Consider the following 72,089-nt stretch of genomic DNA (forward strand, 5'->3'; position numbering starts at 1 on the left):
CCACTTGACGCCGTGGGAGGCTTCCATGCGCCTCCATGCGTTGCCACGCGCTCTCACGCGCTTCCACGCACTCCCACGCGCCAAGCGCACAATACACGCGCCTAGACGCGCGTCAGCCGCGCTGTCCACTCGCGCGTTGTTCGTGCCATGCATGCGCGTCGTGCGCTAAGCCGCTCGCTGGGCCGTTCTTTGCGCCGTGCACTGAGCCGCTCGCTGAGCCGGCTTCTGAGCCACCTGCTGGGCCTCGCGCTGAGCCGCAGGTGAGCCGCGTGCTGAGCCGCGCCGTTTTTCTCCGCCAGCTTGGCTGCTGAAGTTAAGGCTCTGTTTGTTTTGTTTTCAATTCTGAATCGCGTTAAGTAGTCATAATTAATTCGTTATAGCTTTGTTTTAAGCGTGGTTGGGACCATTAGACTCAGAATTAAATTTTCTATATTCTGTAAAATTTTATGAAAATAAAAAGTATTTTTCCTGTGATTATAATTCATTATTTATGCTTTAAAATGCTTCTGGTATTGCATAAATTATTTTCTGGAGTTGAATTTTTTATTGTAGACTTCTGAAATGTTTTTCTATTTACTGGAATAATTTTTTCAGTTTATCAGATTCTGAAATTTTTTATTTCTAATTTAATGTGTGTTTATTAGTTATTTAGAATTCCAAAAAATTTCAGAAAAATTTCAGAAAATTTCAGAAGTGATATAGTTTCTGTTATGGCATAATTTGAATGTTCAATACAGCATATTATTTTTTTTTAGAGTTTGTAATATGTTGTGATTAGAATAGCATGATTAATTCATTTTTATTTTAATTCCGTTATTAAATGTAACATAGCATGTATTGATTGTGAATCTACATTATGATGCTATTGTATGGAATTATAATTTTTTTATCTTGCTTTTAAACATGCCATAGTTAGTGGGAGGTTGTTCGGTTGAGAGAAATCTTTGTAGATTTACTCCCGGAAACTAATATTTTGCGCATAAATTAAATTGAATTTTGGATAATTGTCACTTGTGGTGCAAGAGATGATTACGAGCATAGCAGATTTTCGATCTTGCAACTTGTGTAATATTGTCACTATTTAATTTAGATTTTTGCGGCAAAATTATATTATGCTAATCAAATTAATCCCAATGCGAATTTCTCTCTAAATTGACTTAGCTTATGGAAGTTAATTGGTTGACCTAAACTTCGTAAAGATGTTCAAATGTGAACAATGTAATCCCATTCTTTAGATGAGCAAAAGTCTTGGAGACTTTAGGTCAAGTCTTAATTGAGCCAAAGTAAGGAAACATGACTCAAAGTCGCCGTGGTTTTGTTGCCTTGTTTGGCATAATAAAAACTAATGTGTGCGCTATGGTTAGCGGCACGCTACGTAGTTTTGTTTGGCGAGTTTTGGAGTTATGAAATTAGTAAGTCCTGAATAGATCTGTATATGATCTTGACTATTGAGCTGCGCGGATTGACTTTGTAATTTGACTTGTAAATAATGTTACATCATTAGATGAAGTAACATTCAAGAGTCACGTCATCCAAGAAATGCGAGCTTAAATAAATTAGTCATTAAGTGTAAGACGAATAGCCAGTATGAGCAGTGTTTTGCTCTCTACCCAATTATTGGGAGTGGATGGAACAAAATTTCATGCACTATAATAGTGTGCGTTGAAATATCACGTGAAGTTAAAAGATTAGCGCTTAGAAGCTGCAAAATCTATTAACACTAAGTGAAAAGATTAGCGTTTAGTGGCTGCAAAATCTATTAGCATTGCCAACTTGTCTAAGTCTAGACACTTACTGTTTCCACACTTGAGTGTGAGACATGAGGAAGGGCTTCTTTGTATGATTCCTTAGCTAGGCTAACGTTTTTGAATAACGTTTACCACTAAGCACAAACGTTGCAGCATAATAATGAAAAGGTTAAGGCCGACAAGGTTGTTATGACTCTAAGAATTGACGCATGACTCGTGAGAGCATTGTGTTGAATTAGACTCTTTAGCTTAATTCGCGCTTAAGTTACTTCAGGAGCTGTCATAGTTGATAACTTATTCTCTCATTCTTGTGGATAGTAGAATTAATTGCAAGTAACTATGAAGCGAGAAATAGATATGGCAAGAGGAGTATCGTCATCTTTCAACTAGATGCAGTAAAATATATGGAGAATAAAATTGACTTGAAGGTGCAAGGGATTAGCACTTACTAGTTAAATTTGCGACTTAGGCGCATTACCTAGTTGGGTCTAAACCTTTAAAACTTGTCTTCGAGAACTCACACATTGAGATGATTGGAATTAGTTTATGACATTGGTCATGAACCAGTGGCTTATTATACTTAATCACATTAATGAGATGATGACACGATGGTTTGAGTAGGCCTTCTCGGGCCCACTCGCTTATGACATCCTGCTCTTATGTGAATGTGTAACTTTGTTCGCAATGGGTGCGCACAAGTAAGTAGGAAAGCCCTAGAAGGTCATTTGTTTTGGCGCATTTAGTCCACTATGATATTTGTGACTAGATATGTGTAAGGGTATGATAGCTAAGCCTCAATCTCGACACATTTATAGATTAAGATACGCATCTGAGTCAAGACTATTTGATCTCCCACAAGTCAAAAGTTTTGAGATGATTTTTGACATTGCACATATGAGGTTGAGATCAATTAGATAACAGCTTTCGTGCTTTTAGTTTTGACCAAGGTGCCGAGTATCTATTTAAGTTATTTTTAGAAAACTCTATGAAGAAAGATGGATGCTTAGAAAATTGATTATTCTAGTACTCAACAACACAATGGTGTAGTAGAGATAAGGAATTAAATATTGTTAATGTTAGGTGGATAATGGTGCAAAATGTTTTCAAATTGGAAATTGCACTAGTTTGTTGCCTATATCCCTAACTAAGTGCCCTCCATATCAGATTTTACACTCCATTTGAGTAATAGGTTAGCGGAGAGCTTTCTATGGGCGATCTGTAACCGTTAAGCAGCTTATCTTTATTTTACTTCTCATAAGATTACGAAGTTAAGACCTAGGGTTCTATAGCGCATTATTGTATGCTGTCTTGTAAACACAAAGGGTCGTGTGGCGCATTATTGTATGCAGTCATGTAAACCCTCCGGGTCATGTGCATATAGGTAAGCAGCTTTGTGGTAGTGTAACTAAGTCATATAAAGTTTTATTAGTAAAGGTGACGTGAATAGAGTTTATGGAACTCTATAAGATAGAGAATTCTAAGCATAGCGCTATATGTAGTCTAGTTGAGAATGAAAAGAAATTTTCAATATCCTAGGGACAGTGGGAGCGATGTTCCTACTAATGGATTACTCCATTAGAGAAGAATACTCTACATTCTTAGTTGCGTGGTAGCGAATGTGAAAATTTTTTACGTCATCACTAGGTGATTGAGAGGGAAACATTCATGATTGCTCCGCAAGATGATAAAGAGCCTAGGATAATGCCTAAGGCTCTAGTCTCCTATTTTTAGAAAGTGGATCAATGTTGCGCAGTTTAAGATAAAGTCTTTGAGGATTAACCATTTTTATAATTTGGTTGACTTTCTATTATGACGCAAAACTGTTATAAAGTTATGCGTAATTTAGATAGTCATTGTTGAGGCATAAGGCTCGCTAGATACCGAAAAGTCGCACCATTGAGGAAAGTGTAGACCATGAGAAGACTTCCTCCTGGGGAGTGAGGTTATTTTGACTTAGGCTATGATTGACATAAGTTCGGAACATTGATTTGTGGACATTATGGCCCAACTTTCTCGTTAGAGAATTGGATAAGTAGATCCGTAGGGATTTACCTTCTGCTTTTATGGTGAAAAGTTAAGAGCGCAAAGAGGTTGCTAGTTCCAATAAATCTTTTACAGCCTAAAACCGTTATCTAAATAGTGGTTCTTAGATTTCGTCAAGCCATGATAGGCCAACGATGATCGACGAAGACCATTGAGGCATGATCAATGGTCCAAAAGAAGTTTTTCCTTACTTAGTTATTATGAGCCAGGAATTTATAAGGTTGTCGCCACCTAGGGTGGGCAGTCCTCTATTTTAGATATGATGGACATGGGTGATGTAATTTATATGCTCGGATGTACGATCCTTAGGGATTGCTTTGGGAGAATTCATGTTTTGTCTTCAATGACTTACATAAGGAATATCCTAGAACCATTCTAGATGCAAAATTTCAAACCCATTGACTTATCTATCGGTAAAAGCCAGAGCCTTAGCTATTGAGTGAATCCTCGGATTGTCTTTGGGAGAAAAGGATGACCTATATTCCTTGATCTTTTCTTTGTTGTGGGAGCCTAAAGTACACTATGTGGGCGTATTTGGCATGATAAGTGTTATCTTTGGTAAATGGTTAACTGAGTTGTTTAGACATTGACTTTGCTCATTAGAATGTGGATAAAATGATTTACTAGTAGTATATTAATTTGCTCCTTGTAAGATTCAATGCGCTAGTTGGGTGCATATGCGCTAGTTGGGCGCATCAAGAATGAACGCAAATTGGTCACCAAAATATCTTTAGAGAGGTTATTGCGCAAGAGGTAGTGACCTTAAATCACTTCATGTGAGGCGCACATGGCGGATTCCGTTGTATATACTTATCGCAAGAGGTGCTGATAAGACTTATGTTTGGAATCTATAATTACGCAAGCTGTGGTCAATTTTTTTTTTTTTTTTTTTTTTTTAAATCGATCACTTATTTTGAGATGATGGGATGTTGACACTATTATGGTTTGTGTCATAATGATTAGCAGATGATGATGTCAGCAGGCAAGATTGGCTCACTCACACGAGCAATCGCCCTTGGTGCTTGAGAGCGAGCAAGGATGAAACTAGTGGTTTATTTTTATTTGGAGCCAAGAGAGGCTTAAATAATCCACTATGCATGTCGCCTTGGTTACAACCAAGATAAGGTCGTGTTAAGGACCAAACATGGATGTTAGTACGCACTTTCCATGTTGGGCCTGCTATGATTAGTCAGATGCGAGATCTCATTTGGCGCCTGGAAGGCGAGCAAATAGAGAATTCGGGTTAGGCGCTAGAAAGCGACTAGACTAATATCTGTACGGTGTATCGAGTATGACGTCACTCTTTATGGAAGAGTTGCTCCACCGTAGCATGTATTCATACTATATGTGCTTGGCGACCGAGTAATGAGGTGAGAGAATGAATCCCTGTTTCCTCACCGTGTGAGTCTTACGTGTCATTATTGATATGACTTTCATTTATGTACCATTTTGTGACTTTTGACTATGTCATAAGGTAAGGGGTTAATGTTCTGCTACTTTGGTATGTTGCCTGCGGTCATGTATGATTCGGCCTTAAGGGATATCACTGGGAAAGCGGTCAATCCTAAATTAAATGGCATGAGGGCAAAGGGAAGATATCCTGTGACTCTCTCTCATAAAACAACGATCAAGTCATTTTGCATGCTCCCAAGGGCTGCCTTGTTTATCTTAGAATCAACACATGCTCCCAAGGGCTGGGTTGGCTATGCAATTGTTGGTTCAATTCGAAAATAAGCCCATCAACACCATGGCCACTTGCATGCCATTTCTACCTGTAATGAGTGATACACTCGCTACTAGTGACGAAGGACAGCTTAGTATTATTAAAACAAGGATAATAAGGATAGGGTTTCTAAAATAATAGATTCCAAGAGATAAGTTCAGATTATGCCGACTAAGGTCTGTTTGAATTAACTGATATTCAGCAATTAGGAAAATAATTGAAGAGAAATGTACTTTGCTCCATAGGGGCTTCTTGAGTTATACACTCGAGTCTGTAGAAGAATTCCACACTCATTCTTTAACCAGGAAAAACTTTCATTACAACTCCAAAATCATGTTACAACGAGGGGCCATTTTTATAGACACTAAAAACTACCTGAAAATTGCCCCATCCAACATAGAAATCACAAGAACACACGCATAGCACTTTCTGGTTGGCAAGTCCAAACATGTGGTGGCAATGACAATTCTTGACATATTTGTCATTTCTGTGTATTTTGTGCCAAAAAACTTTAATATGTTTTAACTTTAACCATATAACTTTGTTTTTAATGAAATTGATATTTTTGGATTCGTCTTTTCAAGATCTTTAAAACATGATCCACATCGAATAAGAAATTCTATAAATTAAAAATAAATAAATCAACAAATATCTGTACCATTTTGAAACTAATTTAAGGAAATAAGTATATCTATTTGTGCCATTTTTAAAATTTAAAGTAATTTAAAACTGCCCAGATAGGCATATTTGTTGCCATTTTTTATTTTGAAAGTGGCCGGAGATGTAATTAAATTTGATTTTTCTGGAAGAGAGTGAGTACCTGCGGAGGAAAAAAGTCAATGCATATTTTGGCGGTTTCCAATCGAGGTCATAAGGATCCGAGATGAGAGTGAGCCATCTCTTGCATATGAGCTTGAATCGGAAGAAAGGCTTCGGTGGTAGCTGAATCAGGATTTGCTTGAGGAGGTTGTCATCGCCGATGACTTTTTCGGCGATGCTGATACTAATGTTGTTGTTTACAAAAGAAGAGAGACGACAACGTTGACGGTGGTGGTGGCTGCTGGAGGAAGACATCGCTGCATCAGTGGTGGCGGTGTGTCAATGGTTTCATCTTGATCTTGATGTTGTATTATGTATATAGACGAGAATGGGGAAGGGGGCAACGAAGCACAAGTGGTATAGGATGTAGCTTTGCTAGGTATGTATTCAACCAAACATGAATTCCCTTCAACTTCTCCTCCAAGGAAGCAAAGCATGTCAAATTCATAAGTCATACATGACCGGCTAGGTACATACGAAACATATCTAGAAAAGTCGATACACCCAGTTCGAGGTCAACATGGTATTTCACAAGCCACTTAGAATACTCGCTCTTCAACTTAAACAAGTGAAAATGACGAGAGGAACTTTTATAAAATTCAATTAACTGCAAATGACCTCTAGACTCTCCGAAATACAATAGTTCCCTTGTGAGTTGGTGATTAAAGAAGACACCAATACTATACTGATTATGTAAGCAAATGATACCCTAGAAAACATCCAAGTTCAAGTGTCCGAGAAATATATGGAAATTCAACAATCAGGGCCGCACCATTTTTTGGAGTTGATTGCAAGTAATTTGTAGTGAAGAGACATGGATGGGTCAAATGTCAAGTCCATGGAAATAAGAAGTTTTTGTCATCCCAACTGCAAGGCCTAGGAATGATGGAAATTCCTCGTGGTATGGTTAACATAGTAACGAGTGTCATTATAATCCAAATTGAAATAATAGGAATAGCAAAGCTACAACCCATTCAGAGGCAGCTCATACCTATTTGAGGCCTAAGGCAAAAAACACAAAATGAGGCTTTTTATAATTTTTTACACTATAATTATTATTTAAAATAGAATTTTCTCATTTTTTGAGATGCAAAATTACTAATTAAGTTTTTACATTCAAGTTCTTACAACACAGCATTTTCAATTGATAGTATGGCTAATCCAACTAATACATCTTGTGTCATGATTGATCTTATATATGATTTTTATCAAATTTAATTTTGAAAAAAAAAAAAAAATTCTGAAGCAATTGTGTTGCCAATAATAGCGTAAAAGAAATGCATGTATTTAAAAGTTAATCTAATTTTTTTATATAATTTAGTACATCAATTAGATTGTTTTCTTCTATTTGTAAAATTTCTTTAAAATATTTAATTTTGAAAAGAAATCTAAACTATCAATATCAGAAATCAAAAAGAAAAAAACGTGCTATGTTTAGGAAGATACTAAAGATGACAACAATATTTTTTTCAACTATCATTATCAAAGCAATTTTAATTTTTTGAAATATAGAAAGAAAAAATCATATATTTCAAATTGCGCAGCCTTCACTCAAGCGAGAACTCCTTCGCTCGAGCGAGTAAGGGCGGACATGCAACTTCGAATGCAATTTTGCATTTTGCTTCGGGGGCGCTGCCCCTCGACCCCGCCTAGGCGCTGCCCTTTCGACCCCCACTAGCTGACCGGGCAGCTCGATCCCCATCATAATCAACAAAGTGACAATCTTGAAAGCATTAACATCACAAACTTTTCTGCAAGGCACAATTCGGGTTGGATTCGCATTTAAACACTCATAGCCTCACTGAAATAAAAGGTACGAAATTAAGTACAACTGAAAGGAGTTTTGTTCAAACGGGATTGCCAAGAAAAAAACCTAACAGAAAAGAAAAGAAAAAAAAGAGGTGAAAAAAAAAAGTACATACACATTTTACATAAAAAATATGGCGGGTAATATACAAAAATAAAACCTTTTGCGACGAACTAAAAAATGGCATTGCAAAAATAAAACTTTTTGCGACGGACTAACAAACGACGTCGCAAAAAAATACAAAAACCGCAAGACGAAAAAAGAAATTTATGATGGGTAATGTACCGTCATGTATAATATTAATTTTTGCCACGGTTTTGGATTTTCTGTCTCTAATAATGGTATTTATTTGGTCCATTTTTTGCAACAGTCAATTAGCGTCGCAAAAAAAATCCTTTCGCGATAGTATTTTTTGCCATTGCAAAAACTTACTTTTTGCGATGATTTTCAAACCGTCACAAAAAGTTCCGTGGCTGAAACCCCCTTTTCTATTCTTTGAGAAAGCAAATGGTTTCTCAGAAAACACCCAAGTTCGAGTTTCTGATGAATATACGGCAATTCCAAAATTAGGGTTGCTCCACTTTTTGGAACGGAGAGAAATTATTGTGTAGTGTAGTGAAACAGCCGGGTCAAATGCTAAGTTCATAGAACTAAGAAGTTTTGGCTATCCCTATTGCCAGGCCTAGGAATTGTAGAAAATTTCTTGGTGATTAGGTTGAGAACATAATGATGAGTGTGCTTAAAATCTGAACTGGGTCAAGAGGAATAGATGAGCAATATGCCCTTACATGATTGGGAAATTTTGACACCATTGGGGAAATCGAAGAAATTGAGAGACACAGAAGTACTTGAATTTACAAAACCATTGACAAATATGTGATTGAATTTGATATTGGGGGAAAAGGGAGAGGAGTACCTTCAAAAGTAAAAAGAGGAAGGAGAATTCGGCATAATCTGGTCTTGAAGAACGTATGGATTCGAAATGAGAGAGAACCATCTTTTGGATACAACCTTGAAGCTATGAAGAGGCTTCAATAGATGTATGAGGATCTGTTTGAGCATATCATCTTCGCCGGCGACTTTTTTAACGGCAGTATTAGGGAGAGAAAAGTGGTGTGGAGGAGGAAGCCATGGCAGGGAAGGCAACGGTAGCGGTGGTAGTGAAGGTGGATTGAGAGGTGAGGCTAGGGTTGGGGAGAGAGAGGCAGGGTTAATAGTGGTGGTGATAGTAAAGAAGATGATATAGAAAGATGGAAAAAGGAAACCATGAGAGGTGGTGGTGGTAGAGAAGTGTTTCTTCTCCAACCTGGCAAATGCTCTCTATCTCTTAGCTCAGCTCAACTCTGTTACATTTTTGATTAATCGTTGCCATACTTTCTTTCCCTCTCAGTTTGAATTGGGAAGAAAAAAATATTCATAATAATAAATGCAACAGTAGTGCACAAAGAGTGCACACACACATACAAAACATAAAAGGAAGAAATGAGCAATAAGCCCTTACAAGATTGGGAAATTTTGACATCGTTGAGGTTATCAAAGAAATTGAGAGATACATGAGTACTTGAATTTACAAAAGCATTAACAGATATGTAATTGAATTTGATATTTGGAGGAAAGGGAGAGGAGTACCTTGGAAGTAAAAAGATGGAGAATTCGACGGAATCTAGTCTCGAAGAACGTATGGATTTGAAATGAGAGAGAACCATCTCTTGGATACGACCTTGAAGCTGAACAGAGGCTTCAGAGGTAGACGTATGAGGATCTATTCGAGCATATCATCATCTCTGGTGACCTTTTTGGTGACGGTGTTAGGGAGAGGAAGGTGGTGCAAATGAGGCAACCATGGCGGTGAAGGTGACGAACTCGGTGGTGGTGGTGTAGGTGGATCAAGAGGTGAGGCTAGGGGGGAGAGAGGTAGGGTTAGCAGTGGTAATGATGGAGAGAAGATGATATAGGAAGAAGGGAGAAAGAAGCCATGACAAATGTTGGTGCTAGAGAAGCATTTCTTCTCCAATCTAGCAAATGCTCTCTATCTCTCGGCTCATCTCAACTCTGATACAAACATTTTTGCTTAATTGTTAAAAGATGCTGTCGTTATTCCTTTTTTCCCTCCCAGTTTGAATTGTAAGGGAAAAAAAAACATATTAATAATAATAAATGCAACAATAGTGCACAAATTGTGCACAGAGAGTGCACACACACACACATATACACACCTTTATTTTTTTAATTTAATAGTGAACAGATGTCTCTATTTATCACCATTTTTAATTTTAAAATGCTCAGGTATATCTATTTGTGCCATTTTTTTAATTTAAAAGTGAGCCAATAATCATATTTGTCACATAATTTGATTTTGTTGGTAAAGGGGAGTAATTACGAATGAACAAAGTCGAAGTAGATTTTGGCAACTTGCAATCAAGAAAGACACAAGGATTGGAGATGAGAGTGAGCCATCTCGTGCATACCGCTTGAATTAGAAGAGACGCTTTGCCAGTAAACGTATCAAGATTTGTTTTAGGAGGTTGTTGTCATCGATGACCATTTCCATACTAATACGGCGATACTACCATTAGCTTGTCTTTTGTTGCAAAAAATATTCATTGTTGTGGGCAACATGGAATAACTTTTCTTTTTGTAGATTGTTAACATAAAAAATCATGTCAATATGTGATGCACAACTCATAATGCATAATTCTATCATGCTAATTTGGGAGAATTACGATACAATGTGATTATAATCTGACCATATTAAATCATAATTTCAACCACACTAAATTATAACTTTAAATTATTATTTTAAGAGTGCACCCAATAATAAATACGCATCACAGAATTTACCAATTTGCCATGGTTAGACTATATGCAAAAGCTTCTCTAGAACTATACGCAGACCTACCTAAAGGATAACATGGCACTCCAACAACATCATCTCACTCGAAGACACAAGAGTTATATTGATTAAACTCAATAGAGAAATACTATGCATCCCAAAGATTCTACCAAATATTCTACCAAACATCTCACATGGGATGGGACTCACACATATCCACATGTGTGTGAGGCTCACACCCATGTGAGAGGTTTGGTAGAATATTTGGGGTCCTTAACATAACTCAACTTAATGACATGTAAGATTAATTTAGTTAGTTAAAAACATGTACTTCACTAAGAGGTTAAGGCCTTGTTTGGTTTGTATTTGAGAAACATGTTTTGAAATAAAAAGTACGAAAATTTGTTTGGTTTGGTTTTTTTTCAAAAGATGTTTTGAAAAATTATTTTGAGAGAGAGTTTTGGAAAAAGTGATTGATTTGATGTGTATGAGAGAGAGATTTTTTTGAAAAATTTGTAAACCAAACAAGTTTTGGAAAAAAATTTTGGAAAAATTTGTTTGGTTTGATTACTTTTGAAAACTTATTTGTAGAGAATTTTTCTCAAAATTTTTTGAGAAACACAAACCAAACAAGGCCAAAATGTTCGATTCTCCTCCTCTAGGTTACGACCTCTAATGTACCAAAATAAGAAAATAATGTTAAAATTCATTTTAAGTTCTCAAATGGAAAAATAATGGCATTGGCATGGGAAGAAATGGGAAACTCATTCTATCAACAAAACATCATTTTCAACCTATTCAGTTAACCCATCCCCATTAAATTAAATAGTTAAACAATTCATAAAGACTTCTAACAAACGTCAAGTACATTTCATTTAAATGACTCATACTAGTTAACTTAAATGAATCCACAAGTTATAATGACTATTAGCAACGAATCATGTTCCAATCTGTTTATTTAATTAACTCATGTTGGTTAACCTAAATAAATTCACAGTTAACAAGCTATTAATAAGCATACACATATCTCATTAAATGCTAGTTAAATTAAATAGGTAATCAATCAACAAGCTATCACAATTCATAATATTTCAAGGCATCACCCACATTTTCTGGCCAAAAGCAAAAAAGGGCAACTGGGCATCCATTACAACACATATACAAACATTACCAATAACATGTCATAATAAAATAAACAACTTGTGGTCTCGCCAAGCCCCATATCACCACCGTGGCCTTGCCAAGCCCCACGTCTGCCTACTTTACCAATTGTTAGTCGAAAGGAACGCATTACCTCTATATAATACCGTCTGCTTTATAAGGTGCTAACCGGAAGGAATACATTATCTTTATATAACACATCCCTCTGCTTTACCAAGGCTAACTGGAAGAAACGCATTATCTCTATATAGCACATCTGCCCGCTTTACCAATTGCTAACTGGAAGGATCGTGTTAATTACCTTTTTATAGCATAATCACACTTCCACAACATATGCATTTCAAATTGATTCCTTTCTTTCTCATCCAATTACATAATTACACAATCTCACAATGTTTCCACATCATTCTAAATTACGCAAATAAATCACAACACATAACGCGTACTATTTATTATACAACAACCACTACTGTCCTCCACCAATGACCAAGGACAAATCCTCTAAAGCAATTAATAGCATAAAAATCTCTTATAATTTCCATATACTTTCCAACACTTAGTCAATTATATCAAAATCGTCATTTGACTATAATTATAAAACTAACAATTGACCCGTGCAATGTACGTGCTATTTTTTTCAAAAAATATTTGATGATACAATGTGTGTTATAAAATATTAATTTTAATTTTAATTTAAAATCAAAATTAAAGTATGATTTTAATTATTTATTTTAATAATATTGGCGCTATTGTTTTATAAAATTGTTACTTGAATACTTATATATATATATATATATACATATATATTAATTTTAGTTAAATTATTCGTGTATTTTGATAATTTTAGTTCTATCGTATCATAAAAGTATAATTATCATATAATAATTTTGTATGATATATATTAAATTATAAAATAGTAAAATAAATACCCATTTTGATATTAAAAATAATAGTTAAATTAGAAAAGAATTAGTAACATAAAATTATAACTATTAATTTTCTTTAATATTCATTTGGAAAATAAAAATATGTAAAAATAGAAATTATATAAGATTTATTAAAAAAAAATTAAATATAAATATGTTATAGTTGGATTATCATATAATGATTTTATATGATATATATATATATATATATATTAAATTATAAGATTGTAAAATAAACACTCTTAATTAAATTAAAATATCAATTATATAAAAGAAATTCTATAACGACTAACCAAGAAAGAATCACATAACAACATCTAAACCCAAGAGAAAAAATAATAAAAACATCCAAATGATAGATATATCTCAATGTGTGAAGTGATTAATCATCTATAATATGATATCAAAATTTAAAAGAACTTACTGTTCAACAACTGAAAAAGTTACTCAAATAGTAAATCTAAATTTTAGAGGTTCCTCGATAGTATCATTATTGTGCAGGTTTTTCCTCCTTTGAGTTGTGATTGTATAAAATAATGTAGAAAAAGAAATATAATTTCATATATATAATCACTATAAAATTTAAACGATAAATTAATAATATAGAATTGGTATTAGGTATAGAATAATACACGGAAAAATAAGAAGAAAAAAAAAAGGAATTTAGCACTAAAAAAATCCTAATACCCTTGAAAAAATTAAGAAGAAAAAAGTGAAACGCAAAATTGGTATTGGATTTGTGGATTATCTCAATTTATCATGAAAAATATATAGAAAAGAAATATTTGTCAAATAAAATCCATATAAAATAGGTAAAGTTAGTATAATTTAAATTAGGTTTAGATTTGTGTAAAACTCTATATGTAATTAAAAAAAATACATACTGACGTGGCTCTCCTAAAAAAATGTAAGCCCTTATAATGTACCACCTAAGCATAAGAAAAACATTACTTTTAATAATATATATATATATATGTATGTATATGTATGATATAACATAAGTGTTCACTTTCCAATTATCAACATTAATCTCATCAAATAAATCCAAGGAAAAATAAAAATAAAAACAAAATTTGATAACTTACTCCCGTTTTAATCCAAAACATCCATTTTCTCCAAACGAGCTAAAATCACCATTCTTTTCGTTTCTTGTCAAAAACCACCAAAACAATTCAAATATCTCATAAATGAATTTGAAGTATGAATTTATTCTAATAACATAACTCAACTAGTAAAACTAGTGATCAAATACTAGATCACGTCAACTTAACTAATAATCTTAGTTCAACTTTGTTTCACGCCAAACAGTTTAATCTCACTTGTTTTCTCCAAATCTCATACTTGGTCAACTTTAATATTAGAAGTTAGGAAATAAACTCAATAACACACTTTTAATTACGAAAGATGTAAAATATTAATCAAACTAATTTAATCCACTAAATTAGTATGTTCATTATACCCACAATTTTCTAAAGAAATAATACCAAACATAACTTAACATATCTCATCTTTCAAATATAACCATATTTCATGTCAAGCTACTCAAATAGCTAATTTTTCCCAAATTTTCTACAAATAACAAATTTCACAACTTTTCCAAAGTTAACTAATCAATATGATATTTACATAAAAAATCATGAAATATGCCGAAGAATACACTTTTAAGGTTAGGAGTTCAAAAACCCACATTTCATATTTTCATTTTTACAGAAATGAACAAAACCCAATCATCAATATATTAACTTTCATAAAATATCATGAATATAACACTTCTAGAGTTTTTAATCCCAAAACAACTCTATAATTTAAACTTAACTATTTACACATTTGTTCATCAACATTAATTTATTTTTCTCAAAAATAAATTATAAAAATCAAAGATTAGATAATATCTTAACATCATTCTTTTCCACAAATAAATTATCTAATCATAATATAATATAGATACAAATCATATAACTCCATGTCATTTTCTCAACATAACTGTAGGCACCTCATTTTTGACCGCCCTTAAGACTTGGGCGCTACTGATTGTTTACTTGGTGATGAAAGATGTGCAATGCAAAGATTCGATTTCTTCGGCAAGGAGAGCGTCAAATCCCAACCTTACACCCCATTTTTGGACTAAAACTATTTTGGCCAAAAAGATTTTAGACCTTAAAACCCTCTCTTTCAAAATAGTTTTGAAAAGTGATTCTACGATGTTCCGAAGCTCGCATTTTGTTAAATGTTGCACTTTTCGGTAAACCGAGCAAGGACAAGGTGGAAATGCATGAAGGAGAGATGAACTTTGTTGAAAAATCTTTCAAAACGCCTTATCTAGGGGTTTGAGGTTGAAGAAAATGGGAGAGGAGAGAAGAAACCAAGTTGGAAAAGAAGTTCGGCATGAATCCAGGTAGGATCGAAACTGAGTAGTCTTCACTCAAACAGGCATAACTTTTTTCACAGTTGGAATTTTGATGTGAAGCTTCAACCATTGGAAATAAAACTTCAAGGGCTTAAATTTAGGCTCAAGAATGACCTGCAAAGGAGTCCATATGAAGGAGATATTCCTATTTGAAGTTGAGCCCAAAAAGCAGATTTTTCTGGCCAACCAGAGGTGGAGAATGCTGGCCATAAATGGGATTTTTTGGCCATGTGCCGGCCATGAATAGCCTATGTCGGCCCCCTGCCATCCAATAGTGTCCCATGCTGGCCAACAATGATGTAGTGCCAGCCATCAGTGATCCAGTGTCGGCCATTGATGGAGAAAGTCAGTTTTTGGCAGATATTTATGTTCCAGCTGTTATAGCTGTGCCTTTTGGGATATTTTCGACCAAGGCATGCATTCTTCTATATATAGAGAGGCTTCTCTATGGTTTTGAAGGTTAGAAACGTTTCAAGAGAAAAAGGTTTGGGAGCCTCTCTCTCTACACATCTCTCTCTCTAGATTTCTCTTTCTCTCTTGAGCATTTGTGCTTTGAAGCTTGTATACATCAATACCAACCCTTAACAAGAGTGGTTCATCTTTGGGATGAGGTCGCTTGAAGTTCTCTTGGAGCTTTTTTTGAGCTCTAGAAGGTGGTTTAAGCTCAAATTGTTGCCTAAGTGTTGTCTTCCCTTCAAGATGTATAAAACTCACTCTTTAAGCTTGTTTTGCACACTTGTTTTTCCACCTTTGCAAACTGTTTTTGGCCTGGTTTTCAACTACAAAAACCTCTGTTTTTCAGTCCTAAAAATGGTGGTTTAAGGCCTTTATGAGTTAGGGGGTTGTCTCTCCTTTTTGTTCTGTAGCTTGTATGGCTTTTTGTGCCATCTTTCATCGCCTTTCAATCCACCTTTTCTTGGCCTTCTAACCACTGAATTCCAGGGGAATTTCAGTGATAGAAAGTTGGTTTTGAGGTCCCAAATGAGAGGGTGTGGCCTCTGCTCCTTGTATCTTGTTTGTATGTATAGATGGCCTACTATTTGAGCATGCTTTTCTACCTTTTTGTAGCCTAGTTCAAGTATGTTTTTGGCCTTATTTTAACATGTTATAACTCTGTTTTTGGCTGGTTAGAGCACCTCTTGTTTGCTTCTTACACTTGTAGTGTAATTTTGCTCACTAGCCTAACATGCATAATGAGTTAGCCTATCATTCTAGCTTGTGTTAGCTCAACTCCAGCACATTTTTGCTACTGATTTAGCATGCCTTAGCTCTGTTTTGGGTGGTCTTGTTCATATGTGCTTTGCTTTGTATAGCTATAGTGTAAATGGCCTTTACTAGCTTTGAGTTTTAGGGCCTCTAGCATGCTTTGCTTGTGATGTTGGCATGCCATAGCATCACTTTACATGTGATTTCAGAGCATATACCTTTGTCACACTCTCACATATTTCACTCTTTCATTGCTTTTGAGAGTTGTGCTTTATGTCTTGTTTGTGAGCCAACATGCGAGCATGATTTTCTTGCTTTCTAGGCTGCCATCTCAGCATGTTTAGGTCACTGGTTTGGCATGATTAAGCTCTATTTTGAGATGGTTTGATCACATGAGCTTTGCTTTATATTCTTGTAGTGCAATTGTGCTAAATTGCCTAGCATGTGCTATTGTTTTGGCCTCTTAATATAGCTATTTTTAGCTTATTTCAAGCATGTTTTAGAACTCAATTTAGGGTGTTTTAGGACTGTTTTGGACTATTGGTCCCTTTTGAGCATTGCATTGCATGTCTCTAGTGTTGTGTCCTTCATTAGTTTCCATGCTTTTGGCTTTCAACATGTCTTGCATGTTTTGCTTGCATGATTTAGTGTCTTTAGCATGCCATTTTCAGCACTGAAAGTCTACCATCTACCTCTCTTCTTCACTTTTCAATTTTCTTTGAAAGAGGTCTTGACCCCCTTGTTGGCTTGAGTTTGAATTTGAGATTCTTATGCCTAATGGCTTTAATCCTCTCGTGAGGGTTTCTACTAATCAACAGCATGAGACCTCTTTCATGCTCAAGGCACTTGTGGCTTAGGCCATCTTTCCCTTTAGAGAACTTTCACATTGAACTAAATTAATTAAGGAATGGTTTGGTAACTTAAAATGTGTAAACAAGAATCAATCAAGTAAAATATACCAAGATAAGCATTGTGTTGCTTGCATTGCATCATAGTAAAATATACCAAGATAAGCATTGTGTTGCTTGCATTGCATCATGTTCAATCGGACGTTATATTGAACACAAGGTGGATTGGTCCATTTCATACTCAAAGTGATGAAAATGAGCCAATCCTATTTGTCTCCATTGCCTTTGACCACCCTTGATAAGGTAGTGGTCTTAGTGTCTTGTTTGTTGTGCACTTATTGAATTTATACAAGTTGGATCTTTGGCCATCATGCATTGAGATGCTTGATTGATGGTTTTGGATCCAATGATGCCTTTCCCTTGATGTTTTGAGATGATAAGGAGGGGCATAGTACACACATACTCTTGGGAGACCCTCCCTTTTTCTCTGGTTTGAGCTCTGTTGCAGAATGGTGATGCAGCACACCAGTGGCCGGCAGTGCCCCACTGATGGCCGGCACTACTTCATCCTTGGCCAGCAGTGCACACCCTTGGTCGGCAGGTGGCTAGCAGCAGCTCTTTATGACCAGCAAGCCACTGGTGCATTTCTCAGAGTTGGTTTTATAAGGTGGAGCAGAAACTTCTTCAAGACACCCTACAAACAGAGCCTCTCAAAGAGCAAACCGGAAGGTGTTTCGAGGCGGCAACCTAGCGCATGCATGTTCAATTCTTCAAAGCAGAGCTGAGGCAGCCTAATTTACGTTTGCATGTTTATTTGGTTTTGTAATTTAATTAGTTAATTTGTTAATTAGTTAAAGTGTTGTAATAATTAGTAAGTAGTTTGCTAGTTATTCAATTTGGTTGTGTAATAATTAGTCTAATTAGTTTAATTAGATTAATTAGCTTAGTTTAGCTTAGATTAGCTTAGCTATATATTCATTCGGACCCTCCTCCGAGAGGGCGCAATGTTGTAATAAGCGTGCGTGTGTGTGTGCATGTCTTCCAACCCCACTTCTTTCTCCTTTTTATTTAACCGCTTGCGATGGTTAGTTTTAGGGCACGTTTTGATTGGCATACCTTATGCTTTGCATGTTTGCATCTATTCATTTGTATTGCATGCACCGGGCTCGGCGCATCATTCAAACTGCATTGTATTTCAATATGTGTTCTAAAGCATGTTATCAAATTGTTGCATTCATATGCCATCTTAGATAGCCGAGCCTATTTAGTTTCATTATTGTATATGTTGCATTAGGCATTTTGCATAGTTAGGATCATGCATATTTCTAACTATCTTTTATTTTGACTTGGAATACACTATAAGTTTTACACTTTAGCATACTTGCATGAGTGTGAGTGTTGCAATGATAGCAGCTTGCCATGAGGCTATTTGCTTAAGTGATTAACTGCATGAATGCCTGTGGGTGAAGGCTTTGTTGCCCGAATTGGAATAACTCGATGATTGTGAGTTTTAAGCCCACTTTGCGAAGTGGCAAATCATTTTTTTTTTTAAAAATCCCACTTGAGGGTGGCAAATCCGCACTTTAGCCTACTTGTGAGTAGCATTTTCAAACCATTTTAAAAAACAAACAAGAGTTGTTTTGTTCCAATTCTTGCGATTTAGTCTATACTTGTATGTTGTGCGCATCACATAGTAAAATTAGCTAATAACTGGATAAGAACACATGAGGTTTATAAAACAATATATCATGGTAGTAGAGGCCGATCTTTGATCGGGCGAGCGAGGGTGCTCATTTCAGGACCTTCCCCTCTCGTACCCAAGTTCCCGAGCCGAGGCAACTTTGGTGATGACGAACATGTGGCCTTTGGCATGAGTCAGGGTTTCCTAAATTTCCCAAAAATAAAATATTTAGGTGGCGACTCTGTAATATGGCAAAGTAGTCCAGTTTTGGCATTATTTGATTCAAAATCGATTTTCCAAAATGATTTTCCGGATTAGACTCTTTGGTGTTTATCAGTCTCACATTGTACTTTGTGAGATTAGATTCAGAACCGTGACAAGAGTCCGAACTGTAGTAAGACCAATTCGCACCTCTCCGAAAGGGGGGCACGCGAAGAAAGTTGAGTCTACAATAACCCTATCATAAATTTTAAAGCAATAATATTGAGATAATCCCTACTTCAAATATTGAAGAGGAGAAAATCCAAAAAGAAAACCTCATCGGATCAAAAATCCGAGACTATCTTAGCGAAGCATACGACGAGCTCTCCGACTTCTATTTACAGAACTTTTACAAAATCTCACTCTATAGACTCTCGCTACATGCTTAAAGCTTGAGCAAACATGAATGATAGAGAAAGCGAGAGATGAACAGAGAGGGGAGGGGAAAACCCTCTACCAAAGCAACCAAAATGAAGAAATGGAAAGGAAAAGATGGGACATGGAGGGGGGGGGCTTGTAATAATACCTCAAAAATTTGTAATATAAATTATGAAATAATATAATTTTATTTCACCACAAAAGTAGAATATTTTTTATTTTTGTACACCACAACATATAATCTTTTATTCACTATAAAATATATAATTCCTATCATTTACTTAATTAAAAATGACCAAACAGTTAAATATGAGTTATGCACAAACCCAAATTAAATTGATGAGTCTTAAATTAAATTTACACCCAAGTAGACCCAACAAACTTTATCTCAAGTTATGGTCTAAACACCCAAAACTCAATATCAAATTTTGTTATAAATTAAACTAGACACCGTTCAATCCATGAATTTTCAGCTCTTTTTTTTTTTTTTTTTTTTTAAAAAAGGAAAAAAAATCTAGGTTATGACAACCTTACCAGGGGATGCTTGAGTTCTAGCACTTAGGTCAATAGAAGAATTCCACATTCATTCTTTAACCAGGAAAAACTTTTATTACAACTCCAAAATCATGTTACAACAAGGGGCTCTTTTTATAGATATTAGAAAGCTCTAAAAACAAACACACCAAAAAAATAAAAAATAAAAACTCTAAAAGTTGCCCCATCCAATAAACTGTTGAACAATCTTCACTGTATTATGAATAAATTATATTTGTGTACTTAACAACAAACAGAAGAAATAAGAAAAGGAAAGAGATTGCTTAACAATCTTAAGACAAATTCGTCCTCTCTACGGTGCTTTCAGATTGTGGACGTCTATCTCCTAGGATAAAATGATCAACTACGAATAATAGTAGCACTACAAATTATTCGCACAATGAACACACTTTGTGTTTACACTCTTTCTCACAAGAAAATAATGCAGCAAAATGCAGAGAGCAATAGCAAAATTTAAAACGAAAATATTAAATGAAAAACTAAATGAAGGACTAGTCTATTTGTAGGTGTAAGTGCCTTTTAGATTTGAATTTAACAGGTATAGTACCTATTCAGTTTAAATTAAACAGATACAAATATGTTTGAATTTAAATTAAATAGGTAAGGGTTTCTAGCTGAATCTGTTTGGACAAATTTGAAATGTGTACAGAAAGGTGCACATTTTCCAACCAAAATTTGAATTTAAACGATCAGAATTTATTTTCCAAAAAATTAAAAAACAAATTCAAATGTTTTTGGCCAAACAAGCCTAACCCCACACTACGCACCCGCGCCCGACCAACCAGATGGACGGCGACGCGCGCGTGTGTCTTTATTTTTGGGTCCAATGGGTCTAACCCAATTTGCCCATAACCTTTCCCTTCTACAAACTTGGGGTGCCCCTTGGGGCCCTTCCCAAGTTATAAACTCATGCCTTATAAACCCACAAATGTTTGCCCACGAAACCAATGTGGGACAAACCTTTAGTTCAAACCTTTAAGGAATTTTTACCAAAACTCCATTTCCATGGAGCTCACATTGGCTTTAATTTTTTATTCACCCGATAATGGTTTTGAGCAACCAAATATACTACGTGAATCACAACGTGACATAGAACGCGTTACCACTTAGACCCGCCAACTTTGGCACATTGGTCCCACCTAAAAATTAGACCAAAGTTGAGGAAAAAATATGTTTTTCTCAAAACCATTTCTAACAATCCCCCACGTGAATGGAATTTGATGACAATAGAAATGCAACAATATGAAAGTTTTTTCGAAAGAGTATAAATCGAAAATATCTTGCATCAGGATAGCAAGCTTTCGGCCTTGAACCTTCCCTAGCGATAACCTATCGGACTTACTAGCTAACCAATGGACGTGATGCCTTGAATTGTTTAGCCGTTTGTATAAGCCAAGACAATAGATTTTACACAAAATATCTTCTGACATATCGTGGTTCTCACAGTTGTGTTCATTTTGGCCTTGAACGCTCCTGGTTGTTCATGAGTACTTCTAGAGAATTTAGCCTCTTCATTCTCACAGAACCAGCCCCAGTTCGACACATATAGGTGATTCTTATTGTGAGTATCTCCTTTATACTCGTCTTGATTTTTATGCCTAAATCAAGATATAAGTAATCATTAAAAGCAAAGCTTATCCTTAAACCCTTACATACAACACATGATACAGATATCACTCTCACAATAGGAATGGGTAGGGAATTTTAATCCCTTGGTGATTTCTGGCGAGCCACACATAACTTAATTGTCCCTTTGAACTTAGTTCTTAGGATCTCCAGTCATTTAAGTAGGATTATCATTATGATGATTCTTATGTAATAGGCTTTAATCCCATCCCCTTTGATGAACTATACACTTGCTCTTTAGTCAAACCTTTTGTTAACGGATCCACAATATTCTCTTTAGATTTTATATAATCTATTGAAATTATTCCACTTGAGAGAAATTATTTTACGGTATTATGTCGATGACGAATATGTCGTGACTTACCATTATACATATAATTTTGTGCCCTGTTTGTTGCAGATTGACTATCATAATGAATGCAAATAGCTGGCACAGGTTTTGGCCACATTGGAATGTCTTCTAAGAAGTGACAAAGCCATTCTGCTTCTTCTCCTACTTTGTCTAGAGCAATGAACTTAGATTCCATTGTGGATCGTGCGATGCATGTTTGTTTCGTGGATTTCCAAGAAATAGCAGCACCTCCCAGAGTAAAGACATATCCACTAGTGGATTTTGAAACTTTAGTATCCAATATCCAATTGGCATCACAATAACCTTCGAGTACTGCCGAATATCGAGTAAAGTTCAAACCATGATCACGGGTAAATCTTAGATATCTAAGAACCCCGAATGCTCGCTTTCCAATGGTCTTCTTCGGGGTTACTAGTGTACCTACTCAATTTACTAACAACATAAGTTATATCAGGACGAGCACAATTCATTAGGTACATAAGGCTTCCAATGATTTGGGAGCATTTTAACTGAGACGTTGCATCCTCTACAAGTGTTCTAGCTACATTCATATCATCCTTGATAAATTTATTAAGAATTTTCTCAATATAATGTGATTGAGATAATGCATATCCGTCAGATGTTTTAGTAATTTTTATTCCTAATATTACATCTGCGACTCTCATATCTTTCATATCAAATCTTCTATTCAGCATTTGTTTAGTTAATTTGATTATGTTTTGACTACTTTCAATGATAAGCATGTCATCCATATAAAGACAAACGATGACACAACCTTTGTCAGTGTTTTTAACATAGACGTACTTGTCACATTTGTTTATCTTAAATCTATTAGTAAGCATAGCATGATCAAATTTTTCATGTCATTGCTTAGGTGCTTGTTTTAATCCATAAAGAGATTTTACAAGCTGACAAACTTTCTTTTCTTGCCCTGGCACTACAACCCCTTTGGGTTGCTCTATATAGATCTCTTTATTTAGATCACCGTTTAAGAAAGATGTCTTAACATCCATTTGATGTATCTCTAAATTATACAACACTGCTATGGCAATAAGCATGCAGATGGATATTATTCTTGTCACAGGAGAATATGCAAAATAGTTCAGACATTCCTTTTGTCTGTAACCTTTTACTGCAAGTCTTACTTTATACTTGTCTATTGAACCATTTGTTTTTATTTTTCTCTTGAATACCCACTTATATCTAAGAGGTTTAGGACCAGGTGGAAGATCCACTAATTCCCAAGTATGATTTTGCATAATGGATTCAATTTCATTATTAACAGGCTCTTTCCACAAAAGTGCTTCAGTTTCTACCGTTGCTTCTTTAAAGCTTTTAGGTTCATTTTCTAACAGGTATGTCAGAAAAGCTAGACCAAAGGATTTTGATGTTCTTGCTCTCTTACTTCGTCTTGGTTCATCATCAGTTAAATCCTGTGAGTTAAGACCATTACTAGTCTTTTGCGTTTGATTATCATTAGTCACTTGACTTTGTGTACAATCATAAGTTCTTCTATGTGAACTTGATTCTTGTCCTCTCTTGTAAGGAAAATCATGTTCAAAAAACACAGTATTCATTGACTCTATAATAATGTTCACATTTATATCAGGTATTTCTGATTTATAAGTCAAAAATTGATATGCACTACTATTCTGAACATAACCAATAAACACACAATCCATGATTTTTGGTCATATCTTAGTCTTTTTAGGAACAGGAACTTCTATCTTCGCCAAACACCCCCACACTTTTAAATATTTGTAGGAAGATGGTCGTCCTTTCCACAATTCATAAGGAGTGCTGTTGGTTTTTTTGTGGGGTATTCTGTTAAGAACATAATTAGCAGACAATATTACTTCCCTCCACAAGTTCTGTGGTAAGCCCGAACTTAGTAACATGGCATTCATCGTTTCTTTAAGGGTTCTATTCTTCTTTTCAACAATTCCATTTTGTTGTGGAGAATAGGGCGCTGTAGTTTGGTGAATAATGTCATATTGTGCACAAAATTCATTTAATGGTGCATCATATTCACCACCCCTATCACTTCTAACCATTTTAATGGCTTTACCAAGTTGATTTTCAACTTCAGTTTTGTGGAGTTTAAACATTTCTAAAGCTTCATCTGTACTTCTAAGTAAGTATACATAACAATATCTTGTGCAATCATCGATAAATGTTATGAAATACTTCTTGCCTTCTCTAGTTTGAACAAATTTAAGATCACACACCAGTATGAATTAATTCTAGAGATTCTATTTTTCTTTCAATCGATTTAAATGGAGCCTTAGTTAGTTTCGCTTCTACACAAATCTCACATTTGTGATTAGGATTAATTTCAAACTTTGGTATATAATCCAAACCAATTAATCTACGCAAAGCATCAAAATTTACATGTCCTAATCTACCATGCCAGAAATTCGACGCAAAAATACAAGCAAAAGATGTGTTATTCTTATTAATAGCAAGTTTTGGTACAACTGTCATTACATTCAACTTGAAGAGACCATCACTCATGTGTCTCTTACCAACATACATACCACTCTTTGTTAATACAAATTTATCAAACTCAAATACGAGCCTAAAACCATTTTTACTTAACAAATAACCAGAAACTAAATTCTTTCGGATGTCTAGTACATGCAGAACATTGTTGAGGGTTAGTTCCTTCCCCGATGTCATCTTCAAGACTACTTTCCCTTGTCCAGCCACAGTAGAAGTAGATGAATTTTCCATTAATAGTTGCTCACCGTTTGTAACCTCATTATAAGTAGTGAACAACTTCCTGTCCGCGCAAATGTGTTGAGTTGCCCCAGTGTCAACCCACCATTCTTTGGGATTTCCAATCAAATTAGCCTCAGACACCACAACAGAGAGATTGATGTCATTTACCCCGTCAGAGATGTAATCAAGTTCTGTTACATTGGCTTGATTGGTAGCCTTGTTGCTTGTACTTCTGCGATCCTTCTTAGGTGGCAGCAATCAGAGGCTCGATGTCCGGTCTTGCCACAGTTATAACATTTACCTTTGAACTTTTTATTGCCATTGTTGTCGCCTTGTTTAGGACCATCTCCAGCAAACTTCCTCTTTTTGTTATGTGGTTTGGGCACATGTTCAACCACATTAGCCTTGGACTTAATGGGATTTTTACCATTCCTCTTTTCAGCCTTATGGTTATCTTCCTCAATTCTTAGTCTTACAATCAATTCATCCATGGTCATCTCCTTGCGTTTATGTTTTAAATAATTTTTGAAATCTTTCCAAGCCGGTGGTAACTTTTCCACTAAAGCAGCGACTAGGAAAAATTCGCTAAGAGACATACATTCAGAATGAATATCATGCAAAATTAATTGTAGACTTTTAACTTGAGAAATTACCATCCGGGAGTCTACCATTACGAAATCCAGAAATTTACCGACAAAAAATTCATTTGTACTGGCATCCTCTGTCTTGTATTTTTTCTCCAAAGAATCCCACAATTCTTTTGTTGTTTTCAAAGGACTGTAAACATTATATATCATGTTGTCAAGGCCATTGAGGATGTAGTTTCTGCATAGAAAATCAGAATGTTATCAGGCGTTTACAGCGACAACAATTTGCTGATCACTTTCATCCTCTCTAAGTACTGGAGCCTCTTTACGGAGAAACCGGGCAAGATTCAAAGTTGTAAGATAAAACAACATTTTCTGCTACCATCTCTTAAACTTGGTGCCATTAAATTTTTAGGTTTTTCTCCATGATTTATAAGAACTTGAACATGATTCTGAATGGGGACTGGAGTTGTTGTAACAATTGGAGTACCACTTTTAATTGCAATTTCAGTTGCAGTAGCCATAATATTTGATTACAAAAATCAGAAAAACCAAAACACAAATTAATTTTCTAGTTACTAAAACCAGAAAATAAATTATAACACAAAATAATTTTACTTTTCTTGTTACTAAAACTAGAAAAATAAAATACCACAATAATTTTTTATAACACAAATTAATATTATGAAATTGTTAATGACACCAGTATATTACTACTAGTTGTCAAAGAAAATAAATAGTATATTACTATTATTTGTCAAATAATATATTACTACTATTTGTATTTTCCAACTAGAATATCACTTTGTGAAAGCACCGAAAAATAAATGCACTAAAGACACCAAAAAAAAAATCTATCTTAAGATTGATTGTTGGACGATCTTCGTTGTATTACGAATAAATTATGTTTGTGTACTTAACAACAAACAGAATAAATAAGAAAATGAGAGATTGTTTAACAATCTTAAGACCAATTCGTCCTCTCCACGATACTTTCAGATTGTGGACGTCTATCTCCCAAGATAAAATGATCAACTACGAATAATAGCAGCACTACAAATTATTCGTACAACAAACACACTTTATGCTTACACTCTTTCTCACAAGAAAATAATGCAGCCAAATGCAGAGAGCAATAGCAAAATTTAGAACGAAAATATTGAATGAAAAACCAAATGAAGGACTAGTCTATTTATAGGTGCAACGATGCCTTTTAGATTTGAATTTAACAGGTATAGTACCTGTTCGGTTTAAATTAAATAGATACAAATCTGTTTGAATTTAAATTAAACAGGTAAGGGTTTTTAACTGAATCTGTTAGGACAGATTTGAAATGTGTACAGAAAGGTGCAAATTTTCCAACCAAAATTTGAATTTAAACGGTCAGAATTTATTTTCCAAAAAATTAAAAAATAAATTCAAATATTTTTGGCCCAAAAAGATAAGCATTGGGCCGGACAAGCCCAATCCAACCTCACACCACGCACTCGCACCCAAGCCCAAGCCCAGCCCAGCCCAGCCCAGCCCGCTCGACCAACCGAACGAACCAACGGACGGACGGTGGCTTGCGCGTGTGTGTTTATTTTTGGGTCCCATGAGTCTAGCACAGTTTGCCCATAAGCTCTCCCTTCTACAAACTTGGGGTGCCCTTTGGGGCCCTCTCCAAGTTACAAACCCATGCCTTATAAACCTACAAAAGTTTCTCCACCAAATCAATGTAGGACAAACCTTTAGTTCAAACCTTTAAGGAATTTCCATCAAAACTCCATTTCCATGGAGCTGACTTTGGTTTTAATTTTTCATTCACCCGATAATGGTTTTGAGCAACCAAATATACTACGTGAATCACAACGTGGCATAGAACCCATTACCACTTAGATCCACCAAGTTTGGCGCGTGAGTCCCATCTAAAAATTAGACCAAAGTTGAGGAAAAATTTTATTTTTCCCAAAACCATTTCTAACATATACAAATCATAAAAGACTCAAAATCTAGCAGAAAATGTATTTTTTAAATAAATACGTGACTTGGATAGCAATCCAACAAAGGAACCTTAACTACCATAATAATAATAAAAAGAATCTCCTAAAATAGGAAACTAAACCAATATAGAAACTAGGATTTGGTATTGATGGTTATTTGAGATTCAACTCATAACTTACTCTTTCTTTGCTCTCACTTCCATTCAATTGTGTGTTTTTCCTTTTAATTATTACTTTTTTACAAATCCTATGAAAATGATATGTTTGCAGCATAGGTCCTATCAATTCAATGTTTTGGATGGTAATTTTTCCTTACTTTTGTGTTGGATTGTATTTCACCAACAAGAAGGAAAAAATGGAAAAAAACCCACGACGGTGTATTCCGTTGTAAATACAAATATTTTACGTATATATTGATTCTTTTTATTCCATGCACTAGGTACATAACGAAAATTCTGTGGGATTTATTCCTTTGTTGTCATTTGAACTCTCTGGAACATAAGAAATGACGTAATTTTTAATGTTTAATGTATTTGTCTACACGTTGATGCCCACATTCTTAAGTTTCTTCTCTCCAACAATAATAACTATCCTATTGAAATGGAGATTTGAAAGTGTGAATAGTGAATAATCAAACATATCATGAGGGTTTGATGGACCTGATTAGCAACCATTTGTAATTTATTATTAAAAAGAATGATTGATGTGAGATGGTATGCTTGATGCCTTGTGTGATATGGTTGTGGTTGCTGGCCACTAGCTAAGTTCAAGCCATATTCTTGTGTTGGTATACTTTAGGTTAAAAAAACCTTTCCTCCAGGTTTCATGCCCTTTGAGTTTGAGGTCTGGTAATTGTAAGGCAATAGAAATGTGTATCTAGCATATAAGGCCTATGTTGAAGTACATATTGTACAGATTGAGCTCGATTTCTTTGACACTGCCAGTTCGTCAACTGCATCTCTGGTTTCTTGCTCTAACCCAATATGTGCTTCTGTAGTTCAAGCTGCAGCTGCTGAATGCTCTTCATAGAGTAAGCAGTGTGATGATTCATTTCAGTATGGAGATGGAAACGGGACATCTGGTTATTATTGAACTGATTTGTTGTATGTAAAATTTTTACACAAATATGGGGGCTTCTTTAGTCTATAACTCTTCTGCTCCAGCTATTTTTGGGTAAGTTGTTAATGTTATACTGTTGGAATTATGGTTCTTATTTAGAGTGATAATTATATGTCTCGTAATCAAAGATATTTGAGACTTGTTACTTATATGAGTTTTTCATCTGAGCTTTTCATTTTCAAATTATGTCCACACTGTTCACAAATATTCATTCTAATGACGGTGTATTTTCGTGTGGGATTGAAAATGATCAATAGATTAAGAGAGTAGATGGTCAGGAGAGTCACAACAGAAGCCTAACTATGTTAATACATTCATGAAAACACATAGTTACCATTATTTGCTTAACTATACCATTTCTTTATGTACAAAAAAAACTGTAAGCAAATGTGGCAGTGGCTAACTAATCCAACCTGGCCAAACCAATCATGTACTTGGATGGCATTAAATAAAAAAACATGTTCTATCAATGGCTAACTAATCCAACCTGGCCAAATTACAGGTTTCTATTCTATTGTGGTTGCTGTATGCATGTATCACATGTTAATGTTCGCTTTAAGTTTTATGGGTTTGCAACTTAAATGTATTGGATGGGTGTTTTGGAAACAGGTGTAGCACCTATCAATCTGGGGACTTAACCAAGAGGGATAGAGTAATTGATGGGATTGAGTAATTGATGGGATTATTAGGTTGGTCAACAGGATCTGTCTGTCACATCACAACTGGCATCACGAGGGATTACTCCTAAGGTGTTCTTCCTTGATATTTGTGATTTGAACCATTTATTTAAATCATACCCACCGAAGAGGCTTTTGTTCTATTGTTCAGTGTTTTGTTTTGCAGCTGAGACTAAACAAATAGTGGACTTAGTGGACTATAGAACATAGTTATGTTGTCTCTTGTTCATGAGTAAAGAAATATTATATGTAATGGTAAGTCTTTATTGCCTTCTATTCATTCATCTACTATGATATTTGAACTACATGAATGGATGATATATTTTGATTGCTTGATTGTGAATATACTTCTCAGGATGTTGCTATTCTCTGCTTCTAAAGAGTAATCATCCCCATGGAAGGAGCAATTTATCATGATTACTCTATTTGACTTGAGGTAATGGCATTATCCATGTCTACTTTTGACTCTTCATTTTCAGTGATAATTTGAGCGGTTCTTATTTTATTTGTATGTCCTCAAGCACATGCTCATAAAAGCAATGAATGCAATATTTATGTTATGTACCCAGCAAATTGCTACTATTATTTTTTAATTAATTTCGTAGGAAAAACTCTTAGGTGAATTTGTTTTCAGCTCCAACTTTGGAAGGAGTGGCAGCGTTGGTGCTAGAGAGAAGGAAAAGAGAGACGACAAAAAGCAATTCTTCCAACTAGCTAGCCCACGTAGTTTCAATTTAAGATAACAAGGGGCCATTTTGTTTGCCGGTTTATAATTTTATGAAATGTAAGATGTAATTATGATTAATAGGATATAAAATAAGAAATATTGTGTTTTTGATGTTATTTTTTTGAAGAAAATATTGTGTCATTGCCTTGTTATATTATTTATGTCAACGATAATATGACCCCCACGCGCTACGCGCATGGGGGTCCAACTAGTATATGAAGAAATATGCGATGTAGGTACCATATCATGCCATATATTCTGCCATTAGTGATAGTGATATATGGTATTCTTGCAATCTTTTGGCATCTTATGTTATCCGTGTTGCTTTATCATCAAGGATCACCTCAACTCTTTGAAGTTCTGATTTGTTAGATGCATTTCTACTAAACTGGTTTATAAAATAAAATTATTTATATATGAGTTTAGATGTAATTGATAATATATTAATATTTTCTTTGTCTATTTTCTTTGCAGATTGGTTTTTGATGACATTTGGAAGTATACGTGCAAATGAAGATCAACTGTTGAATTTTGTTTCCTGAACTGATACTTAGTTGTAGTTGTAAATTAAAGATTGAATGTTGATTTTTTTTTGTGGATTCCACGTTAGTTCATTTTGGGATTTGCTTTGGTGGTTTTTTTGTTTTACTTAATGGTTTATATTATTAAAGTTGTTTGATAGATATATTTTGATTTATAATGTAAATTGTTTATTGATTTTTTTTTGTAGAGTGATATATAAGAGCTAGTGATTTCTTAGTACAATTAAAAGACTATTGAGATATAAGCAGGGATATTTGTGAAATAATAATTGAAATTGAAATATAAAATATGGAACATGTTTAGTGACGAATTTGTTTCGTCATTTGTACTTGTTATTATGACAAAGTGCTTATTCATCATTAATAAACATTTTTTGTGACAAAATTTATTGTAGCGCATATATGGAAGTTTTCATTGATTTTGTTGTTTGGTGATGAAATATTTTTCGTCACGTATATAAATATATTTGCGATGAAATATATTTCGTCACCCATGTATGACTTTTGGAGACGAAAAATTGTCACCTTTATATCTTACTGTGACGAAATTATTTCCTCATCAATGATCAACATTTGTGACAAATTTATTCATCAACTAAAATTATAAATACAGTATTGAATAATTATTTGGTGACGAAAATGAGAATTTTTGGCGACAAAATCTTGTTTTATTGGTGACAAAAAATTTCGTCACTGAACTAATTTCATTGGTGACGAAATTATTTTTCGTCACGGTGGTTTTTAGTGACAAACATTCAATGACGAAGCTGGTGACGAAAATATTTCGTCACAAATATCTATAGTGAAGAAATTAGCTCTTTCGAGACAAAAAAATTTCATCATTCAAGACCCAACTTGTTGTAGTGAGAGTACAAAAATTCCTAAAAATAAAAATTTCTACAGCCATGACTTTCTAAACTCCTATAACAATATAAGTAAGTCCTAGTCAAGAACAAAAAGTATTCACCTTGCTTGGTTGTGTTTTTTCAAAAATAATTTTCAGAAAATTTTACTTTCTTATTTTTCGTGTTTTTTTGTTTGTACTGAATTTTTTTAATATTTTAAGCAATTTTTTTACTTTTTAGATAAAAGTAAAAAGTAAAATACTTTTACTTTTTGTAAAAAAGTAAAAATTAAAATTTGCTTAAAATGTAAATATTTAAAATATTTAAAATTGAATTTTTATTTGCTTACTGAATTTTTATTTTTCACTTTTTGTTTGTGCATCTAAAAAAGTAAAAAAAATATTTAAAATTTTAAAAATATTCACTAAAAACAAAAAAAAACACGAAAACCAAAAAACTTAATTTTCAAAAAACTTAATTCAAAAAACTCAAACCAAACACACTGAATAAGTTTCACAACTAAAAACGTAGCCCTAACCAGTAAAATTATTAAAATAGCTCATACTAAAACAATAGCCTGTGAACAATACAAGTTGCAAGATCAAACTCCTAAGATTTTGAAAGCATTGGACTTTGAAGTCCCAAAACTACAAATATAAATCTAACAGAATAACGGAATTAAGGACTTTATTCGTCATTAGGTCATTGATTCACTGGCTTCTTTCTAAAATATGCCTACTGTAATGTAACATATGAATAATTAATGAGTTTTCACGTCTTTGATCACTCTCCAAAAACCATAAATGACTGCACTATCTGTTAGGTAAAAGATCTCACCCCAGCTTTGAAATTGTAATCTTTAGTCTGAAACTTGAAAGAAAATATGGCAATAGATTATTACAAAGAGGAAAAATTAGACATTATCAGATTTTGTGTTCTTGGCTGCTGTGTCTAGAAGCACAAATGTGCTCAAAACCTAACAAACAAATTGCATTGAGGAATTAAGCACCCCAACCAACAAACGAGAGACGTTTTTTGTATTTCAAAAACATGCGCCCATATCCTAACAAGGACTTGAACCTTACACCCATTTTAGGAACAATAATAGGAGGCACCACTAAAGTTAACAGATTGCGCCAATCTTTGAAAGCATGCCTAAACTAGTAGATAGTTAACTTACATGTCTAGAATAGTATACTCAAACAACAATCATATGACTCTGAACAAAAAGTACAAAGTGTGGGGGGGAAAATGGTTTTATGGTGACTTTAATATAAAATTAAAGTAGGTTCCAATCATTGGTTGAGGTGGGATTAAATGAGTTTAGATTATTTGTAACAAGATCTTTACACCACAAAAAGAATGACCAAAAATCATTAAAATTTGAATGAGAAATTGATTCATTAAGTTGGCCTCATGAAAGAGGTGTTGGAAAAGGTGGTTGCGAGATTATATACAGTACACATGTATATAAAACCTGGTAACTCTTTTGTATACATGATGGATTAAAGCCATCAATTTGCAATTTATGTCTTGGAATTTTGCAAAATTAAAACCTGCATTTGTTGCAGGAGCCTTTTCCTCTCTCCCTCCATGTGTATAAATTAAGACCCTATCCTTCATTCTTATACACCAGAAAGTTTGTTATCCCTTTGTGTTCAAAGTTTTCCTATAGAATTTTTATTCTTCCTGTGTGAGAGAGTGCTACCATTGTCAGTTCGCCAAAGCTAACAGAAGGTGTTTCTGCGTTAGCCGGTCTAAACCGTCGTATCTTAAGAGACATAAGTCGACGTATCTCTAGCACCCACGGTGAGGCGATTAATCTGTTTTAAGAACATTGTGGTATCACACAGGTTTTGGTTTGCTTTCTTTACCATTTATCATATTATGTATTTCTGTTCAGTATGTTTTCTCAATCTGTAAAGTAATTGATTAATCATGAATTTATTTATCTTGTTTAATTTACACAATTTGGACAACAAACTTAAAATAGATTAAATATTTTTTTCGTCAAATTAAACAAATAGCTTCATTTGGAATTAGGTGTATACACTGATTTTACTATGTTTCATTATAATTTTCCCAGAAATGTTGTTTTGGTTTCCGTGAATAAATAGCATCTTTGCAGAATGTGTCTACACCAATGTTTGTATATGAAAGTCATGTTTAGGAATATATATATATATATATATATATATGCTTGTGTGACTATTACATGATAATAAATATATATTTTATTCCCTACAATCAAACCACCTGTAGCATAGTGCTATGGCTTAGATTAATGTATGGAAATTTATTTTGGTTTTACTATTGCTCATTCATTCTAAACAGCTTTGATTGTTGTTTATCCATGTTCTTAGATTCATGAGCAGTGTTAATTAGAGCCTCAATTTCTTTGTATGAGTAGGCTACGGTTTCCATATATTTAAATACATATATGCATGATGTTGCTTTATATAAATTCAATTAGTTTTTTATTCCCAGAGTGTCACTATGAATTGTTTTGGTTTATCCTAATTTGCATGCTTATGGGTGTTGATTTTAGTTTTCTTACATTATTTGCTTGTTAATTGCTAAAATTATTTACATGGTTATTGTTTGTAATAATTTCATACATAATCATGACTATTAAATTTTAATTCAATGCTTAGAGTTATAGGTTTATTTTGTAACTCTTGTCTATTCACGTTTGGATTTAACTGTGAAGCTATAAATTGTAATTGTGTAACTTGTCTACATTTATGTACATGGTTAATGTATAAATTAAATTATAAATTTAGGGGTTGTCTGACATGTCCTAAATAAGTGCACTTTTTGACTTTTTGGACTAAAAAGTTGAAGAAAAAAATATGATTATTTGGGTTAACTTTTTGACTTTTTATGGGAAAATGTGTATTAAAAAATTGTATAAATTAGTGTGTAGAGGAAAATTAGAATTGGGAGTTGTGCAGTCGTACTTGTTGACTTTTGGTGAATAGTGATAACTGTTTAACTTTTTAAGTAACTTTTTAACTTTTTGAATTTTTTTAAACTTGCCAAACTTGGCCTTAATTTTGGAGTTTTAGTTTTATTTGTGTAACTCTTGCCTAGTAATTCAATTTATTTATTTAGGAGTTATAAGGTTTGTAATTTGTTTGGGGGTTATATGTTTAATTGTATAACGTGTCTAGTATTTTAATTTTACTTAATGTTGCTATTAAATTAATTTATTATTTTACAGTTTCTTTAGATTATTTGTTTTGTATTTTGTTGTGATTTTCTGTTAATTTTCTTTACAAGAATACCTATGCGAAAGAGATTGGGAAAACAAATACAAAACCATATGAATAGTCTTTGGGATGTACAAATGAAAAGTATGGGCGACTAACCTTCGTGATGAACAGGAATAACTAAGCGTGGAAATGATTTTGGACTATATAAAATCCTTATGGATTGGTTACTCTTGAGATTTAGTAATGGTTACCAACCAACCTTAAGCCTTGTGAGGTTCTTAAAGAAAAATCTAGAGAGATCAAGTGTAATTAAAAGAAATCATAAGATTGCATGATCATATCCCTGAATTAATCAGAGGCGATTAGTATGTTATCCTTGTGTCAATTATAGCATATATGATTGCTATGTGACTTTGCTTGAAAGTAAAGATGAGACAACCTGTTAGTGTCGGTGAATATATTTTTAAATTTTTAAATTCCAAATATATTCTTAAATTAGTGGCTCCTAGTGAGTACAAGATCACTGATCACAGAGATAGAAAACTAATGGTTTCTTGGAGGTGTTAGACCACTGGCTACATAGTTATGAGATTGTGATTCTTAGTAGTGAACAGATTATTGATCACATGTCAAGACATGATGGTTCCTAATAGTGGAGAGGTTACTGATCATATGTTAAGACATGATGATTCCTAGTAATGAAAGAGTCTATTGATCCTATGTTAAGACGTTGTGATTCCTAGTAGAAAAGTGACTACTGATCACAGGTTAAAACATTGTGATTCCTAGTAGTAGAAAGTCTACTGACCACATGCTGAAAAAATAGTGATTCCAAGTGATAAGACTATTGGCCATGTTATGAAGTTCCGAATAGTAGACTATTGAACACTAGATTTGTGTCTGCTAATAGTAAGACTATTGGCTTCAGAGTGATAGGTTGAACCAAATATGTTTGGGTGCCTAATTTGGTTGATGACATTCTGGGAATGTATTTAATGTGATATAATTTTGAGAGTTTCGTAATCATTATGACACAAGGAATTGTTTAAAGACCCTGTATGAATTTTTGGAAAAAGTCAAAAGCCTATGTATAAATTCTATAAATGTGGGGGTGTCATGCCAAACGGTGGTAATACCTAAACCCAAGAGGATTAGAGTAAGCCTAAGAATCCGTTGACTTTGTATTCAATGGTAATGCACAATATAGCAGTGCATATCGATTTCTTGTGTTTTAAGTCTTCTATCCTAGATATACACAAGAATACTATCATGGAATCTGTGCATCTTTCTTTGAAAATATATTTCTTTGTCATATCCAAGAAGGGGTTCCAAGTTCCATGAAAAAGGTTGAAGGTGACAATGATCACATAGATGATCAAGTTGAAGAAGTAAATAAGCCAAGAAGGAGTAAAAGGGCTAGGACCGTAAAGTCCTTTAGTTCGGACTTCTTGGCTTAGATGTTAAAGGGAGAATCTCGAACTTTCCATAACGCTATGACTTCATCTGAAAATCCTTTATGGAAAAAAGCAATTAAGAGTGAGATTGACTCCGTCTTACAGAACCATACTTAGGAGTTGGTTGATTTACCCCCAAGCAGTAAGGCCTTGGGAAGTAAGTGGATCTTTAGAAGAAAGATGAAAGCAGATGGATCAATTGATGAGTATAAAGCTAAGTTAGTTATCAAAGGATACAGGCAGCGAGAAGGCCAAGATTACTTTGATGCGTATTCACCTATGACAAGGATTACATCCATTCACATGGTGATTGCGATAGCATCTTTACGTAGTCTGGAGATACATCAGATGAATGTAAAAACAGTTTTCTTAAATGAAGATTTGAATGAAGAAATTTACATGGAGCAAACTGAAGGGTTTTCAGCACCAGGACAAAATAAGAAAGTCTGTAAGCTTGTCAAATCATTGTCCTAAGCAATGGCACGAGAAGTTTGACAATGCTATGTTGTCAAATAGGTTCAAAATCAATGAGTGTGACAAATGCGTATATGTCAAAGACACTGATAGAAGTTATGTCATTTTGTGTCTATACGTTGATGACATACTCATTGTTAGTAATAATGATGAGATGATTAGAACTACCAAGAGATTGAACTTTAAGTTTGACATGAAAGATATGGGCCTTGCAGATATCATTCTGGGTATTAAGATTACCAGAACATCTAGTAGTATTGTACTTTCTCAGTCTCACTATGTTGAGGAGATACTTGAGAAATTTGGTAAGGTGTGTCTAGGACATCGGTAGGCGTGAGTCAACATTTGACCAAGAATAATGGTGAGAGTGTCTCTCAGCTAGAATATTCTCGGGTCATTGGAAGTTTGATGTATCTGATGAATTGTACAAGGCCGGATATAGCTTACTCTGTTAGCAGGCTTAGTAGATACACGAGTAATCCGAATGCTACTCATTGGAGGGGCATTATGCGGGTGTTAGGTTATCTACACTACACCTGGGATTATGGGATACATTATACCAGATACCCAGTGGTACTAGAATGGTATAATGACGCTAATTGGATATCTAATATAAAGGACTTTAATTCACTAGTGGTTATATGTTTACCCTCGGAGTGGCAGTCGTGTCTTGGAAATCTTCCAAGAAAACGTGTATATCAAGATCAACGATAGAATCTAAGTTTATTAAGTAACTGAAGAAGCTAAATGGCTTCACCAATTTGTTCAGGATATTCCACGTTGGCCAAGGCCTGTGCCTGCTATCTGTATTCATTGTGATAGCCAATCAACGATTAGACGGGTACAGAGTCATATGTATAATGAAAAGTCTAGACATATCCGTCGTAGACGTAATTCCATACGACAACTACTCTCTAATGGAGTTGTTTCTCTAGACTATGTAAAGTATAAGGACAACATTGCGGATCTACTAACCAAAAGGTTAACTTGAGAGGTAGTAGAGACGTCGTCAAGAGGAATGGAAAATCCAACCTAATTGACTGGATTCAAAGGGACAACCTAATTTCGTGTAACGGATAAGTCATTAAAGAAGTAAATCCTATTGTCCATTCCTTTGCACAGTGATACCCTGTAGGGGTGGAAGGTTAAACTAATGCTTTTAATGACCTAAGTGATATGAATAATCAACCGTGGTATAATGAGATACCTTATATAGCTCACTTATGTGAGTGCGAATTGGGGCCGCTTCTTTAAGAATCGGTAAGGCCAAATTCTTTAAATACACTCACTGAACCAGGCTAGTTGTAACGCCCTCAAAATAAACTCATTATATATTTATCATTGACATGCAATATTTAAAGAAAACAATTCATTATCTCATTCATCAGAGTATTACTAAATAAAAGCATTACGTGTAACATCAAATTAAATGCCTTACGGGCTTACATCTTTCCAAGCCAACACTTGGACACTAAAAGATGAGTTCTAACTCAAATACAAGTAAAGCCCTAAGCTTGAATGTTTACATGTACTATCAAATAAAAACAACTAGCTGAAGATAGTCTTCAAAATCCAAGAGTCAAATCCTTCCAAGCTAAGTCCTTGGAGGTAGCTTATCACCTGGACCTGAAAATGATATTCCCATATAAGGTGAGCCACAGCCCAGTAGAAAAATACTAAACCAAATATAAGCATTGAATAAAGCTATAGCATTCAATAGATGGTTAACCAAGATAATCAACTATAACTTAATACAGTCTCATGACACTAATGTCTATGACATGTTTCAATTCCCATTATTATCAATATGGCTCAGAACCTGGCCAAACTTACAACAGTGAACTATATATTATATTCACATTACTTCTAATGTCAACAACACAGATGAGACTCAGGCTCATATCAAAACACTTCATACTTCCCGTTTGATACACATTGTAGTGCTGTATCAATAACATGTAAAAACACTTCAATATAATAAGCACACATAATAGTGATGCTAATGGAGTCCATCCCCTATCTCCTCCCAAACAAAAATCCGGTTTAGAGGTTCATCCCCTATCTTCCCCTAAACCGTGGAGTACATCCCCTATCTCCTCCCAAACAATATGCTTATGCAATGCTCAATCAATACATGTATTTTCTGTATTAATTCAATAGTCTAAATTTATGACTTAAACAAATAGATTAGTTTCAATTTTTTTCCTAATCTACATGTAATGGCTACAACAAACACGACTATCCTCCACCGATAGCCCAAAACAATTATTTCTAGACTGGAAATAAATATATCAACAATTTAATAGGCGAGTGATTTAAATTATCCAACTACGCCATTTAATCAATGAATTCCTCAATTTCATGAATTTAACCAAATTCCCCAATTTCCTTAAAGTAATTAAACAAATTAATTTATTAATACAACTAGGGTTTTTCCCAAAATTACCAAAGTACTCCCAACATATCAAAATACCAAAACTTAGAACAAAACTTATAAAATGAAGTAGGAAAATCCCTACCTCGAAGAAAATAACCCGAATGGAGAAGACGAAGATGAAGACCCAAATTCCAAAATGCTCCAAACCACCAAACGTTCAGATTGAATGAAAGCCCTTGACTCGCTCTATCTTTTTAATAAAGGACTAAGGTTAGATACTCACCCTAGGTAGATCAATTCTTAGAGAGAAGACAGGTTTAGAGAGAGAGAAAGAGAGAGAGACTCTCAAGGGGCGGTTTTTAAAAGTTAAGAAAGAAAAGTAGGTCAAAAAGTGATCCAAAAAGTGAAATCTCGGACTGATGTAGTCGACTCTCCGCTCGAGCGTCCAAACTCCCGCTCGAGCGTCGAATACGCACTCCCAATACTTTTGCAGAACCAGGTCCCCGCTCGAGCGACCAACTCCCTGCTCGAGCGTCCAATCCCACGCTCGAGCGTCCAACACTACACAGGAAATACTGGATGGGTGATAATCCCGCTCGAGCACCAAAACCCCCGCTCGAGCGGACAAGCAACAAAAGAATCCCCGCTCGAGCGGACAGGTCAAAATCTGGGCAACTAGTTTTGGCATCTAAACTCAACCGACCTGTAACAAACCTGCCCAACACATCCTATAACTCAAATATAAAGAGATTAAAGGATGACAACAACCAATATATAATGACAGGATCCACGGAACCTAAGTCCGGATACAATAATCTAGAGGGAAAAGACCGGGGTCGCTATACTAGTGTTCCAAGGCCATACCGGACACACAAGTGAGAACAAGAACAATAGTTAGACTAACTCCTGTGTGAGGTATATTGTCTCGGTTTACACAAACGGCAGAATAGTTTAAGACATCACGTTCACTGGTCAACTAGTAAATCTTATAGGTTTTCACTACGAAAGGTTCAAGGCCAACAACTACCTTTTTTGATGCAGGGTTAGTCTGTGTGCTCTCTCTCCGAGTTTTTGGTGTAAACGTTGTCCATTTTTCTTCATTCAGTCAATTTTTATTCATGTGGGGGATTGTGGAAAAAAATGATTTTATGGTGACTTTAATGTGAAATTAAAGTACGTCCAAACTATTGGTTGAGATGAAATTAAACAGGTTTAGATTCTTTATAACAAGATCTTACACCACAAAAAGAATGACCAAAAATCATTAAGATTTGAATGAGAAATTGACTCATTAAGTTGGTCTCATGAAAGAGGTGTTGAAAAAGGTGGCTGCAGGATTATACACAATACACATGTATATAAAACTTGCTAACTCCTTTGTATACATGATGGATTAAAGCCATCAATTTTGCAATTTATGTCTTGGGAGTTTTGTAAAATTAAAACCTGCATTTGTTGCAAGAGCCTTTTCCTCTCTTTCTCCATGTGTATAAAATGAGACTCTCTCCTTCATTCTTCTACACCAGAAAGTTTGCTCTCCCTTTGTGTTCAAAGTTTTCCTCTAGAATTTTTATTCTTCCTGTGTGAGAGAGTGCTGCCATTGTCGATTCGCTAAATCTAACAGAATGTGCTTCTGCGTTAGCCGGTCTAAATTGCCGTATCTTATGAGACAGAAGTCGACGTACCTCCAGCACCCACGATGAGGCGGCTAATCTATTTTAAAGACAGTGTGGTATTACATAGGTTTCGGTTTGCTTTTTTTACCATTTATCGTATCATGTATTTCATATGGTTGTAATATTTAGCATGTTTTCTCATTCTGTAAAGTAATTAATTAATCATGAATTTATTTATCTTGTTTGATTTACACAATTTGGACAACACAAAGTTCTTGTCAAGGAAAGAAAGTCAATCTATAATCATAACTAAGACATTAAAATAAAAGAATAGAAGGAAAATTGAGAAATAAAAGAAGAGAACTATATATACAATGGCAAGATGCTATTTCACATCGCTAACCAATAACTAAGCCCCCAAGGCCATGTAGTAATATGTCGATGTAAACCTAATAGTCATTCATTTAAGTGCACAAGGTCAAGGTCACCTAATATGTCTAGGTCAAGTTATATTCTTTTGAATGGAAAAGCATTTAGGGATAACAAGGGTATATAAATGACTCAAGCACAAGGGGACGTTGTTTTAGATTACGTAAATTAGTTTTAAATAGATAAAATGATGACCTCTTGCAAAAATAAACTTACTAGGTTTGGACGGTACCAAAAGTGATGCTAAAAAAGACTTAGATTGAAAATTTAATGGAGCAAAAGAATACATGCTCCAAATGTTGTTGAAATTGCATTTTAGGTTCAAGATGGCAGTACAACGATTATTGTTCATGTTAATACAATTCTATTCATATTTTATGTTTTACTAGACATTGGTATAAACAATTCACACTACAACATTTTTTTAGTTTAGTAACATTTGAAAGTGTCACAAAACTATTTTTCTAATGACATCTTTTAATCTTGTGGTATTTTAAACGAGTGCCATTTATACCCGTGCCACGGTAAATACTAGTGACACATCAGTGACTCTTGCAAGTGCCACTACACCATCATGGCTAAAAACTTTCAATAATACTTTGATGTCATAATAGATACTATTTGTGACACAATCAAGCACCATTAAAAAAAGACTTAGTGGCACTTCAGTGACACTTGTAAGTGTCATTACACCATTAGAGCTAAAGACTTTTAGTGACACTTTCATGTCATGGTAGACACGAATACTATCAAGTGCTATTAAAGAAGACCTACAATCTAAAAAATGCCACTATATGAATTTTTAATGACGCTTGTTATGCCACAATTGATATTTTTAATGTCATAAATGCCACTAAATCTAATTCATTTGTGCCATTAAATGGATATAAATGTCATTGGAGCTTATTGTAGTGACACTTTGCGAAGCCACTATCACTATTACAAAATACCACTTATATGTTCTTTTCATTGACATTTTTAAAAGTCACAACTAAGCATGCATAAATGCCTGTAAAAATTGAATCGATTTTAACATCAATTGAATATTAATTGTCACATCCTATATTAATTTGACATTCATTCATCCTATAATATTTTCACAATAATAAACAAATGTTATCATCATAGGATCAACACATCAAAAACAAAAAAAAAATTCAAACCACAATCATTTTTTTTTATCTAAAAATATAAATTTATTTATATTGCAATAAAAATCATAATCAAATTTATAAAATATTCTACCACATTGGCAAAGTTAAAGCAAAAAAACATTAAAAGAAAATTATTTCAGCCATAAGTTCTGAAAAGTCATAGTGATATCCATCTTCCGGAGAGACAAATTATCAAAACAAATTTAGTTTCCAAATTTTCAACCTCACTTGTATAGATGTTCTCAGCTAGCATTCATAACTTGCGAAATCTGCATCCAAAAGATAAACATATAAAGGTAATTGAAACTATATTAAGTTAATATAAATTTGTTAATGAAATTAGTATTTACGAAAGAAATATACCATAAATAAAGCAGGCCAAGCAACATGAGCTCCAATAGCTTGTCCATTTGTTTTGAGAAGTCCATATGATCAGATCAAGCTCTCATTAGGTTTAACTGGCACTTGAACATCTACCTCCCAATAATCAGGTTCTAGTTCTGCCCCTTCTACTTCTTTAGATGGGTTTGTGCTTTTAATACTCCAATTGCAACTGTTTATGTTGGCCTGATGATACTTTTTAGAACTATATCTCCCACCTGCAAATCAAGATTTAACTACTTAAATAATTATATATTTACAATTAATAAATAATATTTAAAAAATAAACTAGTAGAAAGTGTCAGAGTGAAGATGATCACAACTGAAAGTGATATGCATTTCTCTAGTAGATAAGCAAGCCACATGATTTAATCACTTAATTGGTTCACCACACTACAACAAATTATATAAATGTAACAACCGTAAGTCATTAGACCATATCAAACAATAGCTTAAAAAATCAATCACAACCGAAGGCACCAATCAATAACAATCAAAACCATGCCCATTATCAATATCATGATCCCCTAAACTCAAAAATGTAAATCAAATGTAATCGTGAAAAATAACAATCAACTAATTACTAGACGTAAAAGATACAACAAAGCATCTTTTGTTAGTGTTCTTCTTATTTTAATGAAAGCATCATTCATTACTCACATATAGAAGCGATGAAAAAAATAAGGGTAGAGTTATAATTCAAGCCAAAAATGTTGGCTTGTACATGCATAAAACCAGACTCACTTTACTTACAGATTTATTATTACCGGACTATTTTATCATAAAACTCATAGGATAGATTCTCAGATTTTTTGCTCCAAAAGTTTTCAAAAAATTACGAAATGCCTATCAAAAGTAAAAAAGGACTGATCTTCAACTCAACAAAGCCTTGTCCCCATTATTTGGGATCATCTAAATAATTCTTGTTTCAATTTTTTTTGAAAAAGACTTGAATGTTAAAAGTTGAAAAAGAACATGGAAAATTAAAATTTCATAGAAGGAAGGGAAAACTATATTGAAATTATTACAACACAAGCAATATGTGTACTGGAAAAGAGCAAGGAAGAAAGAAAAGAAAGCTGATGCAATACTACTTTAGATAATGTAAGAGTAGAAATAAGAACGAAGCAAAAATTGATAGCAAGAGAGACACACATAAAGTCACCATTCTGCATTTTTATGAATCAACCTGGGATGGGAAGAGAGAAGTAATAGGACCTCAAATTAACCCAAAAAATGTAGAACTGCTGGAGCTGGAGAAGTGCTTCCAATATGTAGTTTGGTCAAAGAATATAAATAAAGAGGTACAATAAAACAAGACATCCATGTGACCAGCGATGCTTAATAGGTAGTCAAAAACAATGTAGATAAAATGAGCAAAGCCAAGATTGGAATTCTGCAATTGATGAGTGGCAATGGAAGTTAAAACAAGAAACAAAAGCACTAACGAAACTAGAAGAGGAACAAAATAAGAAGATAAGTCTATATCATCTGAGCTGGCCTGAAGACGAAAGAACAAGCAATAAGAATGCCGTCCGAATGAAAAGAGTAATCTATTCCCTATGAATAATGCCGCAGTGAAAACAAGCCATGAAACAATCTAATAATCAAGATTATATGATAGAATCTAGTTTAAGACAAATGATGAGTGGCTACACAATTTGTAATGAAGAAATTCATGCACAACATTCAAAATTAATAAACAAGTTATTAGATCTCTGAAATTAAAACCAAAAATAAAAAAACCCATTAAAAAATAAAAAAAAATAAAAAAACACGAAGAAAGAAGAAGACCTTAAAAAAAACACAAAGGTCAAAAGGCCCAGCAAACTCACAAAATTAAATCCATTGCATTTTGTTTTTCATAAAGGAAAGAAAGATGGAACAAATCCCACCAACAAACAAAATCTTTTCATTTATTTTTTCATATACAAACCTTCAAATTTGTAAATTACAAAGTCCGCATATATCAAGAGAAAGATACATGATCATAATCAAAACCTCACCAAATTCAAATGATGACAAAATGATAGATAATACCTTGAAAAGGTTGAAAGGCATTTGTTTCTGAATACGAAAACTTCGAACTTTGTCATGATCCACAAGATCAAAATATATATATCCCTTCCAATCTGTTCAAGAAGGTCCTCATCACGAGCAACCTGAGGCAGCAAATAACTAATTTAGAAAACAATGATCCACAAAGAATAGATGCATATATTTTCAATAAGTAACAACTATTGGGGAGAGAGTTTAAAAAGTTGTAACCTTTATGATAGTATAAAGATGTGCTTCTGCTTTTTCCTTTCTCTTTTGTTCCTTTTCTTCTTGTTCTTTCTTCAACCTTCTGGAATTTGATGTCCACAGAGCTTAGTATAATTTGTTTGACAGAACAACATCAGAACTCAAGTTGACAAGAACAGTTCAAATAACTTACCCTAAGCCTGGAGGACAAAACAGGCAGCAGGGGGTGCACAAAGTATATTTATCATTGAGTTCAGCAAATTAGCTTTTGGACTTGTCTTAGCCCCTTCCAGTTGCACCAATAAGAGCCTAATAACTAAGATGTCTCTATCCCAAACTATTTTCTACAGAGCTGGTGACCAATCTTTGCCTACCAATAAGCTATCAAGCCACACCTTCAATCTAATAACCCAAGAGAGCATTGTTTATTTTAATTGTTATGAAATGAAAAGAAGATTTGAAGCATCAAACCATCACAATGAGAAAGAATGGGCATAAAATATCCATAGCCTAATTATATAACAACTCTACTCAAGACAATTTGCAGATTCATACTGAAAAGGCACCCTTCCTGCTATTTATCCAAAAAGCAAAAGAAAAAAAGGCACCCTTCCTGCTGCAACAAACATAAAATAACTAAACTAACACGATATGTACCATCCATCAATGTCATTATCAACCATTCAATAAATATTGAAGAACCCATTAATCACAATAGCTGATCATGCAAAGTTTAAACAAATACCCAAAAATTCACAAACCACAGTCAATTTGCAGCAATGAGCAAATGAACATGGCTAAAAAAATGTAATCACAAGATTCAAGTGTAATATGCATATATCATGTATACACACCCACGCACACACAGAGAGGGAGAGAGAGGGAATAAACAGAATTACACGCTGGCATCTTCCCTTCCAAGAAGCTTGACTGGAGTCCCAGATCGCGGAGACATGAGATGAGCAGCTGAGAGCCCCTCACGACCGAGAATCTTACCAGGCCACCACGAGCCATTCCGTCACCGAACCCAGACAATTGTTCCAACACTGCAATCAACCACAAGTGTTCCCATATCCGAACTGCCCATCTCTCTCTCTTTCTCTCTCTCTCTCGAACTGTTCTGTTTTGCCTCTTTGTCTCTAACCCTAGTTGCTCTTCAAATTTTGCTCTACAGATTCTGCCTCTTTGCCGTGTTTCATTATTTCTTTTGTTTCATAATGTAAAAACAGGTGGAGTAATGAAGTGAAGAATGGATTGTGTACAAAAAATTTATTGATTTGTTTATAAATAAATTTGTTCAAGAAAATAGATATTAATTTTGTTCTTTATATTTTTATTTAGATCAATTTTAACTTTTAATCAAAAATGTGTCAATAAATTAGATTTTAATAAGATTGATCTAAATCTAAATAAAATCTTATTAAACATGTATAAGAGGAGTTAAATTTTTTAGAAGTTAATTTATTGACAAGTGCTAAATGCTCAACCCGGGAAGATCAACTACAGAACTGCCCTTTCAGAGCTCTTGTTAGTAAGGCCTATTACATTTATATTGAGTGTTTAGGGAATAATAGTAAACGTATACATTTGTGATTAGTAAAAGGTAGTGTCACGTGATATTCTATTAACATATAAAAATTTTTCCTTGTTAAGGGTGTAAAAGTCCTGCTCCAAAGCACAGAATGCTTCATCACACTTGTCTATCATGAAGCGAATAAATGCGCTGATGAACTTGCCCATATAAGAGTAGAGCAAACAGAGGACTTAGTAGTCTATGAAGACCCCCCAGACTCTCTTAGGCCGCCGATATGGTCGGAGCTGTGTATGAGAGGGTCTAGCCCTCTTTAAACTCTTCATTTTAAACTTTCTATGTATTTTCTTCCCGCGAGTTTTTCAATAAATAAATAAACAAACCCATAGACTTGGTTGATTAGAAATATGACATGTCACAAGAACAAAGATTGAAAGGAAGTGAAAACAAAATCAATTTTAAATTTGGAACCAACAATTGAACCATGTTCTTGAGAGAGAAAAAAAAAAAAAAACAAACAAACAAACAAAACAAAATAGCAAGGAAAGAGAGATCGCGGAATAGAGAGAAAAGGTACATAGATTGGGATTCAAATATATTACAGCAGACCACTGGCCTTATAGGCCAAGCGGAATCCCATGCTTTGTCAAGCTAGATGCTAGGGGCTCAAGTCTCCTTTTGCCTTGCCAACCAAAGAAAGAAAAAAAAGTACAGCAAATTTGTCACCAAGAGAGCACAAGGGAGCTTTGAGCACCCAAACAATTAAAAAATTCAGTTGCTCCAGCTATCATGAGTATGAAAATAAAAGAAATGAAGAGAAGACGTTTGTTGCTTTGTCAAGTGTACAAATGAAGTATGTGATTGAGATTCTTAGCCAAGAAAAAAGCAAAGTGTGTCGATGATTTGCTGCCTCAGATTTGTAGGATATTGATACTAAAAGCTTCTTATCTCAAAAACGAGAACAGAATAATCAAATTCGACCAATATTCACGATGAATATATACTAGTGGATCTTATGTTAAAACGATATCATTTCTACATTTTTATTGTGAGACCCTTCAAGAGGAATATATCAGTCCTTGCAAGAGACCCAAAAGTTGTGAATTGTGGTGGTCTGAAAGGATCAAATCCAAATTTCAAACCAATAATAATGAATTTTATAGTACAATAAGAGAAGAAAAGGATGGCAAATTACTTTGTGATTAGAGAGTTGCTAATATATTGAACAATTAGATAATCAAATTAATAGAAGTCGAAGGTCTAAAAAACCCATTAAAAAATCATTAATAGTTTGACGAGTAATGGTAAATTAACTATTAAACCTACAAACCAAATTAATTTGTTCTTTGTGATTATTGTCTAGATATGTTTCTCAATAGTTTGACGAGCAACGGTAAACCAACTACCAAACCTAAAAACCGAACTAATTTTTTCTTTGTGATTATTGTCCAGTTATGTTTCTCAATATATTTCATTCACTCATCAATATTTTGGCACCCACCAATAGTAAAAATACATAGGTTCTTCGTTGGTCAACAGCCTTTACAAATGAAATAGGAGAATTACTTTGTGATTAGAGAGTTGCTAAAATAATGAACAACTAGATATGACTTTTTTCTTTTAATAAACCTTTGATGTTCATTAATAGAAGTCAAAGGTCGGAAAAAACCATTAAAGAAGTTATCAATAGTGTGGCGAGCAACGGTAAACCAACTACTAAACTTACAAACCGAACTAATTTGTTCTTCGTGATTATTGTTTAGATATGTTTCTCAATAGTTTGACAAGCAATGGTAAACTAACTACTAAACCAACAAGCCAAACTAATTTTTTATTTGTGATTATTGTCCAGTTATGTTTCTTAATATATTTCATTCACTCATCAATACTCTGGCACCCACCAATAGTAAAAATAGCGGATGTTCTTGATTGGTCAACAGCCTTTGCAAATGAAATAGGAGAATTACTTTGTGATTAGAGAGTTGCTAAAATAATGAACAATTAGATAAACAAATATATGACTTTTTTCTTGTAATAAACTTTGACGTTCGTTAATAGAAGTCAAAGGTCTAAAAAAATCATTGAAGAAGTTATTAATAGTTTGATGAGCAACGGTAAGCCAACTATTGAATCTACAAACCGAACTAATTTGTTTTTCGTGATTATTGTCCAGATGTGTTTCTCAATATATTTAATTCACTCATCAATATTTTGGTACCCACCAATAGTAAAGATAATGTAGGTTCTTGATTGGTCAACAGTCTTTGCAAATGCAACATTTCGCCACCTTGCCAAAATTTTGAATTACATCCTTACTTAGAAACTCAAGAGGTCGAATAGGAAGTAATATCAATCATATTAGAAATGACACATTGTTGATGTTACAAAACCATTTCATTGCAAAAGACATATATAAATTTATCGAATAGGAAATAAAATCAATTTAACATATCAGAAATGACACATCCTTGATCTTAAAAACCGTTTCATTGCAATAAATTTACAACTGTCTATACTATTACAGCAAGAGAAAAGAAAAACATCCTTAACTAGATGGAAGAGAAGACTAGAAAGGGGGGAAGGGGGGGATGAAAAAAACAAAAACTAAAATGATTTTGCAAACAAAAACTGTCATACATTATATATGGTCTCCACGCATGAATGGACAGCAAACCACGGAGAAAGTCGTAGGCTGTCAAAATCACAAGGGCGCAGTTTCAAATCGCAAAGCTTCTTGAAAATCTTGTCCTTGAAGGAATAGGCTATGACTTTGCCAGGTACGTAGAAGACCAAACACGAATCCCCTTCATCGTCTCCTCCAAGGAAGCAAAGCATGTTGTATTTATAAGTCATACAACCCCGGCCAGGGTGCTTACTATACATCTCCGGAAAATCCACTACACCCAAGTGAAGATCAATCCGGTGTTTCACAAACCACTTGGAACAGTCAGCCTTCAACTCCAACACTTGAAAATAACGAATGCAATCATCATGGAATTCAACTAATTGTAGATGGCCTCCAAACTCCCCAAAATACAGTAGCTCCTTTGTGAGTCGACCATGAGGCATCGGATATGGGACGAATCTATGTCCAATACAATCATAATAGATTGATATCTCGGAGAGACAACTAGGCCAATAAATCTTCCCTTCAAGGAAGACACCATTTTCGAATATTATACTCGACAAGTAAGTAAATGATAATCCCGAAAACACCCAAGTTCGAGTGGAGGAGGAATACAAGGCAACACAAAAATCAACCCCGCGCCATTGTCTGGCACGGACAGCAAGTATCTTGTAGTCAGGTGAAACAGAGGGATCAAAAATCAAGGTCATAGAAACAACAAAGTTTCTCTCATCCCCATTAACCGGCCTAGGAATAATCGAATACTTCTTTGTGGTGGGGTTCAGAACATAGTATTTAGTATCAACATAATCCAAAGAGTAACAAGATGAAGAGCAAAGCAACAAACCATTACAGGACTGACAGATTTTCACACCTTCAGGATCATCGATGAAGCTAAATGACCGAAGCTTCTTCTTCTTTTTATTTTCTAACACATTGAGAGAAACATGGTTGAATTTGATAGTGTGTGAAGTGACAGAGTTGTACCTTCGGTAGTAGAACGCAGAAGGAGATTTCGGAGCAATCCAATCACGCATCACGTAAGGATCCGAGATCAGAGATAGCCATCTGTGCGACACGGCCTTGAAAGAAAACAGAGGCTTTGCCGGTAATCGAACGAGGATCTGCTTCAGAAGATCATCGTTGCCGATCACCTTCTGTACAGAGGAGCTGAAAGGGAGGGCGGTGGCTGAAGGGGAAACGCGGCGGCGCTGGCGGCGGTGGAGGAGGGCGGAGGAAGACATGGCTAGGAGAAGCAGAGGAGGGTTTGGAGATTGGGATTGGGATGACAAAGACGATGAGAATGAGGGTTCCATATATAGGGAAAGTGGGGTTGAATGAATTGAATGCGTAGAGTAGAACAGAGAAGCATACACACACACACACAGAGACACACAAATCAGTTACGATTCTTTCTTTCTTAGCTTTTCTGGAAAATGGCATTTGCTCTCTATTTCTTTCACAGGGATCAGAGTATTGCTTTATTTGTTAAGAGATGTTGCCGTTATTTCCCTTCCCTCCTTTCCCTAAAAATTTTTAAAAAATTACCAAAAAAGAGTCTAGAGTTTAAACTTATAATAAAGAGAAATCCAATTTTTTTAATTTTTAGATTTACTTTCAATCTAATCTATTTATCTTATTCTTGTTAAGTAAAATATATATATATATATATATATATATATATATTATTTATTAAGCTCAATTGGAAAAGGGTATAATAAACTTTTTTTTGTACACTTACATTGAGGGTAATGATTAAACTATATTTTTTTATCAATTTTACTTAATAAAAATAGGTAAATAATTTAAATCGAAAACAAATCAAAAGATTAGAATTTAAATTGATAAAATTAAAATTTTATAATTTATTTTGTTATAAGGTTTAAAGATTGGAATTTTTATTTTTTTTAATAATTTTTTTAAAAATTTTAAATGCAACGGTTATTAGCAAATGTTGGATTACTTTGAGATAAGATTTGTCCATTTAATCCCATTAGAGTTTTTTTTATTTGGTAAGTGATTTCATCATTACCCTCAATATATTTTTGAGTAGATTACAAATAAAAATTTTGAAAATCACATATAAGTTACAAATAGTTGTAGGGGTGTGGGACCCATGTAGATCCACATGATGTGGGTCCCACAACAATATAATTATTTGATGTGATTTTTTATTGACCATAGTTACAAATAAAGATGCTAGAGACTAGGAATGTAAGAAAAATCGAAAAAATTGACCAAATCGATCGAACCAGACTAAACCGACTATATTTGGTCTGTTTTTTTAACAAGAATTGGTCTGTGCGGTTTTTAAATTTGAATTTTTTTGATTTTCAGTTCGGTATCAGTTTAAGCACCTTATGCACCAATCTAAACCGAAACTGACCACTTCAACATATATTGTATTTATAATATATATATAATCTAATAATATAATGATATTAATAAGTATAATAAATTATTAACCTTAATTAATTAACATTATCATCTTTATAACCTAAGTTTGTAAACTCTTATTATATATAATCTTAACTCCAACTCATTATTCTTGAAACCTTAGTATTTTTAAACTTTTTTTTTGTTTTTATTTTTGTTAATTTAGGAATTGAAAAGTATGTATTAAATGGATGGATTGGATATATTTGAAATGGTAGACAAATAACTAATTTAATGTTTTTATATAGATTAATAATTATGTTTAAAAGTGGTTTAAGTTTGAAAAATCCTAAACCGATTAAACCATACCAAACCAAACTGTTTCAATCGGTTTAGTTCGGTTCGGTTCGGTTCGGTGCAGTTTGATGGGAGAAACGATCTGTATCGGTATTCAAAATAATAAAACTGACATTATCGGTTCAGTGTAATGTTTTACCTAAATACTAACCGTATTGAACCGATTACATCCCTACTAAAGACTCTAAATAAATTGTCATATATTTTACCGAATATTTATATGGATGTAAGATCGGACTCATGTGGTCCATGTAGTGTGGGTCCCACACCTATGTGAATATTTAGTATTCTCTCCATCTATTAATCTCTTTTGGAAAATTAAACTTTTTTTGGTAGTACAATCATTACATTTTAAAAAATATTAACTTTTCAAAACTGTCCTTTGGTGATACAATTATTACACTTCAAAAATAATATTAATGAATTTAAAAGAAGCGCAAATAAGAAATTTATGTTATTTTAGTCTTTCATTTTTTAAAATGGATTAATATTTTGAGATCATGAAAAATGACCTTTTTCTTTTATAGTACCATCATTACCCTTCAAAAATATTAACTTTTCAAAACTACCATTTGGTTAGGGTTACAAACGAACTGAGTCGAGCCGAGTTTTTCTGAGTTCGAATTCGGCTCGTTTACTTATCGAGCTCATTTGTTAAGTTTGAGTTCGGTTCGACAAGTAATTAGGCTCAAGCTTGGATCGACTTATTAATATTAATGAAACTTGAGCTCGGCTTGGTTCGGCTCAATAAGATTTTTTTAATATTATTTATATTATTTGATATATAAATAATGCATTATACTATTATTTAATATAGAAATAATATATTTATTATATATTTAAATAAAGATAAATGAGACAAGTTTATGCCAGCTCGAGCTCGGCTCATTTACCAAATGAACCAAGCCGAGTCGAGCCTGTTCATGAACAATTCGGTTCATTTCCAGCCCTACCTTTCGTGGTACAATTATTACACTTCAAAAATAATGTTAATCAACTTAAAAGAATCGCAAAATAGGAAATTTATGTTATTTTAGTCCTTAATTTTTTTAAATTGATTAATATTTTGGGACAATGAAAAGTGACTTTTTTTGGTAATACAATCATTACACTTCAAAAATATTAACTTTTCAAAACTATCCTTTAATAGTACAATTATTACACTTCAAAAATAATATTAATGAATATAAAAGAAACGCAAAATAGGAAATTTATGTTATTTTAGTCCTTAATTTTTGAAAATGGATTAATATTTTAGATAATAAAAAATGGAATAAGAGACTAATACTTTGGGATAGGGGGGAGTAGAATATTTTTTTGGATCTTTAAGCATTACTCAATTACGAATATACTTTATGAAATTTACTTAAAATATAAATTGGGCATTATAATTTTAAAAATTACAAATATTGTCTTGTCATAATTTGTCATTCAATAAAGTTGATAGAAAAAATAAAATTTTTAACTATCCTTCTATATAACAATGAAATTACTAAAACCGTTAATTGAAATATATTATTAGTTTCATTAAAAATTATTAATTGATTTAATGGTGAACTAACAAAAGGGTTATTTATTATACAATTATAATTTTTTTTCTTCATGTCGCTTGCGTGTCAAAAATATATACTTGAATTATTTGTCAAAAGAGTAATGCTAGAAGTCCCAAATAAGCTACCAAATGTTTTATCAAATCTCTCACATGGGACCCACACACATTTAGGTTTGTGTGGGTCCCACACCCATGTGAGAGGTTTGATAAAATATTTGGTAGATTATTTAAGGTCTCTAACATTTTCCTTGTCAGAAAATAGGCCGGCAAAACGGGCCATTAAACTGGGCCACAAAATAAAAAAGGGCCACAAAATGAAGAAGGTCCACTAGATGTAAATAAGAGGATTTGAAATGCCCATTCAACAATTCTTTAGAGATGAGCATTGATTGCTCTTGCATCAAAAAAAGAAGAAAAAACATTAATTGCTTCTTATTTCTTAACCAAAAAAATTATTTGCTATAATCTATAACTGGTGCAAAGAGACAAACCTATAAACTCATTAAAATCCTTTTCATACAAAACAAAAAAGTCAGTAAAAATATTTTCTTCTTTTTTGTTTCTTATTCTAAATAGCAATAGTTCCAATTTTTCGTTCTCTTTATCTCTCATTTTTCTTCTCAATCGCATACTTTTTCTTTCTCTGTATAATAGGGATGTAAATTTGGCTAGGCCCGGGCTCAGGCTAGCCTATGTCAAGCCGCCCGAGCTCCCGTCAAAATTCAAGTCAGCCGATGGGTTAGAAAATTAGGACGATGCCCAAGGGGTATTCGAGCCTCGGGCAAGCGGGCCGAGCCTGACCATTTTTTTATTATTATTATTTTCACCAGAATTTTATTTTTTTCCATAAAAAATGACACTAGGCCTCAAGTCGGGCCTTGAGCGGGCCGATAGGCCGGGTCATAGCCTAGGTCGGGCTCTAGAACACACAACCCAAGCCCAAGGTCTCGGGTTGAGCTTGAACCCTGGCCTAGCCAAGCCCACCCGGGCCGCGAGTTGGATTCGAGTGGACTGCGAGCTCATGGGCCAGATTTACACCCCTACTGTATGTTACGTCCTTTTTGTTTTTGTTTTTTTTTTTTTTGTAATTTTTGTATAAATAAAAAAAATAAAGTGAAGTAAATTTTATTTTATAAGAATTTTACAATGGTTAAATCCAAGCTGTATTATAGGTAAAGTTTGTTGTTATTATTATTTTTATTTATTTTTTATAATGAAATATTTTATTTTTAATGCATTAAATTATTTTTCAATGCGAATGTTGAAGTTGTTCGGTATTGGGTGATTCGCTTATTTGAGAGGCTAGTAAAGGATAACTATTTATTGTACTTCCATAATTTGGTATATTTAAGAATGTTGCTATTAGCGCCTGTTTAAATTCTTTGGACCCCCCATTTCTTTGAGCTCCCACCCTAAGCCCTAAATTTCAATAAGATTCTTTGAACACCCCAATTAATACCAAATTTATCCCTGTTTATAATACTATCACACCCAAGGCACCCCTACTTAATTTTGTACCCCCTCTCTCCTTCTCCTTTTGATGACTGTCCATCTCCTGCTGAAAAGAACACTGGCAGTCATTGCATCAGTAAACACCATTGTCTCAGCAAAGAGCATTACATTGATGGTCCATCAATTCGTCAGAAATTCCTCTCAGGTAAATACCGACTCCCAATCTTATTAACAGCATTGCCTCTCTTCTTTTTACCACATTTTTGTTTTTTGGTTTATTTTAGCATAAAAGAGGGTTTTAAAGGGAAAAACCTTCACGAAAAACACAATCTAGTGTTGAAGATACAAAAATCGAACCGTTCATCATACTACTGCTGAAATAAAGGTCATGTTCGGTTCTACAGTACCGAATATCTGATTACTGTTCGGAACCCATATATTGAACTAAATGTTTGTATTCAATACTATGTTACTGAACATAATCTTAACAGTCGGCAAACCAGTACCGAACAGCTTAAACAAAACAATAACGATTGAAAACAACCGAGAATGTTAATGCAAGACAAATAAACTTACCAATGGAATGCTAGCCTAAATAGAATTGTTCTCATCGTCCTCTATTGCTCTACAAGGTGAAATAATTGATGAAGAGTAATGCGTTGGACTTGAAAAGAGTTTTCTGATTCAAGGTTTCTGGCTCAGAAGAGTTTATGATGGTAATGAAGAGGATACATTCAGGGTTTAAGATGGTTATGAAGAGTAACATATTTAGGGTCAAAAAGGTGGAATACGTATAAGTGGAGGTTGAGGTGGGTGTACAATATTATATAGTGTTAGTTCTTCTTTGATAGGTGGGTGTTCCATTAAATGATATCTTTAATGTAATTTTACTTCAGGGTATAATTGTAATAAAAGAAAAATTAGAATTTGGGAGTCTAAAGAATTTAGGCATATGCTAATAGCAGCATTCATATTTAATCATATTGTGTGTGTATTTGTCTTTTTTTTTTTCTTTCTTTCTTTTTTTTTTTTTTTTTGAGTAAAACAAAAGCCAAATATATTAAAAGTGGGTAAATTACACTTTGCACCCCTACACTTTGACCAAATCTCACTTTGGCTCCTACACATGAAATCATGACAGTCAACCCCTTACACTTTTGGTCAAATCTCACTTTGATCACTACACATGAAATCATGACAGTCAACCCCCGACACTTTTACTCAAATCTCACTGTGGTCCCTACACAAGTGTCAATGTCCCTCTTTTGTTATTTCATTTTTAAATTTTTAACAAAATCCACTCATGTGACAAAAATGTGACTACGAAATGAAGGTAAGCGAAGAAAATCATCCATGTTTCCCTCCAATACATTTTGTCCTACGTGATAAGCACATGAGAGTTATATAATACAATGTATATATGTTTGTATGATAAAAATTGAAACGAAAATGCAAGAAAGTAGAGCTTTTGAAATTAAAAAAAAAAATGCGACAAAGAAATCAAAGAGAAAGAAAAATAAATAGACAGAGACTGTATTACCATGAAATAGAGTTTTGCGATTCCAATTTATGCAAAACCTTGTTCATTTTCTTAATTATTCACAATATGCGTTTTGTTTTATCCTAATACAGTCATACTTTGATGTAAATTTTGGGATAAAGTGTGTATTCGTAGAAATGTAGATGATTTTCCTTTCTTTTCCTCATGTCGTAGCCACATTCTTATTACATACATTCCGTTAAAGATTTAAACAATTGAGTAATAGAGAAAGGGACATTGACACTTGCGTAGGGACCAAAGTGAGATTTTACCAAAAGTACAGGAGGTTGACTATCACAATTTCATGTGCAAGGACCAAAATGGGATTTGACCAAAAGTGCAAGGGGTTGACTGTCATGATTTTATGTGTAAGGACCAAAGTGATATTTAGTGCAAAGTGAAAGGGTGCAAGTGTAATTTACTTACCAAACTATCATAAAAAAAAATTAGCTACTCCGTGTAAGATCAGTTTTGGCCCTGGTATGAACGAATTTTAAAACTTTTCAAACTATTTAGCAATACTAATGTAGTCTAAAGTCATTACATAACCTTATAATATCACAATATAAAAATGATTCTAAGTGGCATTAGGATTTTGCCTCTGTTGTTGCAAAATTAATAAATATGATTAAAGATGATGCAAAATTAATAAATATGATTAAAGAAGAAAAAAGCATAATATAAGTAGCATTACTTCAAAACGTGTTACAATATCGCTTTTCTTAAGAAGATTTTTCCCTCACCAATACTGTCGAATATAGTGTGTACCGAATTACCTACAAATTTGCCTTTAGGATAGAATGAAACACAACCTAAAGACTGTTGTCTAATTGTATTATACACGAACGAAATCACATCTCAAATACCTTTGAATTTTCAAATTTATCAAGTCAAAATGGAAAATAAAGAACGTGAATTGTAGAGAGAAAATCATGGAAATTCTTAATCCAATTGCCAACCCATGCCACCTTCATATAGGCATGGGTTTGTGTCTTGTGGATCCAAAAATTATATCATTTGGATCGTAGAGTCATATCTTTTGGTTTAAATTCAATGGTTACTAGGGATGAACAAACCTCAAATCAGACCGGACCAGGTTCGAGCCAGGCTTTTACAATATAGTAAGAGAATATGTATCATCTAAAGCTCGGCCTGACCCGATATCAGGTTTAACCTAGTCATCCCAAGTCCAGCTCTAAAAAAAAATTAAATCCCGAGCCCACTTACTTAATGCTATAAATATGAGCTATTTTTTATTTTTTATTTTCATATTAAATTTTTTTCTTTTATTTATTATTTGAATTTGAACATTAACAGGATTTTATTATAAAATAAATTTAATTTTTAACAAATGTTTTGATTTTAGCCCTAGAAAGAAGAATATATATTGTTTTTTATATTTTTTCTGCTTTATTTTATAACTAAAATAATATAAATTTATAATTAATATTTTATAAATAGGCAAGTCAAATTGAGTTGGGCTAGACTTTATATCTTAAGCTCAGCCCAAATATTAGATGGCCACAAAAAATCTCAACCCAATTCGGCATTATGGGCAAAGTAATTTTTTCAAACCCTAAACATATTAAAAGTTAGGTTAGACATGCTAGTCACCTTATGGTCACCCCTAATGGTTACACATAATGGTTTAAACTCAAAAGTTACACCTTTCTATTGATTCATATAACCAAAACATATATTGAATAGATACACATATATTATAAAAATATACCAACAATCCCCCCATCATTTTCTAAATTTATGAAAATAAGGATTTGGTTGAATTGGGAAATTCATGCATAAATAAAGGCATTTTACGATTTTAACTATTCACTTAGTGAAAACACATCAAAGTTAATCAAGATAACATAATAAACTTGTTAAACTAGCGATCATATACGACTAATCGAACACGTCTCATACATAAATTTCTTCTGCTTAGTAATTCAAAAAATTTACATGTAAATTGGACTTGTGTCTATATCTTGTTCCGCAAGCACACTGGAGTTGAGCGTTTGGACTCATAGAAAGTAACCTTTTACATTTTAATAAGCAAGTTTACTGAGAGTATCCCTATAACTATATTCCTAACTAACATCATTGTAAATTAAGAGCTAAGTAGCTCAACCTCCTCAGTCTGCATTATATGTTCCAAGTACTTTTACTTTGGGATGGTTATAAAATATAATTTGAGTACTGGCAAATTACGATATATGGTGTTCTTATGCTCATTAAATTCAGGAGTTGATGGTTTAAGCGTTAAGTCTAGTTTTTACCAAGAATGATTTTGTTATACATGCTTAAAACCCATCCTTATTAACGTTTTCACATCAAATCCCTTGCAAGTATTTCTTAGGTAATTTCACAGTCACGTGAATAATATTCTTACATAGTTATGTCCATAGTTTATGATGCGATCAACATGTTTGGACTAACAATCACTATCATAACTACAAACTCATGACAATGAGTATAAATTTTGAAAAATCCAAGGACAAAAAGAACATGTTGTTAGATAATGTCTCAATGGGACCACATAATTAAATGTGGTGTTATCATTTATAAGAAGCCTACAATTTAAGTGATTCAATTTAGTTAATAGGCTTAAGGGTATATGTGTTATGGACCTAATGTGTAGATACTAGTTGTATAATTTCTATTTCTATGAGGGGCAGAAATAGAAATTAAAACATATTGGTTAAAGTTGGTTTTCATTTCTTTTGAATTTCCACAACCTTTCAGTTTTGAAAACCAATAAATAGAAATTAAAACCAATAATGGTTAAAGTTGGTTTTCATTCCTTTTGAACTTCCACAACCTTTCAGTTTTGAAAACCAATTACAACCTTTAAAAAGTTATGGTCCCTATTCCTTCCCAGGTGGAAATAAGAACACTGCCATTTTTTTCCTAAATCCTCTCAAGGAGAAACATAAGGCACCAAAGGGGAAAGGATTAGAAGACAATAACATAATCAATAACAAAGAGTTCATTGATAATCACGCTTCCGTTTAACCATTCATCAATGGATTCAGGTATGTCATTTTGTCTTGATTTCTTGATAATACACATGGTAAATGATCCAAAGTGTAAGGTTTATGTTCTGAAATTTATGTTTACACATGTCACTCCATCTCTTTTGTTACAAGAAAATTATAAATTGTAAAAATCATCTCTTCAAATGCTAGGAGATAAACGCCCATCAAAAGGAATCATTATTGATTCTTACATCATAGTTTTAATGCCAAGTGTTCAACAGACACCTCTTATCCTTTAAAATAATTAGATATCCACTGTAACATATAACATAAAGAAAATTGGTGAAAAATCCAATGGAATAATTGTCTGAGGCATTAGGTCCAATGAATGTTTTTGGTTGGTACCCTTTATAAAATAGTTTAGTAAGAAGTCATTTTCATTGTTTTGGAAGACATTTTTTTCCCAATTTTACCCTTTATTTATTTGTTGACTTTTTTTTGACTATTTATTTAATTTTTTTTAACTATTTGTTCAAATTTATATTTATCTGTTCAAAATTTTTTGACTATTTGTTCAATTTTTTCCTTTATCTGTCCAAATTTTATTCTATCTGTTGAATTTTCTATTATCTATTGAAATTTTTGTTCTATCTCTTTCAAATTTGTTTGTATGAAATTCTATCTATTGAAATTCTTATCTTAATTTTTCTTATCTGTTAAATTTCAACAAAGCTTTGTTTTTGAACAAAAATGAACCTTTTGGAGGGAGGAGAAACTGATTTGCTCAAATTCTCATGCTTAAATAAAAAGAATAATACTATATGCACCAATTAGTTTACTAACAAGTATACCAATTAATGATGTGACATAATTTAAAAAAAAATTGATATTTGTAATGAGTAATGCTATATGCACTAATTAGTATACTAACTGGTGTACCAATTAATGACATAATTTAAGATGTTTTTAGTATTTACAATTTATATAACGAGTATGGTCAATAATAAGGTCATAACTAGTGTTGGTACACTAGTTAGTATACTAATTGGTGCATGTAGCACCACTCATTTGTAATTTGTATAATGAATGGGATCAATAATAATGTCATAACTAGTGTTGGTACACTAATTAGTATACTAATTGGTGCATGTACCGAAATAAAAAAACTAATAGATTCGTGTTGTGTTCTTCATTTGTGATAAGTGTGAAATTTTATGTACCTGTTTGGTGCAACTTCAAAGCTGTTTATTTCAGCTTTTAGCTTAATTTAAGGTAAAATATTGTGTTTAATACAGCTTAACTCATCAGATTATAGCTTAATTTGAGCAATTTTCAACTTAATTTGCAAAGCAGCTCGGGGGTACTTACAAAAAACAACTTATGCACGGAACTAGTAAGGGGGGCTTAAATGACTTAAATGCTCCTCTAAAATTGAGGAAATTACGAAAATGCCATTATATATACCCTCTTCTCACTTGACCTAACACTTTCCTCTCCTCTCACACTATCCTCTCCTCTTCTCTTTTCTTCTCTGGCGACTGACGATGAACTCCTCTACATCTCCAAGATCGCAGCCGATCATTCAGTTTGGCCCCCTATTTTCCGTTGATCTACACAAAAAATGTAAGATTTCATGCCCTTTGTATGTTATATATAGATATATATATATATACACATCGATTTAGGGTTTTTTTTTTTTTTTTTTGCTCTGTGAAATGGTGTGCGAGTTATTACCTCGCTCTCTCTCTCTCTCTCTCTCTCTCTCTCTCTCTTATTTTCCTTCTCTCTTTGATTACTGTGAAATGGTGCATCCGATTACTGTGAAATGGTTTGATACTCTACCAACAGTTTTTTTTTTCTGGCAGATAGGTTGAATATCTATGGAATTTATGACAAAGTGTAAGGCTTTTTTAACTTGTGGTTTTGACTTTATTTGTATTTTCTAGCGAACTACAGTCTTAGGTTACCTAGGAATGGATCCTTAAAAATCCAATCACTAAATTATGCAAGAAACTAACTAGTTGATCTTTCCTTTTTTATATATTTTTTCTTTTTTGTTTTAGTTAAAGATTTCATTTAGCAAAAACAAACATCAATTGAATTTTGGATTGATTTTCTATTTTTCCCCATTTATGCATATTGATCACAGATTGTAATAATTTTTAGCTTTATTATTTGCATTGACTTCCAATTCGTTGTGTATATGGCTGATGATCCAAATGAGGAAATTGTTAGTTTTTGTTATTTGAAGAATTGCAAGTTTTTGCTTCACTTGTACTCATGCTTTTGATTTAAGACCTATTAGCTAATGGACTGTACACTCAGGTTTGTTGCAAGTGAATGCAGCATTTAGTGGTGCTTTCTAGACCATTTTATTGCTGTGAAGGAAAATGTCTCCATGATTTGGTTTACTTGAATATGTATTTTTTTTTTTTTTTAATGATTTGGAGTTTTGCTTCTTTCCTGATGTATTGATTGATTGGTAAGAATCATGTAGTTTGCTTGTTCTTTTTCCTCTTCAGAATGCATTGAGATACTAATTGTGCAAAATGTCATAATAGAAACATAACATTTGAAGCCAATTAATGTCAGTCAAATTATCCTTTTTTTTATGGTTCTATCTTGTGCTGAGAATTGAAATTAACATTTTGCAAGGTTTGGATGTTGTGTTCATACTCAGATTCTATAGGGTGTTGATTGCCATTTTCTAATCATATGTTTATTAATCTTATGTGAATACAATCATTTCAAAAACAAAAAAAAAAAATTGCGATGAGTACATGTTAAAATTGGGTTTGTTTTGTTTGACTTTCTGTGCAACTAAACTGGTTGTTCATATCTTGTTGGGAATTTAAGACCAAGTGCTTTGCATATGCTTGCTCTATGATTATTTCTATATTTTTATTGAATTACTGGCTCATTTCAAACTATGGACTTTAGTTAGTTCATTGGTGATATGAATGAGGGAGTGCTTTTGCATTGTTTTACAATAATGTTAGAAACATTCTATTCAATCAATACTTCTTGGGTGCATTTGCCAAATCCAATGCTTAACCTCATGAATTCCTGTCTCATTTCAAACTATGGATTAATGAATTAATGAATTCCTGTCTTAGCAAAATCCAATGCTCAGCCTCATGACTTTAGTTTATAATGAATTAATGAATTCCTGTCTCATTTCAAACTACGGACTTTATTTTATATTTTATATTTCATTTCAAATTAATGAATTTTTGTCTCTTTTAGAATAATGTTAGAAACTTTTTATTGTTTTGGTTTTTTTTTGGTTCATATGTAAGGTGTGTGGTTAGATTTGTGTGAGAAGTATTATCTCAATCATCTTTCATAAAAATGGAATCAGAAAATGACCAAATGAAATGTATTTACAATTAACTTTCTAATCAATTTTAGAGGATTTGGATTCAATTCTTCCTAATTAATGTAGAGGCATGTCATCCTCTAGTAACTATTCTTCTAGTGCTGAGACCTTGGACTTGAGGTTTGAGGCTTTGAAATGTGATTGTGGTCTAAGAGCTACCATAAGGTTTACCGAGTCTGACAAGCCATCTAAAGGGAGACTGTATTTCATTTGTGAGAAGAGAAATTGTTAATTTTGGAGGTGGTGTACCCCAAAATCTGTGACGATGGTAGAGATGCAGAGGAACAAGAGAATGCTTTATCAAAATCAAAATATGGAGATTATAGGACTAAAAGTCAAGAACCAAATGCTTGAGCAATCCAATGCTTTCATGAAGCAGCTTGTTGTGGGTCTGCTCACAATTTGTATTGTTATGTCAGTTGCATTACTCTTTAAATGATGATTGGTGGATTTTAGAGATACCTGGTGTTTTTGTGCTATGTAGTTTACCATGAACCATTGTACTAAGCTTTGTACCCAATGAATATTGATATGTCTATCTTAGCTGCCATGTATGATTATTTTGTACTAATCTAGTTGTTGTAATGCAAGTAATGATGAATGAGTTTGTTTCAAAGAATTTTTTTCTTTCATAGAATGAGTACCCAAGAGGAAACACAAACTGAAAATAGAAGAACAAAGGAAAATCAAGTCAAGTACCATCCGTTAAAGCTCACTAGGATGCAAAATCAAATGAAATTTTTATTGAGCTTAGTGTTGAGCAAGTGAAGGCTGGACACAAACCTAGTACACACTTAGATAGGGTCGGGTGGGAAAATGTGATAAGTAAGTTTAAAACTATTACTGGAAAAGCATACCAACGAATACAAATGAAAAATCATTGGGATGTGTTGAAAAAATATTGGCTTTTATGGAATAATATTTTAAGGGGTGAGACAGCCTTAGGCCGTGATACATTGACTGGAGCTATATCTGCATCTAATATGTGGTGGACCAAGAAATTGGAGGTAAGTGAATTACTTAATGTACATATTTTGTTTGTTTTTTGTTTAAACAGACCAAATTTTGTTACTTGAAATAGTTAAATTTTCCTTTGTAATTGTTGTAGAGGTATCCTGATAATGCTAAATTTCGACATATGCCGTAGCAATTCACTGAAGACTTAGACATACTATTCTCAGATGCAGCTGCTATAGGAGAATGAGCATACACCCCTAGCTCAGGAGTTATGCCTCACACTAATGAGACTCTGGAGGAATTTCATACCCCACATGATGCTGAATTTCATGATGATGCTGATTTGGAGGTGGTTCATCCTTCTGATTTAAACAAAAAAACGTCCATCAAGCAGTGATGGTTCATCAAACAAGAGCAAGACAAAACAGAAAGTTTTTGGTGCAGCTCTACTTAACATGGCACTTGATCTTATAATCAATGTGGTTGAGTTATCTTCAGTAACTTCAACACAAACCTTATCAAGAAACCCTTCAACTGCAGCATGTTTGGCGAAGTTGAAAAGCATCCCTGGTGTGTCCCTGAATGATGAGTTGATGTATGGGCTGGTAGATTGTTCTTAAAAGACAAGCTTCATGAGTGTTTCATGACACTTCCTACGGATGAAGTTCGGCTGAGGTTTCTAAAGTTGGAGATTGAGATGGAGAAGACCAGCACAGGTTATCACGGCTAATTGTTTCTGAAGTTGGATGTTTCTGAATTTTATTATTATTTCATATTTAAGACCTTTATTAAGACTTTTGTTATTAATGTTGGACTGTTATGTTAGACTCGTTATTTTTTTCTTTTATTAATATTATGTATGAGTATGTTGGACTTTTATGTTGGACTCATTATTTGAACTTTTATTAATATTTTGTTGGACTTTTAGGTGGCATTCATTTTTATCGGGTGGATGTCATTGCTAGTTGAATGGTAGGTGCATGGTTGAGTAGTAGGTGGCATTCATTTTTATTAGATGGATGTCATTTGAATGGTAGGTGGCATTTATTTGAATCTTGAATATGAATGGTAAGTGAATGGTTAAGTGTATATGTATATATATATATATATATATATGTACATGTGTTGGCCTCAGGTATTCATCAATTCCAGTGTTTCAGCTCTCTTGAAGCAAGTCTTTTACTAAGACAATAGTTGTCTGTTCCATAATTTTGGCCCCTAGGTATTTTGGTAAAGAAATCTTATTGTGTTTTCAATAATTAAGTGTGTTTTTAATAAAAATCTTATTGTGTTTTCAATAATTAGTTGTGTTTTAGTAACAGTGAGTAGGTATTTTGGAGATGAGTAACAGTGATGATGATGAATGGAATGATGATCATGATGATGAAGTTGCTGAAGATAAAGGCAACACATCGCAAACTCAACAAAATAATAATATGCTCTTAGCTACGGCGGCAATAGTTGCAGTGACATATGCGACAAATTATTTGATAAAAAAACCATATAGGGCATCTTCTCTAATAGGCTGGAAGTAGATTGTAAAATTACAAGAAGGGAATTAGATAAGAATATTTGAAAATTTTCGAATGGAAAGAGAGGTATTTTATGAATTGTGTGATTTGTTACAGAAAAACTATGGCCTTGAAACTAGATGAAAAGTCTCGATTCATGAGCAGATTGTAATATTTTTGTATATTGTTGGTGGTGACATTCAAAACAGAAATGTCCAAGAAAGATTTCAACATTCCAGTAAGACGATTACAAAATACTTTAAGAATGTGTTAAAAGTTGTTACAATGATGTCTATTGATTGGGTAATGCCTCAACCGAGAAATGGTGTGCATCGATATATTAGAAGTAACCGCAGATACTATCATCATTTCAAGGTATATAATTAACTACAAGTGAAACTTGGGTGTTACATATAAATAATGTTGGTAGGATATTTCTAATAATGTGTGAGTAAAAATATTTTTATTTACTATTTTGTAATAGGATTGTATTAGAGCAATTGACGAAACACACATCAAAGCATATATATCTCCAGATAAGCAACCTCGTTTAATAGGTAGAAAGGGATATACGACTCAAAACATAATGGTCGCATGTGACTTTGATATGTGTTTCTCATTTTGCTTACCAAGATAGAAAAGAAATGCACATGATACTCGGATCTTCTTAGATACAATTAGAAATCCTAGTCATAAGTTTCCAAAACCACAAGAAGGTAACTGTTTTATATTTGATTGCTACAGTAGATGCACCACACTCACATCTTCATATTTATTTTTTCATTTATAATTGCTTACGTTGTTTTATTAATATTTGAAATTTTAAAATAGATGAGTTTTACTTGGTGGATGCTGAGTATCCAAACATGAAAGGATATCTTGCACCTTACAAAGGAGAGAGATACCATCTAGCTGAATTTGAACATGGTCAACCCCCTCAAAAAAAATGCACAAGAAAAATTCAACCAAGCACATTCATCACTTAAAAGTGTAATAGAAAGAATGTTTGGGGTTTGGAAAGCAAGATAGCCGATGATAAAAGATATCCCACCAAACTACAAGTGGCCGACCCAAATCAAACTTGTTTGTGCAACAATGGTAATTCATAATTTCATCCGACAAAGTCAGTCCCTGTGATATTGCATTTGACTCTTATGATAAATTCACGGATTATGTGCCTAATGAAGAGGAATGATCAAGGTCTCAACAAACAAGCCATGACAATCAGGTTGAAGGTAATGACAACGAGATGGAAGTGGAGAGACATAACATTTGTATGTCAATTTGCAAACGAAATTAGGAGTCATCTAATATGTAAGAAGTTTTATTTTTATTGCCTTAATAGTAATTTATTATATTTTTATTGCAATGACATTTTCTTGTTCCCTTGTGAAGTCAATATTAAAAATAAAAAAAAATAAAAATAAAAACAAAAACTTGAGGTCATGTAAAAATATACCAATATAGGTACTAATTATATTAATTTCCATTAATGAAATAACTTGTTCAAAATTTAAAGGGAATAAAATGACAAAATTACAATTTTAATGTTCATAAGGCAAAAAATTATACAGTAAAAAGCTATTTTACAGCTTATTTACCAAATACTACTCTTCTGCTTAAATCCATAATCCCACAGCTGTACCAACAGGTTACCAGCTTATGTTCACAGTTGTAAACTATAATCTGTTAAGCTATAAGCTATAATCACTTTTCCACAGCTCTACCAAATGGGACTGAAATCAGTCCCGCGATATTGCATTTGACTCTTATGATAAATTCACGAATTATGTGCCTAATGAAGAAAAAGGATCAAGGTCTCAACAAACACGCCATGACAATCGGGTTGAAGGTGATGACAACGAGATGGAAGTGAGGAGACATAACATTTGTATGTCAATTTGCAAACGAAAATTAGGAGTTATCTAATATGTATGAAGTTTTATTTTTATTGCCTTAATAGTAATTTATTATATTTAAGGCAAGGTGATTTCCGGCTATCTCCAGCAGCTTTTTCAGCGTCCTTCAAATCTTTGTTCTTCTCATCCATCATTCACTGATCATGTCTCTTTGAAGGGAAGGGGACCTGCCGACCGACGTTCTCCAAGCCGACTGTGCTTTCAGCCTTGCAGATCTTGGTTGTCCTTCTTGTCCAACGTTGACTTTCGATTTCCCTTTCCCTTTCCCTCTTTCACATGTCCGATACTGCACCAGATCTGGTGACTTACAGCAAAGTGAAGGCGATTTTTGGTGGGAAATCGGCATTTTTCGAGCGTATTTTTCGACAGTGCTATAAGTTATTTCTGGTTTTTTTTGTTGTTCACTCATCCCTGTAACAGCCCTATTCCTAGACTAGCCTGGTTTATTTCGACAATTTGGGTGTTGATCTTTGGTTTGTTAGGTTTTGTTTTTTGGGGACTCTTTGTGTCCGTAGCCCTGTGCTTTTAGGTGTTGTTCTTGGTGTGGCTGCTTTCGTTATATTTGTGTTTTTATTTATGTTGAAAAAGGGTTTTCTTCTTAAACCTAAGGCAGCCTTTTCTCGTTGTTCTAAGGAGGAGAAAGGTAAAGGCATAGTCATGGATGAAGACATTCGACAAGAGGAGTTGAGAGGCTTTGAACCGTGTGATAAGTACCCTCATTTGGACCCAAATAAGGTTGCTCTTATTAAGGATACTATGGATGAGGAGGGCTTCAAATTTGTTTGTGGCTCAACTTATCAATATTGGCACAGTGTCTTGAGTATGGATTCAAGCTGTAACAACCCTCACTTTACTCTAGTCATGCTTGCATGTATTTACATGATCTAGTCTTGTTAAGTTGCATTTACAAACCTTGATTTGTTTCGCATAAGTGTTGCTTACATGCTTTGTTCCTTGCTTGGTGTGAGTTTAGCCGAGGTCATCTTAAGCCTAGGTTACACCTTTGCACTTCTTACACCTAGGACCATCTTGGAACCACTTTGGTTGACTTCCACCCTCACCCTGACATGTTGGCCGAGATGTCATTATCTAGGCCGAGGTGTTCATCACCAAGACCGAGATGTGTATTATCTAGGCCAAGATGTTATACCAAAGTGATCTTGTCCCTGGACTGGTACGACCTAGACCGAGGTGTGGCACATCTAAGCCAAGGCGTGGCACAGCTAGGCCAAGTGTTGTCCTTCCTAGCCGAGATCATTGAAACCTTACTTGCCGAAGCTTTGTCCTAGCCGAGATCAGTACCCGCCAAAGTGCCATGTCACCTTACTTGTTGCTTACACTTTGTCATGCTCGTGTCTTATCAATCTATCACCTCTTGAGGAGATCCAATCAGCCGTTGTCACGTGTCCCAGCGGAGGGTTAAGTCAGCCGGCAGAGTTAGAAACATATCATTTTGTGTCATATCCTTTGCATGGTAGAGAGAGAAGCTCTAGGAAGAGGAGAGGAAGTTGGAGTGAAAGAGCTAGATCCCAAGCTTGATCTTTAGAGTTTGAGCCGTTTAATCCGTGTTTTGAGGTTAGAATCTTGATTTACTCTTGTTATTCTTTATGTTGATCCGATTGCATTGCATGATCTAGCATGATTCATGAGCCATGCATTGATTTAAAACTTGCTTTAGAAAGAGAAAATGATGTTCTTATGTTCTTGAGATAAAACCATGTTTTGATCCGAAAAGTTTGTAACAAGTTCCATGTTTTTGTGTTTGTTTCCATGAAATCTTCAAGTATGGGTACCCAGGTCCATGTTTTCAAACTCATCTCATGAAAACTCAGATTTCGAATGAAGAAGTTATGATTTTAGCATTTCATGTTCTTGTTCTTCATGTTCTTCAAGAGGGAAATCCAGATTTTCCCAGACTTCATTTCTTTGAATGTGGTCGTCGGGAACACACCTCGGCCAAGAGGTGTGGGACCTCGGCCTAGACCTAGTTAGTACCCAGCATGTTTTCCCGAGATGAAAAGGCAGTGTTTTAACTTCCCAGCATGTTCTGCTTTGACCTGACCTAGTTTTGAAAGAAATGCCGAGATCCTTTCCTGTCATGTAAAGCTTGTTTTAAGGATGCATTTCATATCCATCTTTGAGCATCTCACTTTGTCTTATTGAAACGCATTCAATGGGATTTATTATGTGCTTGTAGGCCTTGGATCCTTTCTTGTAATTCCTATACCCGAAGAACTATGTGAGTAGTATTTTTAATAAAGCTATGTTATAATGTTTTGATAAAAGCTTTGCTTTGCTTTGTTTTGGAAAAGTATTTGATCAAGCATGAATGATTGTCCCTAGTTTTGTATCACGTATTATATTTGTTTTGATGACATTCTAGGAAAGTCCTTAGTGCCAGGGGACTATAATGCAACTGCACCTTTGTTTTGGAAGTCCTTAGTGCCAGGGGACTATAATGCAATTGCATTTTTGTTTTGGAAGTCCTTAGTACCAGGAGACTATAATGCAACTGCACCGTTGTTTTGCCACTGACGGTTTTCCGCGTGGGTTTGTTTGTCCGGCATGTCATCCTTTGGTATCATGCAGATGTTATTAACATCCAAGAAGCTTTGAAAGATTTGATAGATGAACTTGATTCATCCCTTTGATTTGTAAAGTTATGATATGTATTGTTTTGGAAAAATATCTCGGATATCATTCATGCAAAACCTTTATTACTGGTATCATTCACTGAGTATCCAAGCTCACCTTCTCTATATATATGTAGGTGACGAGCAGGAAGACGGTGACGCCTAGATGATTGTTGCAGGATGTTTTTGGATTCATGTTTTGTAGCATCTTGAAGATTATGCTTCTTGGCTTGTAGTTGTTTCTTTTGTATATGTCGGCTTGAAAAGCCTTTTGATCAAGATGTATTTTGTACTTTATTTTATTGTATCCAAGTTGTAAGCTATATTAAGATGTATGACATTTCATTTAATCTACGCACCGCTCTTGTGGACTATTTAGTTTTAAATTTATTGCTTCCGCACATGTAGGCCCCATATGTATACTCTGATTGTGTGTGAATTTTCGTAAGTTGGCCTTTGGTAATCTCGGATTACTGGCCATCACAGCACCATTCTACTAGGGGCGGAATGGGGTCGTGACAGATTGGTATCAGAGCACCGGTTCCTTATAGTACGTTATTTACACACTTTGAGTCCTAAATAGCATAGGATGTCCCTTAGAATGATGTTAGGATTGCATCATATTGCCTGCTACTTGACAAGGTGTGCATCATCTCGGCATAACTATTTGTTACTTGCATACATGTTTATTGGTTCATTTTGTTTTAAAGTCATATTTTGCATACTCCTAGCATCATGAGAAGGAGTAGACCTCCCGTTGGCCGAGATAATTCTGAGGACAGAATGGACAGATTGGAAAGGTTGGTCGAAGGTTTGGTTCGTGAGTTAAGGCAACCTAGGCCTCAAGACACTAGTACTACCTCTACCCAGGCTGAGCAAACAAACGGCCGACATGCAGCTCCACCTCCACCTCCCCCAGTGCCGCAAGTGCCTCCACAGCAAGCTTTGTATGGAAACGGCACAATAACTTTGATCAAAGAGTTCAAGAAAATGAACCCACCAAGATTCCAAAGGGCTATAGAGCCGATGAAAGCCGAAGCGGGGGTCTTGGAAATAGAGAAGTTGTTTGAGATTTTTCCCAGTACTGATGCTCAGAAGGTGTCATTGGCAGCATTCACGTTAGATGACGACGCACGAAGATGGTGGATGATGATTCGAGAAGGTAACCCAGGTTTGACTTGGGCCAGATTTTTGGAGTTGTTTTACAACAAGCATTTTTCCCTTAGTGTCCGAGATTGTAAGACCACAGAGTTTCAAACTCTGACACAAGGCAACAAGACAGTGGTAGAATACAACCGTGCTTTTACCGAGTTGACGAGATATGCGCCTCATATGGTCGATGACGAATATAGGAAGGCTAGGAAGTTCGAAAGTGGGTTACGTAGACCGATATAGGACCGAGTGAATATGCTCAACATGCCGACTTATGCCGGAGTGTTAGACAAGGCCATCCTGGCGGAAGCTAACTTGAACCGATATCAGAATTCCGGAGAGAGTCAGAGGAAGAGGCAGAATTATGATAATCGCCGAGTTTTATTTAACGCCAAGAAGAAGGTGAATGTGGGCAGCTCCAGTAACTCAAATCAAGAGGGTAATACTAAGCCGATGTGTTCAAGTTGTGGGAACCCACATTTCGGGGTCTGTCGTTGGACATCGGGGGCTTGCTTCGAATGTGGCGAGATGGGTCACCGAGTGAAAGAGTCTCCGAAGGCAAAGGCTAATGATGGTAAGAAGAATGGGAGTACTTCGGGCTCTGCACAGAGAAGCAACGTCGGAAAGGTGCAGATAAGGCAGGGCAGGGTTTTTGCTCTAGTGCCAAGAGACACCCAGAACGCCGAGACAGTAGTGTCAGGTATACTTCCTATTTGCTCTCAAGATGCATATATATTGATTGATTCGGGTTCTACTCATTCATTCGTATCTACTAAGTTTGCCGAGAAGTTGAATAAGGAATTGGAACCCCTTGATTATGTGTTATCTGTGTCTACTCCGTCTAGAAAAACTATGACAGTTGCATCCATTTATAGAGCATGTGTTGTTATGATTGAGAATGTTGAATTATTAGTTGATTTGATGCCGTTGGACATAACTCACTTTGATGTCATATTGGAAATGGATTGGTTAGTAGAAAATAATGCATCCATTAACTGTGTTTCCAAAAGTGTCATGTTGAGACCCCCAAACAAAGCCGAGGTTACATTTCAGGGTAAAGAAGTAATATCCCCACCTTACTTGATCTCATCCATGAAGGCCTATTGTAGACGTCCCCGAACGTCCCGGGAGAAATCCCGTTTTGTTCATTGGGCTTACTACAGTTCGGACTCAAATGTCACGGTTCTGAATCTAATCCCGCAAAGTGCAAT

At 34.2% G+C, this 72,089-nt stretch overlaps 2 protein-coding genes and 1 long non-coding RNA gene across 8 annotated transcripts; 1 reads left to right on the forward strand and 2 right to left on the reverse strand.

The window, feature by feature from the left end:
- The first annotated feature begins 27,829 nt into the window (after positions 1–27,829).
- On the forward strand, positions 27,830–30,902 carry LOC114278975 (uncharacterized). Of its 4 annotated transcripts, none has more exons than XR_014365537.1 (5): positions 27,830–28,837; positions 29,393–29,715; positions 29,816–29,896; positions 30,066–30,244; positions 30,662–30,902. It is a non-coding gene; the product is annotated as an uncharacterized LOC114278975 (long non-coding RNA). The 4 variants fall into 4 exon arrangements; XR_014365535.1 differs by having other exon boundaries at positions 27,831–28,837; positions 30,079–30,244; XR_014365534.1 differs by having other exon boundaries at positions 27,832–28,837; positions 30,095–30,244.
- Positions 30,903–42,310: 11,408 nt separating this feature from the next.
- LOC114264586 (ubiquitin C-terminal hydrolase 12-like) lies at positions 42,311–46,174 on the reverse strand. 3 transcript variants are annotated; one of them, XR_014366050.1, is made up of 6 exons: positions 45,818–46,174; positions 45,112–45,320; positions 44,943–45,021; positions 44,715–44,836; positions 42,657–42,892; positions 42,311–42,562 (listed from the first exon to the last, which is right to left on the reverse strand). XR_014366050.1 is itself a non-coding variant. In XM_082924283.1 (5 exons), exons 1-4 carry the CDS (start codon positions 45,871–45,873, stop codon positions 42,880–42,882), a joined length of 270 nt encoding a protein of 89 aa, XP_082780409.1. In that variant the 5' UTR covers positions 45,874–46,142; the 3' UTR covers positions 42,311–42,562; positions 42,657–42,879. The 3 variants fall into 3 exon arrangements, 1 of the variants encoding a protein (XP_082780409.1); XR_014366051.1 differs by having other exon boundaries at positions 44,943–45,018; positions 45,818–46,145; XM_082924283.1 differs by lacking the exon at positions 45,112–45,320 and having other exon boundaries at positions 45,818–46,142.
- A 2,906-nt stretch (positions 46,175–49,080) lies between these two features.
- Positions 49,081–50,391, reverse strand: LOC114271031 (F-box protein At5g07610-like). The gene has a single exon (XM_028212654.1). It carries the CDS (start codon positions 50,389–50,391, stop codon positions 49,081–49,083), a length of 1,311 nt encoding a protein of 436 aa, XP_028068455.1.
- Between the last annotated feature and the right edge of the window lie 21,698 nt (positions 50,392–72,089).

Source organism: Camellia sinensis, chromosome 4 (genome assembly GCF_055761805.1).
Source record: "Camellia sinensis isolate YWXY chromosome 4, ASM5576180v1, whole genome shotgun sequence".
In the NCBI taxonomy this organism is placed as follows: Eukaryota; Viridiplantae; Streptophyta; class Magnoliopsida; order Ericales; family Theaceae; genus Camellia; species Camellia sinensis.

Bases quoted from the DNA above. Each gene is read 5' to 3' on its own strand.
- LOC114264586 (XM_082924283.1), bottom strand. From the start codon at position 45,873: ATGTCTCCGCGATCTGGGACTCCAGTCAAGCTTCTTGGAAGGGAAGAT. The intron at 45,022-45,817 runs GTAATTCTGTTT...ATCAAATTCCAG, and splicing joins GGAAGGGAAGATGCCAGCGT to AAGGTTGAAGAAAGAACAAG. The intron at 44,837-44,942 runs GTTACAACTTTT...TTGCTGCCTCAG, and splicing joins ATCTTTATACTATCATAAAG to GTTGCTCGTGATGAGGACCT.
- LOC114271031 (XM_028212654.1), bottom strand. From the start codon at position 50,391: ATGGAACCCTCATTCTCATCGTCTTTGTCATCCCAATCCCAATCTCCA.